The sequence below is a fragment of the Aptenodytes patagonicus genome, chromosome 3 (assembly GCF_965638725.1).
Source record: "Aptenodytes patagonicus chromosome 3, bAptPat1.pri.cur, whole genome shotgun sequence".
In the NCBI taxonomy this organism is placed as follows: Eukaryota; Metazoa; Chordata; class Aves; order Sphenisciformes; family Spheniscidae; genus Aptenodytes; species Aptenodytes patagonicus.
The window spans coordinates 22,280,057-22,352,145 of NC_134951.1; the positions used below are offsets into that span (position 1 = coordinate 22,280,057).

Sequence of the window (72,089 nt, forward strand, 5' to 3'; positions counted from 1 at the left end):
AGAGACCCTTTTCTGTAGCAACAGAGATCATAATTATTCATCCTGTCATTATACAGCTGATTGCTCTTACTTATGTGCAGAACTTGACATTCATTCTTACTGAATTGCATTGTATTCTTCCCCAGATGATTCCTCTAAAATTGCTCAGTGATTCTGCTGTAAGCCTATTTTTAGACCCACTCTTGTTAGCAGAAGGTGGCTAAAGCCACTGTCACTGATGCCTCATTACTGCAGGTAATATTTGCAGTGCCACTTCTGTCAGTTTGCATTAGGGTAGCCCAGACACCGATGTCACTAAAGACACCTCCATTTTGGTGCTTGTGGGTAGATATCTACAGGTATTTTAAGGGCTTAAACTTCCCCTGCAGGCAATGAAAATATAGTTCAGTGTGATTTCTGAGTATTTGAGGATTATTTACTTAACCAGCCCATCAGCACAGTGGTTCCTGAGTGCCATCTGAGATGCCCTAGGCTGACTGAGACATCCACAGCAGAATGACAGAGTGTGTACAGGAACTTGGGGATATCTGTACCCTACTAGATAGCAGCAAGGTGTCAAACAGGAGATCCTAGGACCTTTCAAATGGCATTGGATCCCTCTGATAAACTGAATCAACCTCTATGCATTTAATAGAGGCAGAACTGAAGTGCTCTTCAGGCTCCATTGATGGCACACGTTAGAACTCCATACACTATAACTGGAACTTAGCCTGCCATGCTGATAGATACTTATGTGCCCTCATTGCAAATTTAAGACCTTAGTATATCCTAGCAGGAGGAGGAACTCCATTGCTGAGAGGGGAATGCTTGTTTTAATCCTCACATAAGTGCAATGTAAAGGATTTCCTCACAATTCCTCCCTTCTCTGAAAAGAGAAAATGGGATGCTGAGATTACAAAGGAAAAGGTAGGAATTTCACCAAAATCCTAGGACATGTTGTCTTAAGTGATGGACTTTCTCCTTGTTATGGAGAAAAAATAAAATCCATATGAATGGTAACTTGAATTTCCTTGTGAACAACATTTAAAGGTGCAAGATGATTGCACACATTTGGTGAGGGATATACAATCTCAGATTTACTCAATAGAGTTACTTGCCAAAGTCTAAATAATGACTAGGAATTTTTATTCAAGTGCAATGACCTTTTATAATCTAAGATTAATGAGGTCTTCACTTGGTAGAGAACTCCAAGAATGACCAGTGTTCCCTAACATTAAACATTTTAATAAATTCTGAACTGAATTTGTCAAACTCTTTCAACATCTCTTTCATGTTTTTTTTTTCAAAGAAATGTCTTATGATATGCAAAGGAAGCAAAAAAAATCGAATTTTCTTTCAACATATGGAAGTAGGACTTTTGTACTCTTAGATTTTAGTCCTTGGGATTATTTTTCATTCTAAATGAGAAAAATGTTTGTAATCCATTTCTGGATCATTAATATCTCAAAAAAAATCTTGTAGTATTTCACTTTCAGGGATGATGGCTATAAGCTTCATACTTTTCTGGGTACTGCTTTCAGGATATCTCTTTCATGTAATTATTTGCTCACCCAGTTCTTCAGACTCATTATCGAATTATCTTAATCCTGATCACTAACTTCCAAATGTCCCCAGAATGGACAGCAGTATCTAGGTGTTTGGCATGCCCAAAGCTCATATAAAGAGATTAAGCTTAGCTGATCACTGTATTTTCTTTTGTATCACTCTGTCCAAAAATAAATTAATTTCACCTGTCCTCAAACCTTTTTGTCACACTCCTTAAAATTGAAGGAAAAATCATTTTTCCAAGGCAAAGCATGGTGTTCATAGAAACAAAGTTTTGCTCCAGGTCAGTAAGAATTCATCTTCCATAAGAAATGCTCCCGGCTACCTGGGGGAGGTGTCGTGGCTGGCCGTGCCTGGTCTGAGGGTAGAACCTGTGTCGCAAAGAGGAAGCGACGGCTGACAGTGGTCAGAGGCTGCTTTCTGTGGGGAAAGGCAGCACCTATCTGCTGACCAGACCTCCTGTCTTGGGAGTTTCACTGCTTGCCAGGGGCCTCGATCCAGAATGGGCCAACAGATACTTCATGAAGTTCAGTAAAGACAAATGCAAAGTCCTGCTCCTGGGACAGAACAGCCCCAAGCAATGGTATAGACCGGGGAGTGATCACCAAGGGAGCAGCTCTGCTAGAAAGGACTTGGGCGTCCTGCGGGATAGCAAGTTGTACAAGGCATCTGTGCATGCTTGCAATGCAGGGCCACCACAGGCTGGGCTGCATTAGCCCGAGTGTAGTCAGCAGGTCAAAGGAAGTGAATATTCCCCTCTACCTTGCATTCATTAAAATTTTATATGGAGTATTGGGTCCAGTTTGGGGCCTTTCAGTGCAAAAGAAATATTAACAAACTGGACCAAGTCCAGTAGACATCCACTAAGATAGACAGTGGTCTGGTGCATAAATTATAAGAAAAGCCTAAGAAGAAAGATGAGCTTATTCATCCCAGTGAAGAGAAGGAAAAGGGGAGATATCTAATTGTTATCTTCAGCCACCTAAGGAGGGGAAGACAGGTTTAAAATCTTCTTAGATATGGTCAGTGAAAGGGAAATTTCAGCTGGGTATGAGTATAAAATTTTCATTGTGACAGTGGTTAAGCATTGGAGGAGGTTGGCCAGAAAGGCCGCGAGATCTTCATCCTTGAGACAGTCAAAACTCAACTTGGCAAGGCCCTGAGCAACCTGACCTGGCTTGGTATCTGGCCCTGGTTTGAGGAGGGCGTTGGACTAAATGGCCTCCAGAGATACCTACCAACCAAAATTTTTGATTCTAAACAACATGCAAACCAAAGCAATACTAGATTTTAATTTATTTAATATTGCTTTTACATCACTTTTAATTAGGGGATGGAGGGACAGAAGAAAAAAACAGAAGGGTAGGAAGCACCAGTAACTGAAGATATTTGCTTTTTTTAATTGAGAAAAAACCCAAAAGTCCATGGCAACAATTGACATTTACTTAATTCAAACACCTTTAATTAAAATTAATAGCATTTTTTTTAATCAAGCCTCTTTATCAAGTTTATGGTGTATTTATTTCTTATATCACACTTCATTACTGTCAACCATGACCTGATAAACTTGACAGATGGAGAAAGAACAGCAGTTCACTGGCAGAACTGGGAACAAAATGCATTCCTTCCGGTACAGTGTTCAAAGCTTTGGACAATTTTGCTTGTTTCCTGTTGGGAGTGCTCTTTTTTTAACTGCTGTCAGTTTTAATGGATATTCAAAACTGGGTGAACACTGTGCATGTTCACACTTGGACAAAACATGGTCAGCTTGCTAGGTCATGTTAGAAAGCACTTCAGTGGCAAGCATCTCTGCTGATGTAACTTCTAATTTATTTGTCTTAAATGACATTCACGTCATCTGAGCCCCCATATTCCAGTGAATTTCTGAACAAAGAAAAAGGAAGGCATACATAGAGTCTGTTTTTTCTCCCAAGATCCCAGCATAAAATAGAAATGTGAAGAAATAGCCACCATAGGAAAAGGCTCTTCTTGTTCCAGCTGCTGTATTATGACAGCTTGAGCCCTTGAACGTTCTGTCTCCTGTTGAGCTACTCCTTTTCCTGTCTTGTTTTCTCCGGACTGACAGCTAATTTGCTGGCTCCCTATTCACTTCTGCCTTCCTTCAGACTTTTTTCACAGCCTGTTTTGTAGCTTTGCTATCCTTTCTGCTCTCATTTTTGGATCATGGTGGTGTGGATACTTCTGGCAAGCCATTGTAATTAATCATGTGCATGCGTCCAATCTGCTTTGCTGTAAGACCTCTCTGAGGAAAACATACAGTGGGATTCCATTTTTCCTGGAAATTTTTACTGTTTGAGCTTCAGTGGATTCTCAGTAAGTTTTGACAGGAATGGATATCTTACTTTTTGACTCTACTTTTTCATTTGGCAGTCAGAGAAACCCAAAAGTCAGCCACTGTTGCTTGACTTGCAAAGTGTGCATGATTTATTTGGATTTATTTTTTTCCCCTGTTGTCTGAATGCACTTGTAATTGACTTTTTGACTTGGATGCATACACCAACTTGTTTCCCACCTTTTTTCATATCCATTCATTTGTGGAAACATACATGATAAAAGATGATACTAAACAATGGGTATGAAACTGGCAAATTCACTATGTTAAAACTGTGAATAATTGTGGGAAATGTTTGTGAAGAATGCTAATAATGATTAAAGCAACAGAAGATGTTAATTATTGTCAGACAACTACATGTGTATTTCAGTCCAGCTGGAAGCAGATGTTTCAGCTTGGTGTAACAGGCTGCTGTGGCAGATACTACCTATAAGGAAGTTCCTTCTTCTTCAGCAGCTGGAAGCTGGTTTATACCTTAAAACCTGAGGACTTATATATCAAAGAAAAGTTCTCTGAATCTATTCTATCCTCTGGATGATTTTACTATTCATACAAAGGTCCAATACTTTTTGGAAAACAGCTAAGCTATTTGGCTTCAGTAATGTCATGTCTGAATCTTGTCAAAATGTATTCATTCTTCACAGCCCATAAAACATATGGGAATAACTCATGACACAGAGTAAATTCAAGTTAACAAAATTCATGCACTGGAAACAAAATAAAATGCAGTGTTTAGGGCAGAGAGAAATTCTGCTAAAGTTGTAAGCTGGAATGAAAGGAAGATCTGGATTTCTCTGTTTAGCACACAGTAAGTGAACAACATTGGAGCAAATCTGATGACTCAGTGTTGTTAAACAGAAGTATTAACATCAGTCCCCAAAGGAAATAGCTTGTTTTTAATCCCCATATCCAACTCCCACTTATAGCAATAACAGCTGCAAATAAAGATCCAGGGTTATAGAAGGTTGTAGGTGTGCTAAGATGACTGCTTCTTGGAAAACTGGAAAAGATATGCACTGTGGGTAATGTAAATTTCCTTCATTCTAACAATATTGATCATATAACCATAGAACCAGTTAAGGAGCATGGGGACCACTAATGAAACATAGCAGAAATGTATGCATTTGTGGAGGAAAACAGCTGGTAAAATACAGTACTTTGCTGAAGATTGTTTCAGATATGGAACTGTGATAATTTTGGATGAGATGCATTCCACCTAAAACATCTATAGCAATAAGTTAAACAGTACTATAATCATTCCAGAAAAGCAGTTTGGATGAAGCCACCCTACTTTGGAGGGGTAAAAAAATCTATTATTAATGACACAGGCTGTTTCATGCCAGGTTGCCTCAGTGCCAAAGGCAGCTCCTGGACATTTTTAACTTAGTGGCATAGGTGTAGTCCTAAGGTCCTTCTTCCTTCCCAAGTTAGAATTTGAATTCCTAAAACTCATCTAGGTTTCAGACAGGGATCTTATCAGTCTTAACTTCAAGATGTCCTAGAATTCTGTGCATCAATATTAATTTGACACATCTTAACTTAGCTTGGAAGTTCCCATGACACTTTTCAGGCATTTTACGTTCATCTGCAGAGGGGCTGTTCTGCAGAGAAGTTTGCTTTTGTCCATGTTTCAACAGACATCCATAGCACTTATTTCTTGTAAGATACTCAGGTGGTTAAAGCACTAATTCAGAAAGTAGGAGGCACAGTTTTCAATGCAAAGATATTGAATTCCCCTTACTGGACAGTTAATTCATAAGTCATGAGTGTGAAGGAAAATATTATTCATTTCAACTCAAGCCCACTGTGCAGTTCAGTCTACAGGCAGCTTTGTGTGAAAAAAGAGTAGGGAAGAGGTCCCAAGTGTTGTCCAGTGGCTAGTGCTAGGACAGTTTAGGTTTTAAGATCGTATTTCTTGGAAGGCACATATGTTTTATTTTAGACTATTAGCAAAACAAATAAAACTTTCCTGCAAGCAGGCACCAGATCTCCGTCTCTGCTTTGTCTCACCTGATTACTTGAGCAACAGCATAGGAAAGTGGTGCCTTCTTGATTACTCTCCCAGCACAATCTCTGGCTTGCTTCAGTGCTCAGGATTTTGCCTTCAAAAGAGAGAAGAAGGCAAGGAACTTCCACCCAGCTAGTCTATGTTTGTGTGCTTAAAGGTTTCTCTTTTGAACAAAATTGAGCCAAGAACTCAAATTTCTTCTTTCCTGCTTGAGTTCTCTGACCATTAATCTGTTAGACCAAAGATAAAGACGTCCACTGAATATGGTTACATGGCCTTATCAAGAAAAAGCCAAGCATCCTTGCTCCGTGTACTTTTAGAGACAAACATAGACTTCTAAATTACCCAAAGTCTTAGGAGACTGATGGGCTTGATATATGCCACTGGAGCTGCAGAAGGTGCTTCTGCTGGGCAGAAAGACTGTCCCTTTTCTGGTTTAGGGAGGTGTCTCCATTCACTAAATGGGGAACTTAGGTATTGATTTTAGACAGGCAGACTTCAGGTTCACTAATATTATACTTCAAATGTTATTCAGGCAGACTGTGCGATGAGTTCATGAAATGCTCATTTCATACCTATACTACTGTCATTAGATGGGAACCATCAGCAGTAAAAAGTCAGCAGCTCCCTGCCTAGACCATTCTAAGCTTGAAAGAAAAAATAGAAAACTACAGGTTTTAAGGTTTTTGCATACTGTCCTTTAGAAACCTACTAGATTTGTTTTGCAGTGCTGGGAACTAATAAAGCCGGGGGAAAAAAAAAAAGGAAGACAGTTTAAAGTGACTGAGAAACATTCAAGGCCCCCTCTGAACTAAACCTAGTTTTTACAAAGGAGAGAGGCATGCTATGGCTAATAAAACTGTCTAAAGGAAACTTATATTATCAGGATATCAGTATGAAAAGTGGACAGAAAACTGTGTCTTATAGTACGAGGATAATTAAACCCAAAGCACAGCTTGAAAATAGTCAAATAAAGTGACTTTGCTCTGGGAACAGTTAAAACTCATGGCCAAAAATGTGAAAAGACATTGGCTCAGGATCTGAGACATTAATTCTGAATCTGTCTTTATTTGATCTGACACAAAAGGCTACATATTTATTAGGAAACTGTGTGCCTGGGACTATCCTCTGGCACTGAGGCCAAGTGGCATGGAAGAGAATCCATTATCGTCTTAGCCACCAAAACAGGGTGGACATCCCTCAAGATCAGTCCCTGGCCTGCACTAACACTCAGGCCATGCCTGGAAGTTGTTTGATAGAGCAATGGTTGGCCCAGGAAAAACAGTGCCAGGGAATGTTCAAGGAATTTAACACGTTCAAGTTCCAGTGCCCAGGAATGTTCCCTGGCACTGCTTGATTTGTTAACACAGAAGTAGCCAAAAGTCTTTTGCTTTAGACACTTAGGATGACACCTGAGACACAACTGGCAAAGGATGAGCTCTGTAGGAAATGGAAGTATTCATAGGAGAAAAATAACACAAAGGGATGAAAAGGTGATGGATGAGGGGAAATGTGAAAGTTGCAGTTAAAAATGTGGGGTTTTGTTGGATAAAATAGATACTGATTAATCTCATTTGATTTTAAAATTCTGAGACAAAGAATGGGACTATGTTTTTAGAACTATCATTCTGATGGCATTATGCCTGTCCATTCCGAAGCATTATTGTGCTTTTTTCCACATTCAAACAATGCTGACCATCTTTTTTTGCATTTTCTGTATCATTTTATGGATGTACCATTTCTATAGAATAATAGACCTGTGCAACTTTAATTCTTATGTACTGAAGTGTTCTTTCTCATTGTCCTTATTTTTGTTGGGGATTAATTTTTTTGCATTCTTTTCCTTCCATTTTCCAACTTCTAATTTATATTTGTTAGTATCAGTTTTCCCAATTTTCTAGACATTGCTCTGGCTTTATAGCTGTCTTCTCATTTTGTTTGTTGGGGATTTTTTAGCCAGATTTCTTTCTTGCTTATAGGATTGTGACTTTCTGGGCATGGAGCAAAATGTCCATAATTGATTCCGAATTGCCATATGATTTTTCTGCTTAAATTCTTTCTGCCAGCGGACTTGACTTATAATTCTTTTCAGCTTTTGGAAATGTCTCCTTTCAAAGCACTAATTACTTATATTACTACTTTAGACTTTATTGTGCTTGATGTAGCAAGCATAATCAGACTTATTTTTTGTACTTACACTACCATTAATTTTTACTTATACAACCAATTCCTCTTTATCTTGCACAATGGGATTTCAGTTTCCTGGGTATATGCTCCCATTGAATGAGGGAACTATTGTGTGATACATGCTGAAATTTCAAGCATGTTTAAGTACTGTCAGCATCACATTTTTGCATTTCATTCATATTGATTTCTCCATATAATAGATTTATTTTCCTGATCCATTGGGCTGATGTTCACAGAGCTGCTCATCCTACTCTATAGAATAAGTCGGAGATTTTCAAAACACAGCAAGTAATATTCCATCTTGTAGTCTATCTTCTACAGCATTGATCCTTAAACCTTTAAGATTATTTTTGGTGAAAAGAGTTACTTTGCCAGACAATGATTCCCATATAGATTATATACTACTGTTTTTTAAGATTCTAATTGTTGATTAGATTCATTTCATTGAATGAATGATTTAGTTTCATATGCAAGACATCTCTTCCGGCTCCAGGTAGGGAACAAAACAGAACCTAGATCACAGTTGATGTTCCACTGATATTTACCATGAGATTGAGTTTAGAAAGAGAATTTCTCCTGTTTCCAGTTTGCATATTTAGGGAAGCTGAGCAAGTCTATTTAATTATTTGGGCTTTCTTATTATATGGTTTAGAGCTCAGCTGTGTTCCCATTAAGACAACTCTCTGTTGACTTCATGGCAGTTGTATTGCACCTATAATTTTTCATTTGTTTTTTCAATTTTATTTTTCCTACTTCCTTATTTTTTATTTATGAGCACTGTTGTTAAGTGCTATTGGTGTGAAAATATTCATATCTCTCTTTTTCTCTGTTTTGTCATCTATATTCTAAAAGATGTGTGAAAACAGAGATGACGGGAGCTATTTTTGTACCCATAAGTGATGGTTGACAACACAGAGAGGAATCTGAATGAAACCTCATGCACAATTTGATATTTACTTTTTTTCTGGCAGCCTGTTGCAATAAGTAATAGGAAGACGAGTGTGAACATATGCACTGTTCATTGCCATAGTTATTACCTGAGTTCAGATAACATGGATGTTCTCTAATCTAGGGTAGCAATCACAGGCTATATGAAATTTGAAACTGTTTCTAGGGAAGAAAGTAAAGGCCCATGTGGGGAATTTCTCTGCCAAATGAGGGCAAGTGGAACTTTTCTGAAAGCTCCATCATTTGATCTGGAAGAGAATAGCATACTCCATCTCAGTCCTTGGGTGGAGAAACAAGGGTTGTGTAGAAAAACTCAATAGGTTCTATTGTTTCTTTTAGTTCTGTGGAGCAATCCTCAAGACTTTGACCATTTTAATTGCATTCTTATCTTGATTAAAAATGGTACTGCCCACAGTTTTGGCTACATCTTTTATTCTTTTCCTAGAGGACCAGCAGGATTACTGCTTTTACAGTGTAAAAATAATTGCGCTATAAATACCAAGATGCTGAAAGAATGCAAAAATCACAGGTGTTTCTGACTGATTTTAGCTTGCAGTAAGAAAATATCATAAGCAATCCAATTTGGAAGTGCTCCATATACAAGAACAGGAGTAGTATTGGTCAGAAAACACTACTGAAGGAATTTTATTTAAATATTTAGAAAAATCAGAACAACCACCCAAAAGAAACAATAAACTAATTGTGAGCTATATTCATAGCCAGACCAGGAGAAATAAAGCTAATAGATTTGTTCTCTTAATTTATAAAACTGGCCGTGCCCTGAAAAGTCTCAGACTGCGATCTGTAATTCGCTCCATAATGGCTGCTGAATTGCTAGCTCCCATTCACATATTAATTCTTTGCAAATGCTTTTTGGTGCAAAGACTCAAGATGTTCAGTCTTGAAAAAGGCTCAGGCTTCAAAGCACAGTTTGTCTTTCCCTCTCACACATATTCCAATGAGGTTTGTTTTTTTTTTTACTAAATAATGGGAAATACCTTTCACACTGTGAGATTTACTGCTCCTCACAAATATCTGACAGTTAACCTTGGCAGTCATTTTATTGCAGGAAGATGCAAGAAAAATTTGTGAAAGTTCTGGGACTCTGCTCATCTGGCAGCTAAAGGATTCCAGCAAAGCCTTGCTTGGCCTCAAGCTGAGAGTATGAAAGTTTTAATTGTCCATGTGGATACCCTAAACCAAAGAGGAGCCTGAATATTGAGGGGCATTTGCCAGTATATCTGCCTGAGAGAATATACATGAGAGTTTAGCTGTTCTTGTGAATGTTTCACACTGTTTTAGTTGTCAAAAATGTATTGCACTCATTCGGATTCATTGAATAATTACATTGTATGGTTATTAACACAAATCGGGCAGTCTTCCCCACTCATTAGTTTTCCCAAAATTCTAAGTCATATAATGTAATAGTATGATTTCCTGTTGATTCCTGATATAATTTCTAATGATTCACAACAAATTTACAAACCGAGGCACACTGATGTTAGTGGGAGTATTTCCATTCACCGCAATAGGCTGTGAATCAGGCACATACTGGTAAATATAACATTCTCAAGAAATCTTTTGGGAAATTTTTAAAAACATACAAGCCAATCTCAAAGCTGGGAAGTTATAGTGTGTGGCAATAAGATTTTTAATAACATAAAGGTGCAACAGGAGTCACCCAGTGATAATTCCACAGAAGTCAATGGACAATGACTTTTAAAGTTCTTTTTAAATAGGATTTTTAATGCCCTAACTTTTTTTTTTTCATTTCATAAGGCGCTTGTTTTTCCATCCTTTACTCAGGAACTCTATACAGACAAACTTACTATGGTGCTATCATAATGCTGTCCAGCCATCAATGCCCTTACATGCACAAACATTTGTGGCCTAGAAAACGTTTCTCCAGAAGATAGTCTATCTCAAGCCAAGAAGAGATCTTTGCACCTTGCATAGGTAAAATCCTATTCTGTGAAGAATAGCAGCTGTGTGCATAGTAGCAACATAAGTAGGAATATATACTTGGAGAATCACCAGGTAAAGCTCCATAATTCTGTCTAATATGAACCTTAGCATAACCCCCACTGGGCACCAGATGGTTTTGCTTGTGCAAACAGCTGCATTCAGGAATGTCCTACTCATGTGTGAAGTGATGGCTTTCCCGTCTCCGCAATGCATCCGATCCACTGAGACAGAATAAACTGTAAAATCCAGTTCTGTGTTCTTGGACATAAGAACTGTAGAACCAAAGAATGTTGCAAACAGGTTCTTATGTCAATATTTGCAGTGAAGTAAAGTTTGTACCAGCTGGAGATCTGGACCATATATTTTAAATATTGTATTTCTGCTACCTTTTGTGACTTTGGGCTATAAAACTCATTCTCTATATGTAGGTCTAGCAGAGCATGACATTAAGGAAAGCTGAAGGATAAGGGGCTACGTTAACTGTAAGAATTACTTCCCATGGCAGACTTTTAATATTGGCAGAGAATCACAGGTTTGGTTTAGGAGTAAAGCAGAAATCAGGCTGACAGTGGGCCAACACTAACTGGCCAATTTTGACTACTCCTACCCTCAGGATTTTTGCATAGTTGCATTTCTGTTACATTAGCTATAAATCAACATGTGAACACAGTAAATAGTTAATTAGAAAAATCCCCCTCTGATCTGTGAAGAGGATTAGTTCAATTTTTTTTTTCCCACGTATCGAAGAAACAGAATTTAAGAACAGTTGCCCCATAAAAACAGGGAGGAGAATCTATATAAAAATCATTTATGGGGGTATTGTATGAAGTCAAATTAAAAATTGGTGAAACTGAACAACTAGCAGCAGAGATTTGCTGATAATGCAACAGATTAAAGAGCTGTGGAACAAAGATATCTGCATATTTCCAGATGCTTGACCATCTGCTATTTTTCTTATTACCTGTTTGATTTCAGATTTGAAACTTCTAGTTGAATCGCTGCAATTGGGATTTTAAAATTAGCACATTCTAGAGCCACAGGGGACACATTATTATTTACATTAACAAAATTACACTAGTGTTATTTGCAATAACAGACATTCCTGCTTAAATGGGAAGGTGGCAAGTATCTTAGAGATACCAGAAGAGTAACTCTATGTGAAGCAAGCACTTCCTCTAGCATTATACAATATTTTTATGATGGATGAAGAGCTAAAATGTTCTGGGATCAACTTTAGATATGTTAAATTCACATCAGCAATAATCTCACGGAAATTATACATAGATGCAGTCAGTAGCAATCCCTTGAATTTACTGTAATGCTAGTCTGGAAGTTCTCTTTTTATGTCTAATTGCTAAAATAGAGTTTACACCTAATGAAAAGGGCTTGCATTTCTGCTGGTCTACAGAGTAAAATTTTTGTGCACCCTTTTTGGCAAGAAATCTCTTTTTTTCCAATAAAAGATTGCTATGGATAATACCTTTCAAATCTCTTCCAAATATTTGCTGCCAGAATGGTTTGACTCCAAAAGTTTTGCAAGTAGATGTTTTTGAATGTTGCCAGAAATAATTCTGAAGTCTTCTGTTAGTAATATAGATTCAGTGCAGAGAAAGCCATCAAAAGTTTTAGCACATTGCCTCCTGTATGCCTTACTTTATTAGAGAACGATGTATTGCTACATCTTCAGTCAGCATAAATCAATCTAGTACAACCATGAGGATTTTTGCCAGCTCTGATCTAGTGTCTAGTCAATCCTTGGCCTGTCCACTAAAACAACAGATAAGTTTGCCAAGTTGGACCAACTAGCTTTATTTGTATGCTTCTGCTTTGATATGAGAAATGCGGGCCTATAGTATCGATCCAAAATGTATTGTTTGGTGCCCCGGTAAAGAATCTTGCCTACCATTAAATTAATTTCATTGTCTCCTTCTCTTACACTTATACTATACAACTCAAAATAGCAACCGCTGTCACTGTTTGTTCTGGATCTTGACCCAGCTTCTGTAGAAGTCAAGGGCAAACTACCGGCTGCTGAGACAGAAGATCAGTCATCAAAAGCAAAAAAAAAAACCCCGGAGTACTAGGTCTTCACAGGGACATGCAGGAGAAGATGTAGTCATGCAGTCATTATGTAGAAGGGAATTTTTCTGGGGATGAAGCAGTCAGGATGTTTATCAGAGCTTTGTTCATGTTATGTTCTGGAGTTAGCATGCTTTTCCATTTCAAAAGTCCTTTTATTAGCTGGCTTCTTGCCAGGTAGCATTTTTGTTTCCATACTACCTTGCAAATTTCCCTGGAAACATTTGTTCCTCCAAACTGTGCCTGAATATTTATCTATTTTTCCAGTACATCTTAAAAAATTGTTTGCATTTACTAACATGTAAAGAACCCTACTAACATAAATAAAACAGAAAACAGTAAGGAATTTGGGTCTGATCTTTCAAAGCTTTTTCCCACCAGCTTTGATAGTATTCCTCAGGAGAATTAAGTATACTTAATTAAGTGCATTTCAGAATTGGCCTCCTCAGCTGAAGCAAAGTTTAGGTCCTGTTGGAGAGACTTTTTGGGTAAGCCCCAGAATTTAGATCTCAAAAGCCGGGTGCCACACAACTCGTATGTTTTAAAGTATAAAACTTTTCTGCCATTATCAGAAGAGTTTGCCTGTTGGATAGAGACTTGGTCAAGAAATGAAGGGAATTCCCAGAAGAGTGACCCAAACACCTTTTCAAAGGCTGAAGACTGGGAGAGGGAAAGTTTAAAGGGAAAAGAAGGAATTTTTCCACACTTGCTATTTAAGTAGATGTACTCAGTTCCTTATTCACCTTTTCCAACCTCTCTTCCATGATCTCATATTTGCACTTCTTCACCTACCGCATCTTTTATTTCTTCTCTGAGACTGCTGTGGACAGCATCACAGTTCTTGACAGTGTGCTGGCACAGGATAATATTTGTATTATCAGTGTTGCTAAAGGATTTGGAGAGATTTGTCCTATAATACCAGTACTGTGTACTTGGTCATCCAGACAGAGTAAACTGGTGGTCAGTCCCACCACTGTAAAGATTTAGCACTTAATGCATCATAACTGGTGAGTGGGTGTTGGCTGCCTTTGCTATAGTTGGAAGCTGTGGCATGTAAGATGCTATGCTTTTATTCTAGGGTACAGAAGACATTAAAATATGACTAATACACTATGAAACAGAAAGATATCAGACTTCCTATGGTTAAGAATACACACAAGATGGTTATTTTTGAATGTTTATTATCCTAGCTGGCAACATTTGGATTTCTGTTTTTCTCTTTATTTGTATGTGTTCTTCAGCTTTGTGGAATGCATGTTTGTTCTCCACATATTCTTAGAGCCATGCGTTTCTAGTCAGTAGTGAGACCTCGCAGGTTTATCACATAATGATTATTCCCTATTCTTTGTGGACAGATGCTTGTTTCTAGTATAGAATTTTGCCACCTTCTCTAGTAATTTTTTTTTTCTTCTTTAGCTCTGGGTATCAAATAAGGGTAATTCTTGCATTTTGTGCTGTGGAACTACTCCTTATTAGAGAGCTCTTCTGTAAAAAAATGTTTGTTCCTCATTCTCTTGCAATCTTTCTCTCAATAATTGATGTACCTCCATTTACTTCAATAGATTCAGCTGGCTAAAAGGTGTTGCAGTAAGATTTCTCTTGAAACTATATGTAGTCTTTCCACAGACAGTCAGAAACTGGTAACAGATATACTACAAATGCTCATTTGGACTTTGCTGTTTTAGGATTACGCAATTCTTTAAGATTTATTTTGCCTTGTTTTAGCAAGATTATTATTTTTTCAATTTAGCTCCATTTTGCTTTTGCCTTCCATAAAGACACATGTGCATATACAGACATGAACAAATGTACAAATCCTGGTTTCTTTAGCATAGTACATTGTACTAAATGCAGAATTTTGCTATCTTCTTTTTTCTCAGAGGAGGATAAATTTTTATGAATTTGTAGAATTTGGAGTGGAAAAGAGGCTGGTAGGCAATGCTTATGGGAAGTGAGTTTGAACTGATTTGGAAGAATGAGCTTAAGGTGATTTTGTAGCACTTCTTTACCACTCACTGCTCAATGCCATAACATGCATCTCCTCTAAATCTATCTATAAATGAACTGACTCTTAAATTAATATTTTTGATTGTCGTATTAACATTTCTTCATATGGTGGGAGATGCTGTAACATTTTCATTAATAGAAAAGAATGCTATTATTTAGTCCTGCTTTTTTCTGTTTTCATTTGCATGTTTATCCTTACAGCAGTTTTGTTTGAGTCAAAATGGTTTCAGTTTTTTCAAAATTATCCTGGGAAGAATCATCTAGGATGATTCTATGATGAAGATGATATGGCATAGCATCCTATAGGAAAAAGTTGATATGTACCTGAGACATAAAGGATTTGCTTATAATCACTTTACAATCATTCTGGACCATAAGTTTAAAAAGGTAACCAATCCGTTATTTCTATTAGGAGTAATGCGGACAAAATAAGATATGAAGCTATTTAGGTGGTTTTTTTCCTGAAACCAGTAGTTCTTATGAACGTGGGAGACATTCTGTGGCTTGATTCATGTATATTTTGTCAGAAACAATCTCATGGTTTGAGGGATAATCTCATTTCACATGGTGCAGGGGGGAGGGCAATTTTTAAGTGCAGTCAGTAAAATGACATTAACTACAGTGAATACGCATATGCAAACAAACACAAAGTCCTGTGTGAACTGATCCTCAGCTTCCTGTGGGAATGACATCTTCAATGGATTATATTTGAGCCCACTGAGAATCAGTTGGGATGACAGCTGAGCTGGAAGCTATGCAAGAATACTGGCTGCCGTCTGGTTTCGTGTATGTTAGTGATACCTATACTTAGCCTGCTGTCTGGGGTACAGACAGTAAAATTGGTATGAAGGATGGCTGTAAAAGGAGCCTGATGTGTGATTCTTCCAGGCAGTTGTAACATTATTGTCAAGTTGCTTCCTGAAATGTGTTTTCTATTTATGACCTGTTTTATGGCTCAAGGACTTTTTTATTCAGTTGTTAGTATTGGTTATTTTCACACTTTATGCTTGATGCATTTCTTGATAGCAAGGTAACTTCTTAAAAGTAAAGACTCTTTAAAGTGTAGGAATTATATGCACAGAGCGGAATTAGCAAGTTATGTATATGGGCAACATAATACGAAGCTCTGAACAGAGATCTGGCTCTAACTTGCTGGACATTCTATCTGTGAATATATATTTAGAATTGCATTACGTTGCTTCATCAGAAATGGCTTTATGTGTAGGGGTGATATGTGAACAGATTAAAATAGAAGCATTAAATCATAGAATCATAGAATCGTTTAGGTTGGAAAAGACCTTTAAGATCATCAAGTCCAACCGTTAACCTAGCACTGCCAAGTTCAACAATACACCATGTCCCTAAGCACCACATCTACATGTCTTTTAAATACCTCCAAGGATGATGATTCAACCACTTCCCTGGGCAGCCTGTTCCAATGCTTGAGAACCCTTTCGGTGAAGACATTTTTCCTAACATCCACTCTAAACCTCCCCTGGCGCAACTTGAGGCCATTTCCTCTCGTCCTATTGCTAATTACTTGAGAAAAGAGACCGACACCCACCTTGCTACAACCTCCTTTCAGGTAGTTGTAGAGAGTGATGAGGTCTCCCCTCAGCCTCTTTTTCTCCAGGCTAAACAACCCCAGTTCCCTCAGCCGCTCCTCAGAAGACTTGTGCTCCAGACCCTTCACCAGCTTTGTTGCCCTTCTTTGGACATGTTCCAGCACCTCAATGTCTTTCTTGTAGTGAGGGGCCCAAAACTGAACACAGCATTCGAGGTGCGGCCTCACCAGTGCCGAGTACAGGGGCACGATCACTTCCCTACTCCTGCTGGTCACACTATTTCTGATACAGGCCAGCATGCCATTGGCCTTCTTGGCTGCCTGGGCACACTGCTGGCTTATATTCAGCCGGCTGTCGACCAGCGCTCCCAGGTCCTTTTCCGACAGGCAGCTTTCCAGCCACTCTTCCCCAAGCCTGTACCGCTGCATGGGGTTGTTGTGAGCCAAGTGCAGGACCCGGCACTTGGCCTTGTTGAACCTCATACAACTGGCCTTGGCCCATCGATCCAGCCTGTCCAGGTCCCTCTGCAGAGCCTTCCTACCCTCGAGCAGATCAACACTCCTGCCCAAATAGTCATGGCCTTTGACCAAAAACTCAAGGTCATGAGGGTGATGTGTAAATCAGATTCCCTTAGTTCCTTCAAAACTTCTGCCACTAAATAATGGTATTAAGATCATTTAGAAGTGATTTATTGATGTGAAAATTATACCGGTGATATAACTTACATTTCAAGAAGCAAGAAGAAGTTTCAAGTAGGAATAAGAAGGCTTTTGTGTACATTGATAAGTTTCTCCTGAGCCTTCCCTTCTCTAGGCTGAACAGTCCCAACTCCCTCAGCCCTTCCTCATGTCAGATGTTTATCATCTTCATGGCTCTTTGCTGGATTCACTCCAGTATGTCCATGTCTCTCTTGTCCTGAGGGGCTCAGAGCTGTACCCAACACTCCAGATGGGTCTCACCAGTGGAGCGGAGGGGAAGAATCACCTTCCTCAACCTGCTGGCAACGCTCTGCTTAAAGGAGTCCAGGAGGCTGTTAGCCTTTTCTATGACAGCGCTTTGCTAACTCATGGTCAACTTCGTATCACCAGGGCCCCCAGGGCCTTCTCTGCTTTCCAGCTGGTTGCCACCAGCTTGTACTGTTCCAGGCAGAGAGCACATGAAGTAGTCTTGGTCTCAGTCTCCCTCAAAGGAGTTGGTTTCACACACAGCTCAAGGCATAACGGTTTTTCAACTTAGTCAGCCAAGCTGGGTGTATAAAACTGACTGTTGTGAATATCCTTCCCTTCAGCCTGTGGAGTATTTTTAACTATCTTTTCATACCCTTATAAAATGAGCAAGAAGTTATGAGCAGCAGCCTCTGTCTGAATAGTTAGAAATTAACCTGGAAAGGAATCTAAAGAGCAGAAACGTGATAGAAGTGCTAAAGTGGAGCGGCTCTATAGGAGCTTTAATGTGCATCCTCACTCCCTTCCTTTCACTGAAATTACGTAAGTTTTTGAATTATTATTACTGCTTTTAACTTGCCAAAGTGACATTTAATATGTAATTAAAAATAAATAACTTAATAAATGCTTGTTTTCAAAACTAATTCCTAGGAATTATCTTCTTTCAACTTAATTCTAGCTGAGGCTTAATGGTGGGACAAAACTTTGCAGACTAGAGGTATCATCTATCCTTGTTTGAATGTGGATATCCTCTTTCCAGACTGCCAGTCTGCCAATGCTAAACAACTCCTTCAGTCCTGATCTGGAATGAGTATTTTTCTTGTCTTTGTGCAACTGCCACAGCATCTTATTTCACATTATCTGAAGAAATTCCAGGGTTTCTCTGCAATCTTGAGGTCATTTGATTTGTAGATGTAGTGAAGAATATGTTCAGTGTATCCTGCCTTTATAAGGAATCATCAGAAGTCACTGCTAATGGATAGCTTGCTAATTGGGGAATGATTTCATATAATTCAATCTCAAATGAAGTTCATTAGAGTGGACTGAACAGTATGAATGCTAACAGCTGTCAATTGTAAAACAATAATTTATGCTAAAATGTCTAGGATGTAAAAGAAAACAGAGTAACTTGGCAGTATAAATGTTGTGTGTGAAGTAGGAGGTTTTCCTGCTAACATTATTTTTGGCTTTTTATGCTTTGTACATTGGATCAGTGGCACTTCATTCAATGTGTATTTTCCTTGAATAACCTGAGAAAGAGAGGGCCAAATGGAAAACTTTTTAAAGGTCTTGCTGATTTAGTTTAGGAATAAGTTCTGTGATATACTTCATATGCTACTCAAAATCAAGCTGTTTGTCATAATCTAGCAATATTTTACAATGTGTTTTTCATTCAATGCCTTCTCAACTTGACTGAGCCTGCATTTTATATATAGTACATATAGAGTATGCAAACTCTGTACATATTATACAATCTAAAGGTACCTCAAATGTAACAGACACCAAAAAAATCTCAGCCCTTCTTTTCATTACGTATATGTTATCGGTCTTTTTGGATGCCTGAAGAGATGAGACCAGACCTGTATCTACCTTTAAAATACAAAAAATATAAAAACTATTCTATAAACAGAGCTCTGTTCAATGTAGCAACATAATCTGTCTTTAGCTGGAACAATAACTTGGATTAGATTCAAGAGCAGCCCCTTTTCTTACCGTGAAAGGAAGAAGCTTTGAGACAAGCAGCACTGTAAAACTTCTGTGTGACACATTTGAAAAAAATTATTAAGGATGTTATGTAAACACTGTGTCTTAGTGCTCTGCAGAGGAAGGAGCTCTCTGCTCCCATCTTTTGGTGATCAGTAGGAGATCTGCTGGCTTTATCTACACAGTATGTTTATCCAGGGCTACATCTGGACAGAGGCTCCAGGTCTCCTGAGTGGATAGATCATGTACATGAAGTGATACCTGAAACCATGAGCTCTTCTGTTCACTAATAGATGAAGACCTGGATACTGCCTCCAAAATCTTTGCAGTGTGTAGTTTTAAAAGTCACTGGTAAGTAGCACTACAAGAGTGTAAAGGGAAATAGGGGTTCCTTCTTCAGGTACAGATCCTTCTCAAGGGAAAGAAATGTTACAGTCTCCACTGTAGAAACATGGCTGAGTTAGCACAGGTGGCTTTTTGCCAGGGTACCCTACAGGGCTGCATGATCCCAGTGGTTACTTGCTCCCATGGGAATCACGGTATAGGAACAACAGGTACTCCCTTAGACACTGACAACTGGCCAACCTGGCCCGTGCACTTGGAGATGGGGTTTTGTACTGACATCAAAATGTTAGCAAGGCTTGCCAGGTGAAGAAAAGTGAAGTAATGTAATAAAGTGGCACTTACCTCCTGGGTTATCATACCAAACAGAGAATTGATTTGGAAAATATCTATTAAAATCACTAAGTATATCACGGTTGTGTTTTCTCAAGTAGATACTGCATGTGCTTCTTTCCTCGGTAAGGTGTTCCTTGATTTGTGTGCATATTCAGTGCTTGTGAGAGAGGGAAAACTGTCTGTTAAGGGTGTCTTGGGAAAGTAGCTGATGGTTTTCAGTGCAGGCTTGAGGTGTCGGTGGTTGTCCATTTTAAGGGGATTGCAAATTGTTTGAGTCCAGACCTTGCTGTCAGTGATCTCTGGCAGGAAGGTCACACTTACAAAATGAAAGTGCTTTCAGATCTCAGCTAGTTACTGGTTTAGTAGAAGAAAAAGCAACATATGGCAGCCTGAGAATATGACGTATGACACCTATGTGATACATAAAATGACTCTTCCTGACAACTCAAGATTTGAGGATGTCATAGATGTAGTTTCTCTGCCAGCTTCCTACCTTACCTCCCAAATGCTGCCCAATGGCTTCCCCATGAAAGCAATCACTATCTGTGCAAGGATGGAGGGCTGTGGAGCAGGGGGTGCTGATCCTCCACAGCTCTTGCTGAGTTCCTGTCACCTTGCCTGCCCACTGGCACAAAAGGAGTTGAGAAAAACAAAAATCCAGTTCAACTTCGTCTGGGTTCTGCATTTCTTTATGGATTACAGGCAAAATTCTAAAAACCTGGCAAGCTTAACCTCTTTTTGCAGTCAGCTGAACAATGAGATTTTAGAGGATTTTTGATCATTTTCGCTGCAAGTTACCATAAATTCTGAATCTACTTCAAGGAACAAGATGAAATTTTCTCATTATATTTGTTCTCACTTAGAAAACATAGTTGAAATTATTGAAGATGTCTACCTTTTTCTTATACTGCCTTTTAATATGAAACAGCTACAATGGTTCTGGACTGCACCCAAATAGGACAGAAACTGGTAGGTAGGGTCATAAATAGAAAATGGAAACTTACATCACAAGAATTCTTGCAACACATACAGTAGTAGTCAATAGTTAGTACTGCCACATTTTTAAAGTTTATCTCATCTTCTTCACAGCAGGTAACTCAGGTTATTTGGGCCAGATCTGGCATACACGAAGTGCATTAGTTTTGTTTACACTATGTGTGTGCAGGTTGTGATTCATTATTTATTAGAAATGCTGGAGCTGTAAACCTAAGTGTTGAATGCCATAGATCTAAGTGTCCTCCAAACACTAATCCATTCTGTTTCTTAGAGATGATTTAGGATATTATTCACTCAAAATGGAAAGAAAATGTCTTACAAATGCTCCAGGGTACCATAGATACAATGTTAATTTTTGGGTTGAAACTGTTGTAACTTGCTTTACGCTTTCCGGCTACACCAACCAATGTAATATCTGGGTAGTGTATCCGGAGAAAAATTCTCCCAAATCAGTAAACATTATTTTCTACATGATGTCTCATCCATAGCCACTGCACAACTGGAAAAAACTTCTGTATGCAGATGCTTTGGTCTTTAGACAAGGAGCTGGCCAAAATATGTCTCCATAGTTTATCAACTTGGCGTGTGTGAAGAAACAGTTTTCGTTCTACTTTCTCTCTCAAACCATCATTCCCAAACTCTATGTCACTCTCTCAAATTCTATCTTCCTGTCCCTGGATATAACATTACTACTACCTGAAGTAAAGAAACAAAACAAGCTCTAACCCCAATGGACTGCAGGGAAACTGGGACAAGGGAAAGCGGAATCAGGCCTAGAGTATTTAAAGTGCAGCTGTGACGGAAATGAGGAAGGAAAGAGAAATGTGGGAGGATAAGTAACAAAACCAGAGAAGTGTATGGAAACTCCTGAATTTTCTCAGGGGCATTCTCCACCCCACAACACAGCAAGTTGGTTAACTTTTTAAATCTCCAACATAATTATACAAAATCTTTCTCTGTCTCTCCCATTGTACCCAGTATGGGTTTCACCTATGTGCCACTGACCTCTTTGCAAGAATCTCAGTGCATCATTTGAGCTAGTAAATGTAGATATCTGCAATTAATGGTAAAACAGCTTTAACCCATAGCTAAGATGTCTGGCAGGAGATTTGATTCTTCTGGTTAGTTAAGCCTGGGGCAAACTGCTATGTTTTCCTGGGCAAAGCTTTCTTTCAGGAAAAGAGACTTTGCAGTTGGTCTAATCTTCTGAGCTCTCAAGCAGGGAACTTGCTGTTCCTTTGTTCTCACAGGATGTTTCCCAGCAAACAAGTGTATTTATAGTAAATATGGGAAGACGCAAAATTAGATATAATTTGCCTTGTTGATATGTAGGACAAAATATATAAGCATTAAAATGAATGTCTTCAAAAGCTGCTGTTGTGGTTTAACCTCAGTTAGCAACTGAGCACCACGCAGCCGCTCACACACTCCCCCCACCTGGTGGGATGGGGGAGAGAATTGGAAGAGCACAAGTGAGAAAAAAGTCATGGGTTGAGATAAAAACAGTTTAATAATTGAAATAAAATGATAATGATAATAATAATAATAATATGATAATAATAATATGATAATAATAATAATAATACACAAAGCAAGTGATGCACAGTACAATTGCTCACCACCCGCCGACCGATGCCCAGCCAGTCCCCGAGCAGTGGCCCCCCCCGGCCAGCTTCCCCCAGTTTATGTACTGAGCATGACGTCACATGGTATGGAATGTCCCTTTGGCCAGTTTGGCTGTGCCCCCTCCCAGCTTCTTGTGCACCTCCAGCCTTCTCAGTCAGTAGAGCATGGGAAACTAAAAAGTCCTTGGCTGGTGTAAGCATTACCTAGCAACAACTAAAACATCGGTGCGTTATCAACTTTGTTCTCATCCTAAATCCAAAACACAGCACTGTACCAGCTACTGGGAAGGAAATTACCTCTATCCCTGCCGAAACCAGGACAATATCCACCCCTTATTCTATACCATCTGCGTCATGCTCAAGTCTCATATTTTCCAGTACATTTTCATTAATCACCACCCCCTTTTTTCTATATATATATATATACACACACACAGAGATATCATTCCCTTAGTCTGTGGGCCATCCCTCTAATTCCAGGCTACTGGCCCCATTATCCCAGCATCGGAGCAGCCAGGTGACAATATGCTCACCTGGACGATGGCTGAAATCTTTTCGTATATCTTGCAGCTCACTCAGGGATAGAGATCGGGTGGTCACTGCCTCGTTTATGAGTTCTTCCTCTTCCTCCTCCCCGATCAGCGGCCAGCTCTCCTCCTCCCGTTCTCGTGATGGCCCTTCTCCAGGGTACTCGTACAGTTCTTCCTCCGGTTCCCTTTTAGAAGAAGCTTCTTCCTCCCTTACTAAACGAGCCGACTTCCGCTTCCAAAATTTCTTCTTGTGTACAGGGGCGACTGATACCGGCACAGGCTGGTTCTTTGGTTCAGCCACAGGGCGTGTCGCCGGGGTTGGAGTGGCCGCAGTGCATGTCGCCGGGGTTGGAGTGGCCGCAGTGCCTGTCACCGGGGTCTGAGTGGCCACAGGGCCTGTTGCCAGCGTCTGAGTAGCTGCAGTGCATGTTGCCGGGGTCTGAGTGGCCGCAGGGCCTGTCGCCGGGGTCTGAGTGGCTGCAGTGCGTGTCGTTTTACTGTCAGAGCCAGAAACCTTCTCTTCCCTTTGAGGGCACTGAATGGTGTTGAACAGGGCTCGGTAGGCATGGGCCAGGCCCCAGCACGTTGCAATGATCTGCATCTCTCTGGAGTTGCCAGGGTGACAGCATACTTTGTCCAAATATTCTACTAACTTTTCAGGATTCTGCACTTGCTCAGGGGTGAAGTTCCAAAACACTGGGGGTGCCCATTGGCCTAGGTACTTGCCCATCTTGTCCCACACACCCTGCCACTCATAACTACTCAGCCTTGGGGCAGATCTCTGGATGATATTCTTAAATTGCTTACCAACTTTAGACAAAACCAAAACAATATTCCCAAGAAGTATTAATAGAAGTATCTTAACTACCCAAGGATGTTCAAAATACTGAAAAGTTACTGTAATGAAGGAGGAAACATCATAGAAGAAGGTAGTGACACTGCCATTCTGTATTTCCTCCATAAAAATCTCTCAGAAAAGTTACTGTAATTGCTAGTTGTCTCCACGAAATGGTATCTGTGGTACAGTAACGGCTTCATTGCGAAACCTACATACCACGCTAACGTCAAGGTCAATGTTCTAAAAACAAACCTCACAAGCGAGACATCACTATTCACTGCAGACCACAGCAAACTGCAAAACCCAACACCAATCTTTAACATGTACAGCAGGAAAAAGAGCACGATGCAGATTATACAAATCAATATCGAGAACAGAGCAACCAACATTGTGACCCACAACTATTAACAGATATAAGTTCCTTAATACACTCCGGTTAATCTGTTATTATCTCAAACCCTTCGAGCCCCACGTTGGGCGCCAAAAAGGACTGTCGTGGTTTAATCTCAGTCAGCAACTGAGCACCACGCAGCCGCTCGCTCACTCCCCCCCACCCCAGTGGGATGGGGGAGAGAATTGGAAGAGCACAAGTGAGAAAAACTCGTGGGTTGAGATAAAAACAGTTTAATAATTGAAATAAAATGATAATGATAATAATATGATAATATTAATAATATGATAATAATAATAATACACAAAGCAAGTGATGCACAGTACAATTGCTCACCACCCACCGACCAATGCCCAGCCAGCCCCCGAGCAGCGGCCCCCCCGGCCAGCTTTCCCCAGTGTATGTACTGAGCATGACGTCCCATGGTATGGAATGTCCCTCTGGCCAGTTTGGCTGTGCCCCCTCCCAGCTTCTTGTGCACCTCCAGCCTTCTCAGTCGGTAGAGCATGGGAAACTAAAAAGTCCTTGGCTAGTGTAAGCACTACCTAGCAACAACTAAAACATCGGTGCGTTATCAACTTTGTTCTCATCCTAAATCCAAAACACTGTACCAGCTACTAGGAAGGAAATTAACTCTATCCCTACCGAAACCAGGACAGCTGCCCAACTGTAATAAGCTTCATTTTTTAAAGCAGATATCTTCCACCTTCTGAAAAGCAGACTCTTCAAATTTTTTAAGTCAAGTCCCAAATACTAAGGAAAAAAATAAAAAATCAGTATTTAGATCTGAAATACGGGTGTAAGAATTTAAAAGGAGCTAGCTATAGCATCCAACAAAGTTACAAACAAAACTCCTCAATTTTATCCATAGTCAACTTGCTTACATATTTGTAGTCACATCTCAAAGGAATTTTAATGAAATTCTGGTTTAAGACATGTGGTGACTGGTAAATAAAAAAAGACAGTGTAAGTAAAATAAACAAACCCAGAAGTTTCCCTGGACACCAATCAGTTTTGTAAAGAAATGAATTTCAGTTTATATTTAGTCACAAAACTCTTTTTCACAGGCTAGCAGCCTGAGAGCAAGTGTAGGCTGTGGGTCTAGAAACTTTGTTTGGACAATTTTGTGTCCAGAAGTGCTTTCTGCAAATAAATGGGGTCCAGAAACTTAAATTTTGAATTACGAACCCATTTAAGATTAGATATGAAAGGCTCAAGGCCTAGTGCCTGAACCTCAGTTCCTCAGAAGGCACAATGCTAAATGAAGATTTGCTGAAGGCTGATATTCATGCTTCAAACCTTCCCAGTACCGCTGTCTGAAATAATGTGTAGAAGTACCATGTGAACATGAATGAGCAGCACAGGGAGAGTATATGCAATATAGTATATTGTATAATATAATATATAATATAATATAATATATATATAAAAATATATTTTGAACCCTCTTTTTTTCTGCATATGAATTCTTTTCATATATATAATATATATATAATATATTATATATATTATATATATAATAATATATAATATAATATAGTATATTGCAATATATGCAATATATGCAATAACAGGAGTGTTGCTGTATAGTAACCAAACTCCTGCCTGCAAGGACGAGGACAAAGAGAAGAGCCTGCAGCAACATGCAGTAGATACTACCAGGGTGCAATGGGAGTTTGGAGCCTACATGGGAGGTGACCTTAGTCACATGCCACTGGTAAGGCCTTCTCTTCTATCTTGGCTTAACTGGGCATGAAACCTCATACTCCACTGGTAATCCACAACTACGCAGACGTTTATTATGTAAATGGATGTGAACTGTGTTTGAAGACACAGCAATTAGCACAGCCAGTTCTTACATTTTCCCCTTAGCTATTTGAAAGTAAACACTCATGAACCTTTCCTCTTTTACCCCATCAAACAGGAATGGGAAAAAAAAAAAGTTTATGTTTATAAAAATAAACATAGTGCTTAGACTTTCAAAATGACAAAATGAACATGTCAAGCAGAAATATATTCACTAGGGAGATTCAACACCCGCAAATGTTATATTCTGATTTTTCACTAAAAATTACATCCTTTTCAAAGAAAGGGCTGGCTTATTTAGTTACCTGTGCTAGCTTTCCTTTAAGATCCCCGTTTGAAGTCAGGAGATCCTTAGAAAGGCTGCAATAATCTTAGCATAAGTAGAGTGATTATGTAGGCAAAGGGAAGCTTTCAATTATTTATCAAATACAGGAACCAACAGCTGCTCTCCCACTTTGTCTCCTTACACTGCTGCTGGAGAAACAGGGAGCGATAACTAATCACCCTGCGTGGAAGTTACTGCATTGCAGTCCTTTAGCCTCGTGCAATCCTTGAGGAGTGAGCTCTGGATTACTGGAAGGTGCTCCCATACAGGCTGTTCTAAGACAATCGTCAGCTTCTGTGTCTCAGCATGACTTGAGTTTTTCAGCATAAAAAATCACTAAGAAATGTGGAATAACTTAACTGGTGAATTAATTACCTAGTGAACGTTGCATTTCTCTTGCACTACATATTTTAAAATCTGGCTGGTTATAACAGGTATAGCATCTTTGCAAACCTGGCACTTACACAGCTTTTATTAAGGTAAGTGTGTAAAGGATATAGCTGAATTTACTCAGACATTGTATCTCATTTTGTGACAGAAATCTGTGATTTAGACTGTGTGATTGTGCCAGCACAGGAATACATGTCACGCTTTAATCAATTTGAATGTTTAACTTCAATTCACTTAATGTGATATACATGGAAAATATGAAGTACTCTTGATATTGTTACATATAAGTGCTATTTTGGAAAGCTGCCATACCTAAAAAGAATTCATATGCAGAAAAAAAAGAGGGTTCAAAATTTCAGTTACAACAGAAAGAAAAGTCCACAAAGCGAAGGCCCCGCACTGGGCGCAGTTACATGACAAAATAGTGTAGATTGCCTTATGCTGGACGCTGGTTCATCAGTGCTCAGAAAGGCCCCTGGAAAGTTTTGCCTTTATTAATAGGATAGACTCTAAGGAACAGAATAATAATTAGCAGTTAGCAAACTAAGCATTGCTAGGACACTACTGAGACACCTCTTGGGCCGATTTGCTGTGGGAACAGAGTTCATTCCTCGGAGCAGCACATGTACACTGCTGCCTATGGGAAGAAGAGGAACTTGGTTAAACTTCTTTGAGGAAATGTTCTTGAGCAGAGTCCTTATGAGAAATATACTGATTTATTTCACTGGACAATGCAAAGTGTCAAAAAGAAATGAAAAAGTCAGAATATCTGGAAAAGGAAGGGAAAGAATATCATCAGTCTTTGATACTGTGAATAAAAAAGTTGAAGAAAACTGGATTTTAAGGCAAAAAAAAAAAGAATTAATGAAAAAGAATCATGACTTTCACATACATTTTGGAGTGTGAAATCTTTATTGTTCCTGACTGGAAATAAACATTGAAATGTCACTACTGAGCATTTCAGGTATATGTAGTAACTACCATTGAAAAGGAAATGCTGAAATTTTTTATTTAACATGAATTTTCTGTATATCTAATTTGAAAAATCAATGAGACAGAGAAGGAAACCTAAAAAGAAATAGCCTGTAAGATAGCTACCTCTGCTCCAGACAGGCAGCCACAGGAAAATTTAAGCCCCTAAAGAGTATCTGAGCAAAAATAGGGACACAAATTGCATGACATTTTGTGAGGCGGAGCTTTGCACCTGTCCCTGCAGAGCACTCACTGCCAGCAATCAAGAGGCAGAAAGGAGAGAATATTCTGCTCTGCTGTAGTAACAGAGGATGATGGATGTGGGACAGAGCAGTGTGGGAAAAGCACCAGGATGTTATTTGTGTATGTGTTATCAGAGTGTCAGCCAGAGGTGCAGTATGTAACCTAGTCTGTAATTTACATAATTTGTAACTTCTCCCTCTTTCATTGCTCCTTTTCCTTCCTGTTGCCCTTTAAAGATGTTCCATCTTTTTGTATATTTCCCGGGAGTCTGCCGACTTTCTGAAAAGCTATGCCATGGTCTGAACTTAAACACTAAAACCATTGCAAAACAAAATGGCAGTTGATAGGCATTTCAGATTTTCGAAGAACAGCCAGGACCTGCCTGGATTCCTTCTACTTCACCTTAGATATCCATAATGTGAGCATCTGTGCTCACACTAGTCAGGCTTATTTCACTTCACCATCAATGAATAAAAACCAACACTTTTACAATTCGATAAGATTAACCTTGTGAATGTCTATGCTGAGGTGAATCCTGTCCTAGACGTGACTAATTCTCTTCGTTGCCTGCAGAAGGAACCAAGGATGATGAGCTTGGATGTAAACATATACCTTGCAGGTATCCGAAATTAAATGAAATGACTCTCACTGAGGTTGTCCTTTGTGAGAAGACAACTCATACCTTTTGTGCCATTTTGTTTTAGAATCATAGAATCATAGAATCATTGAGGTTGGAAAAGACCTCTAAGATCATCGAGTCCAACCGTCAACCCAACACCACCAGGCCCACTAAACCATGTCCCTAAGCGCCTCATCTACACGTCTTTTAAATACCTCCAGGGATGGGGACTCCACCACTTCCCTGGGCAGCCTGTTCCAATGTTTCACCACTCTTTCAGTAAAGAAATTTTTCCTCACGTCCAATCTAAACCTCCCCTGGCGCAACTTGAGGCCATTTCCTCTCGTCCTATCACTTGTTACTTCGGAGAAAAGACCAACACCCACCTCGCTACAACCTCCTGTCAGGTAGTTGTAGAGAGCGATGAGGTCTCCCCTCAGCCTCCTTTTCTCCAGGCTAAACAGTCCCAGTTCCCTCAGCCGCTCCTCAGAAGACTTGTTCTCCAGACCCCTCACCAGCCTCGTTGCCCTTCTCTGGACACGCTCCAGCACCTCGACGTCCTTCTTGTAGCGAGGGGCCCAAAACTGAACACAGTATTCGAGGTGCGGCCTCACCAGTGCCGAGTACAGGGGCACGATCACTTCCCTACTCCTGCTGGCCACACTATTTCTGATCCAGGCCAGGATGCCATTGGCCTTCTTGGCCGCCTGGGCACACTGCTGGCTTATATTCAGCCGGCTGTCGACCAGCGCTCCCAGGTCCTTTTCCGACAGGCAGCTTTCCAGCCACTCTTCCCCAAGCCTGTACCGCTGCATGGGGTTGTTGTGGCCGAAGTGCACGACCCGGCACTTGGCCTTGTTGAACCTCATACAGTTGGCCTGGGCCCATCCATCCAGCCTGTCCAGGTCCCTCTGCAGAGCCTTCCTACCCTCGAGCAGATCAACACTCCCGCCCAGCTTGGTGTCGTCTGCAAACTTCCTGAGGATGCACTCAATCCCCTCATCCAGATCATCGATAAAGATATTAAACAAGACCGGCCCCAGTACTGAGCCCTGGGGAACACCGCTCGTGACCGGCTGCCAACTGGATGTAACTCCATTCACCACAACTCTCTGGGCCCGGCCGTCCAGCCAGTTTTTGACCCAGCGCAGAGTCCACCTGTCTAAGCCGTGAGCCGCCAGCTTCTCTAGGAGAATGCTGTGGGAGACAGTGTCAAAGGCCTTGCTGAAGTCCAGGTAGACCACATCCACAGCCTTTCCCTCATCCACTAGGCGGGTCACCTGGTCATAGAAGGAGATCAGGTTGGTCAAGCAGGACCTGTCTTTCATGAATCCGTGCTGGCTAGGCCGGATCCCCTGGTTGTCCCGCTCATGCCTTGTGAGCGCCCTCAAGATGAACCGCTCCATCATCTTCCCCGGCACCGAGGTCAGGCTGACAGGCCTGTAGTTCCCCGGATCCTCCTTCCGGCCCTTCTTGTGGATGGGCGTCACATTGGCAAGCCTCCAGTCATCTGGGACCTCCCCCGTTTAACCAGGACTGCTGATAAACGATGGAGAGTGGCTTGGCGAGCACCTCCGCCAGCTCCCTCAGCACTCTCGGGTGGATCCCATCCGGCCCCATAGACTTGTGAGTGTCCAGGTGGCATAGCAGGTCATTGACTGCTTCCTCTTGGATTACGGGGGGTTCATCCTGCTCGCCGTCCCCGTCTTCCAGCTCGGGGGGCCGAGTACCCTGAGGATAACTGGTCTGCCTGTTAAAGACTGAGGCAAAGAAGGCATTCAGTACCTCAGCCTTTTCCTCATCCTCAGTGACAATGTTCCCCCTTGCATCCAATAAAGGATGGAGATTCTCCTTGGCTCAATTTAATTTTTTTAAAACATATAATTTTCTCCTTAAAGATAAAAAATAATTTAATGGCAACCGTGCATCCTGGATGAAGTGCAGTATCAAGTTTCCCAACGTAAGGAACTCCAAATTGTGAACCATCTGGCATTTCCCCATTAGAAACAAAATCTATACTTTTGATCTGCACTTTGCCATATATCCCAAGAGTATCTATTCTTTCAAGGCTAATTCTGTGGTTGTAGAGCAGCAAGTGCTTCTTGTTCACAGTTACCTGGAATTTATCCTTTAAAATCATGATGACAATCTCAAATGACTTCCCTTTTTGAAAGGGCATCTCGTAAGTGATCTCTTCCCAGCCCCATTTTTCCCTCTCCAGCGTGTTGCAAACAATGCAGCCAGACCTTTTGAAACGGGGGTTGAAATGGAATGCCACATCAGCTCGAGGCTTTATGCTACTGCCACAACGTAAATCCACCTGGAACCTGTCTGCATCATCAGGAACAGTCCCATGTATCACAATCAGCTCTCCAGGAACAAGGCCACCAAGTATTGTCCCAACATATGGAATGATCTCCGTGACTAGCAGCGCCTGGAGACCCGCGGGCTGAGGCCGGCCGGCGCTGCCGCTGCCATTGCCCTCCGCCGCCGCCAGCCGCCCCCCTTCCGCGCCCAGCCTGGCCCCTCAGTTTTGCAGTGTCCCAGTGAAGGGTTAGCAGTTAAGAGGTGTTTAAAAATGTCTGCTTCAAAATATTTTCCATAGTAGCAAAGAAGGAGGATGTGTGAGAGCAGCCATAGTACCTAGAGTGAGTGCCAACTCTTCTTTTCCCATGAACGGTTAGCTAAGTCAGCACAACATTTCTTCAAACTAACAAGAACCTTATGAATATCCCTACAAATAACACAAGCTCACTTTTTAGCAGGAATGACATTGTTAATTGAGTGCAGATGCTTTAGGTCACTGGTCAGCTAAATAATCAGATAAGTAAGAGTGACCTGATGCAAAGGAAATTACAACATCAGAATACAGAAGATTGTTGTTGATCCTATGTAAATTAATTGACTGTAATTCAGTCTGCTAGATATGTGAGTTTAATCACAGCTGGGTGAAGGATGTAGTCATTCAAGACCATTCAGCTCAGGTACTATTTCTAACTGCTGTTTGTCTGACAATGCTAGACCTGGAAAACACAGTTTCTCTTCTGCAGAAGTTTCTTTCACTTTCCACTACATGGAATGTCATCTGCAAGTTACTTTATCTACCATTTCACTAATTTATTGAATACACCTCTAATATGTAGTTTGAATATTCATAATTTATATTGTTTATAATAAATACTAAAGAGTAAGCCGATATTAGTATGGTCCCTCAGTTGCAAGACAAGGAAACTCAGAGGAAAAAATTAGTAGTACACTGGTAGTAGTACACTGTCAGTAGGTCCCACAAGAATAATTAAAATATCTCACTTGTGTCCAGGTCCCTAAGCCCAACAGCTAAACTGAATTATTTTATTATAGATAAAATATAAAAGGCTCAAAAGAGTAAAATCCAAATGTGATTTGAATGATTCCAATTTCATTTTCCCTGATGTTGCTGGTCTGAGCAAACTGAGGTGTCCTGGAATCATCCTACTGATTACAAGACAAAAGCCAAGCTTCGAGGCAGGCTGGCCAACCCTCCTGGATTCCTCCGAGCTCACATGCCAGCTAGCAGACTCCTCCACTAAAAAGGGATTAATTTTCTCCAATCTGGGACAATGTTTGGGACCATTTTTTAAGGTTCCCCAGCTAGCCTTCTATATGAGTACGACAAAAACTGAGAAGAAATACATTCTCGTCTCATTTTACCCTTTAGTCTTCTTTGGACTTTTGCTCACCATACCACATCAAGCAAAAAGACTGATCAGGCTTATTCCTTGACAACTGGTTGCATACATAGCCTATATGGGCAGATGCCTGCTGCTTAGGCTATCTGATTCTCCGAAGATGGACCTAAGCTGATCAATGAACCCCAGATTCCCTTCTTTCAGTTCCACCAACTCCATGGGTTGGATTCATTGGCCATAATGAGGATGTCTACAAGATAAATGTTCATACTAGTCATTGAGGTGCCCTTCATACTTGGGTATAATTAATCTCATCCTGGAAGAGACATCCATAATAAGTCAGGAACAGGCTCTTCTATGCTTCTTTCTCTCCATTGACAGTCTGTTCAGCCCTGAGGGAGAGGCTGGGGGGGTATCTGTCTATATTTAAAGACTGATGACATGAGCATGTCATGTTAACAGACTTCATATCTTCCCTGACCAGAATCAAGAAGAATGTCTGTCCAAAGCTCCTGTATGTGCCCAGTAGAAAGCTCTGGAGGTCTATTGCACCATGAAAGTTTTTAACTTAGCTTTTCTTAGTTTTATCTAGATGATAAAACTTTGGTGGCTGCCAAAAATACCTTAATTGCTTTAAAATGTCCTCTCCTGTAGCAAGGGACGACATATTCTAAAGGGATTACTTGTCAGGAATGACTGACATAAAGCAAAGAAAAAAAGAATTTCATAGAAAAATGAGTGTTATGCACTGCCTAATAACATGAATAGATGAGTTGTTATTTATTTCCCTGCTTCATACACAGCAATATTTCCATGTGTTCCTAGTACACGAATGGTATGTTCCAAGATTTTTATCTAATTTTTGTCTTGAAGGCAGTTGAAATTGCCTCTCCAGATGTTATTAAATAACCAAAGCATGCTGTAATCAAGCAGACTAATTCCCTGGAAAGGAAAATAATTTTCTGTACCTTATTTACATATCTTTAATTTCTTACAAAGCTTGCAGAAAAGACTTATGACAATGATAGTTGATGCTCTTTTCCCACTTAACAACAAATAGTTCAAATTCTCTGCTGGAATTAACCCCATTCACTCCCATCAACTAGCCTCCAGGGAAGACTATAAGAACAAATTTGAGTACAAGTGAGTTTGTCACTTTGTAGTATAAGGATTTAGCTATCCCACAGGAAAAGTATAAGAATCTGGGTGGAAAATTGACATAACCCTTGCTTCTGTGAGCCTGAGAGCACAGGGAGAAATAAATGCATCTCTTCTAAGAGAACTAGTTGTGGGTTTGCTCTCTTAAACGTTAGCAGGATGCACATGCCTTTAATTGGATAATATAACCCTTGCACATTCCACATTACCATTTTAAGGGCAGCTTCTATTATATATTCTGAAGCTATAACTTATAGCAATAAAAAGCAATTTAACACTTGAAACTAGTGGTCTCAAAACATTTGCAGACTTAGACACTTTCAAGTCGTGTAGCTCAAAATTAAATTCAGTTTCAAAGAGCTGAAATTTAAAAGAGATATTTGGTTTCTCTAGTCCTCCTCCACCCCATGTACAGTTTTTGTCCCCATCACAGAACAGTACAAAGCTAAGTAGAATGTAAACCAGACCATAAAATAAAAGCACATGTGAATCACTATCTAGCTGACATAGCAGCTTAGCCTGAAACCTGTCATTTGTAGCTGGATACTAACAGGCAAAATGTAGTTTAGAGCACAGTAGGGGCAGTGACATTAGAAAATTTTTATGTCTTATAGCTGTGAATGTACACATCCAGCTTAAGGATTTCTTTCACTGTTCTGTGTGTGAACATGTAATCTCAAATCTTGACCTCTATAATAACACAGAAGAAAGGAGAGGAAAACAAAGAAAAAAATATCCTGCAAAAAATCCTTCCTCTTTATTTATCAAGGGGACACAGGGCAGTTTCTGTAGCCTAACACTGGAATATGAAATGTGAGAAGTTCCTCTCCTCTTTTTCCCTGTGCATCATTAAAGGCCAAATCTAGTTAGCCGTTTCTCAAAATTTGTTCCCTTGAGCCCCTCACAAGTTAGTTCTGTGATATCCTATTTCAAGAATTTCCCATTTGTTCAAATGAGGCCTCGTTAATGCTAGATGAAGTCCTGCAATAACTTCATAACTCAGTAGACATGTCCTGGGACTTAGTTTACCCTGTTTTGTTCCTGCAAAATAACATGCAGATGGTTTATTATGCGCAATCACTCCCAGTTCACTTCCCTGACCTATGTCCTATGACATTAACATTAGACATTATAAACCTCAAGTGCATTAACATTTGAGAGTTTTCATCGTAGCAGTCATATAGTCTCAGTGAAAGACATTTATTAAAACCAGCTCACACTCACAACGAGTAAACTTTCTCATTATTGTTCCTTAAAGGTCAGGGAGATGATGAAGGAAAAATTCTGTAGTAATAATTAATAGTAATGGTTTACATTTATAAAGCACTTTTATTCTCTGCTCCAAAGTATATTAAAAACATGGTGAATAAAAGCATTTGTACTTGGTGTAGCTTGCTGCAGGAAAACATAAATATCTCTGAAACTGATTTTTGAATAATTTGCCAGACTATGCAGTATATCGTCATTTTAACTAATATTTTTAAAGTTTCCCTAAAATATTATTATGACTGGTTCTCCTAAACATGACAAAAAAGCTCAGGCACCAAGTCAGGCCTAATGACTGACTATGACACTAATCAAAATGGGGACTCAGAAATGTTGTGAAAAATAGTGATTTTTTTACATATGCATGGTGCAAGTTATTATGAAACCATTTTCTTTTTCTTTTTCTTGCAAGTGTTTCCAGGACTCTGTCACTGGAAATGTTCCATTTTGCCCTGAAGAATAAATGAATCTTCTCATTCACCTCTTAACCTTGACAGCTAATAAGCAGGGTTTCTCAATGAAAAGCTGCCTTACACAATTTGCTGTGCTCTTATGAGGAAACTGGATCTTTATAAAGACACACTTCCACAAGAGACAGAGCGTACACTTTTCATTACTCTGCAAGGGCCAGCAGCATAAATGCCATGCCAGTAAAAGCAACAACCTTTGACAAGTAACATCCAGCATCACGGTACTCAAGCAGCCAGGTAGTGTGAAACCAGCTTAAGAATTAAAGTCTACACAAACAAATCACCGCAGGACTACCCAGAAAAGCAATTATCCTGGGAAACCCTTTCTTGCTGAACAGATCCACTCTTTAGTCCTACCCCACAACTGGAAAATTGCTGTTGACTTCAGCACACTTTGAATAGGGTGTAATTAACATTTAGGCCTATATGCTCATGCAAGTGTCAACACTGAATTCTTGGTGTACGTTGTTCCTTTTAGCACTGCAGAGCCAACAAAGGGGTCTGTGAGAGGGAGTTAGATACGAGGCAGGCTTGTGCTTCATCAGCAGATCTGTCTCCTCCATTCTGATTGCAGTTTTCTTATGGCTGCTGATGATTATGGGCCAGGAAAAAAATCACAGCTGTTGTTCCAAAAAGCCCTTTTAAAACAGGGTAAATCCAATCCTGTATCACTGGCAAGTCAATTAACATGAAATGATCTGATGTTGATTTTGCAGGCTTACTTTTTAGTGGCTATCAAACATAAAGTTCAAGAATAAGGATCTACATTATAGGCATCCCATTTACATCCTCTGCTTCAGGAGCAGAAAGAAAAGACTCCAGCTGTCTTTATACTTGTTTGAATTTGTTCAGGAACACACATTTTAGAAATGTTGATAAGGATCCAGAACACTCCCTGACTGAGAGCATAGAAACCAATGGATTGTTTTTGATAATAGAGTCTCCATTCACAAGAGACCCCAAACCTGCAAATTTCTTTTTGTCATGATTTGACTTATAAAATTATTTGTACTAAATATAGTATATCATTATGCAATATAAAATTGGATTTTAAGGACATAGAAATGGCAGAAGGAGATTTGTTGCTTTAGCAGAAAAGCAGGACTGCTTTGAAAGACAACAAAGATAAGGAAGCGAAGACTATTGCAATGCTGCCACTTACTGCCTGAACAGAAAAGAGTTGCTCTGAGTAATTATCATGCACTTTCTACTTTCCAGTGTGTGATAATTGCTCAGAGGAGAAGCACCAAGTTGTATTACAGCTGGCAGATCTGTAATGTCAGGAAAACAGTATTTTTTGCCTCTCATACTTACTGAGAGCCTAAGGTCTTCAGAGCAGGGATTGACTACTGCTGTGAGGTTTTGTATAACATCACTGAGACTTCTGAATACCATCTTAATCCTAATATTCTAATCCTAATAATAAAGTAGTTAAAGACTATGAAAAAGCAGAGAGCCACAGTGTCGTGGTTTAATCTCAGTCGGCAACTGAGCACCACGCAGCCGCTCGCTCACTCCCCCCCACCCCAGTGGGATGGGGGAGAGAATTGGAAGAGCACAAGTGAGAAAAAAGTCGTGGGTTGAGATAAAAAACAGTTTAATAATTGAAATAAAATGATAATGATAATCATATGATAATAATAATAATACACAAAACAAGTGATGCACAATGCAGTTGCTAACCACCCGCCGACCGATGCCCAGCCAGTCCCCGAGCAGCGGCCCCCCCGGCCAGCTTTCCCCAGTTTATGTACTGAGCATGACGTCCCATGGTATGGAATGTCCCTTTGGCCAGTTTGGCTGTGCCCCCTCCCAGCTTCTTGTGCACCTGCAGCCTTCTCAGTTGGTAGAGCATGGAAAACTAAAAAGTCCTTGGCTAGTGTAAGCACTACCTAGCAACAACTAAAACATCGGTGCGTTATCAACTTTGTTCTCATCCTAAATCCAAAACACTGTACCAGCTACTAGGAAGGAAATTAACTCTATCCCTGCTGAAACCAGGACAATATCCACCCCTTATTCTATACCATCTGCGTCATGCTCAAGTCTCACATTTTCCAGTACATTTTCATTAATCACCACCCCTTTTTTATATATATATATATATATATATATATATATACACACACACACAGAGATATCATTCCCTTAGTCTGTGGGCCATCCCTCTAAAACGTTCGGTGAGTTCATTTAGTCCATGACTTCGGGCTCCATCTGTCATAATAATCTTTCAGGGCAGGAAAAAATGGAGATGGTATGTGGTGTTGGATTGTTTCATGTTGAAGTCAGTTCTGGTACCATCATCACTGTGCTTTGCTTGGCTTCACTGAAGTTATTCTTCATTAGTCTGGGTGATTCTTATTGTAATATCATTAGTATGGCATATAATATTATTAGTGTTATTAGTATATCTGTGTATTATTAGTATAATTATTATAACTATAATTAGTACTTAACATCACATAATTCAGATCATTGGCTATTCTCACCCAAAATCAAATCCCCTTGAGGTACACATCGGACTTCCCCATCCTTCCGCATTATCCACCAAGTGCACCCAGGTCCTTGAGCAAAAGCAATCCCACGGGTGGGTTTGCCTCTGCCCGAGGCAGGAATAACCCAGACTGTCTTCCCCAGCATATTTTTTATGTGCACTACAGGGACTTTATTCCCATCTACAGTACGTAAAAGTTCTGACTGGGCAGGGCCTGCTCGATTGGCAGATCCCCTCGTGTTGACTAACCAGGTGGCCTTTGCTAAATGCGTATCCCAATGTTTGAATGTCCCACCACCCATTGCTCTCAGTGTAGTCTTTAACAGTCCATTCTATCGTTCGATTTTCCCAGAGGCTGGTGCATGACAGGGGATGTGATACACCCACTCAATGCCGTGCTCTTTGGCCCAGGTGTCTATGAGGTTGTTTCGGAAATGAGTCCCGTTGTCTGACTCAATTCTTTCTGGGGTGCCATGTCGCCATAGGACTTGCTTCTCAAGGCCCAGGATAGTGTTCCGGGCAGTGGCATGGGGCATGGGATATGTTTCCAGCCATCCGGTGGTTGCCTCCACCATTGTAAGCACGTGGCGCTTGCCTTGGCGGGTTTGAGGGAGTGTGATATAATCGACCTGCCAGGCCTCCCCATATTTATATTTCAGCCATCGTCCGCCATACCAAAGAGGCTTTAACCGCTTGGCTTGCTTGATTGCAGCGCATGTTTCGCATTCATGGATAACCTGGGCTATAGTGTCCATGGTCAAGTCCGCCCCTCGATCATGAGCCCATCTGTATGTTGCATCTCTTCCTTGGTGACCTGAGGTGTCATGGGCCCACCGAGCTAGAAATAATTCACCCTTATGTTGCCAGTCCAGACCCACCTGAGCCACTTCAATCTTAGCAGCCTGATCCACCTGCTGGTTGTTTTGATGTTCTTCAGTGGCCCGACTCTTGGGTACGTGAGCATCTACGTGACGGACTTTTACAACCAGGTTCTCCACCCGGGCAGCAATAGCTTGCCACAATGTGGCAGCCCAGATGGGTTTGCCTCTGCGCTGCCAGTTGCTCTGCTTCCATTGCTGCAACCACCCCCACAGGGCATTTGCCACCATCCATGAGTCAGTATAGAGATAGAGCACTGGCCACTTTTCTCGGTCAGCAATGTCTAAAGCCAGCTGGATGGCCTTTACTTCTGCAAATTGGCTCGATTCACCTTCTCCTTCAGCAGTTTCTACAACTTGTCGCATAGGACTCCATACAGCAGCTTTCCACCTCTGATGCTTTCCCACAAGACGACAGGACCCATCAGTGAACAGGGCATATTGCTTCTCATTTTCTGGCAGTTCATTATACATTGGGGCCTCTTCAGCACGCGTTACCTCCTCCTCTGGCAATATTCCAAAATCTTTGCCCTCTGGCCAATCCATGATCACTTCCAGGATTCCTGGGCGACTGGGGTTTCCTATTTGAGCCCGTTGTGTGATCAGTGCGACCCACTTACTCCATGTAGCATCAGTTGCATGATGCGTACAGGGGATCCTCCCTCTGAACATCCAGCCTAGCACCGGGGTTGGAGTGGCCGCAGGGCCTGTTGCCGGCGTCTGAGTAGCTGCAGTGCATGTCGGCGGGGTCTGAGTGGCCACAGGGCGTGTTGCCGTGGTCTGAGTGGCTGCAGTGCGTGTCGTTTTACTGTCAGAGCCAGAAACCTTCTCTTCCCTTTGAGGGCACTGAATGGTGTTGAACAGGGCTCGGTAGGCATGGGCCAGGCCCCAGCACGTTGCAATGATCTGCATCTCTCTGGAGTTGCCAGGGTGACAGCATACTTTGTCCAAATATTCTACTAACTTTTCAGGATTCTGCACTTGCTCAGGGGTGAAGTTCCAAAACACTGGGGGTGCCCATTGGCCTAGGTACTTGCCCATCTTGTCCCACACACCCTGCCACTCATAACTACTCAGCCTTGGGGCAGATCTCTGGATGATATTCTTAAATTGCTTACCAACTTTAGACAAAACCAAAACAATATTCCCAAGAAGTATTAATAGAAGTATCTTAACTACCCAAGGATGTTCAAAATACTGAAAAGTTACTGTAATGAAGGAGGAAACATCATAGAAGAAGGTAGTGACACTGCCATTCTGTATTTCCTCCATAAAAATCTCTCAGAAAAGTTACTGTAATTGCTAGTTGTCTCCACGAAATGGTATCTGTGGTACAGTAACGGCTTCATTGCGAAACCTACATACCACGCTAACGTCAAGGTCAATGTTCTAAAAACAAACCTCACAAGCGAGACATTACTATTCACTGCAGACCACAGCAAACTGCAAAACCCAACACCAATCTTTAACATGTACAGCAGGAAAAAGAGCACGATGCAGATTATACAAATCAATATCGAGAACAGAGCAACCAACATTGTGACCCACAACTATTAACAGATATAAGTTCCTTAATACACTCCGGTTAATCTGTTATTATCTCAAACCCTTCGAGCCCCACGTTGGGCGCCAAAAAGGACTGTCGTGGTTTAATCTCAGTCAGCAACTGAGCACCACGCAGCCGCTCGCTCACTCCCCCCCACCCCAGTGGGATGGGGGAGAGAATTGGAAGAGCACAAGTGAGAAAAACTCGTGGGTTGAGATAAAAAACAGTTTAATAATTGAAATAAAATGATAATAATAATATGATGATAATAATAATAATACACAAAGCAAGTGATGCACAATGCAGTTGCTCACCACCCGCCGACCGATGCCCAGCCAGTCCCCGAGCAGCGGCCCCCCCCGGCCAGCTTTCCCCAGTTTATGTACTGAGCATGACGTCCCATGGTATGGAATGTCCCTTTGGCCAGTTTGGCTGTGCCCCCTCCCAGCTTCTTGTGCACCTCCAGCCTTCTCAGTCGGTAGAGCATGGAAAACTAAAAAGTCCTTGGCTAGTGTAAGCATTACCTAGCAACAACTAAAACATCGGTGCGTTATCAACTTTGTTCTCATCCTAAATCCAAAACACTGTACCAGCTACTAGGAAGGAAATTAACTCTATCCCTACCGAAACCAGGACACACAGCCACAGTTACTCTTGGCTATGCAGCCTTAAGTCATTTATGGTAATTGGTGATTTAGTAATGCAGGTAGAACTAGACAGTAAAAAAGAGGAGTGGTATACAGAGGAGTTAAATGATACTTCTGAGGGAGGGTGACATGTCCTATAGAATGACAGTGAGCTCCAAATGTCAGTGTTCTTTGCTTCTTTAAGGTCCTGAGATAATCATAGATCTGTTCTGTAAATAAAATGATGACAACTTGGAATAACTGCAGAACATAAACTACTTACACCTATCTGCCTGTGCTCTGCAGTCTTCTGGTTTTGTTTGCCCTTTCTGATGTGAAAATTTATTGTTCAAAATGACATTTGAACAGCTGGTGATGTTTGGAAATTTCCATTTTACAGATCAGAAACTGAAAAACAAGGAGACCAAGTCCTACATTGACAAAGCATCTAGCTTTCATGGAAATTGATTTAACTGATTTCAGCGTCTAGGTACTTTTGAAAATACGTAATTTAAAGACATCTGACCAAATCTCAAGGGAACTGTATTACAGTGATGATCTGAACATTAGCTTATGGAGTTCAAGGCTGTCATCAAAATTGCCTGATGGTTGAATCAAGAATATTTCTTTAAATGTTGGTAGTCAGTTTGTATTATCTGTGAATTGAATTCAGCTATTTATTCTTGAAGTGACCCATTAAATTCTAATATTTGGGGGCTTTTTAAACAATTTAGTTTAATTAAATAAATACATCTATCACATAAGCCATGAAGATCAGACTTTATTAACAGTTTAAGACATAAAAAAGTAAATAGACCTAGTGATGTGATAGACCTTAGGGTCTATTTTGCCATCAGCATGTATGTGGAAACTTAATTGGCATTTATGGTAGCTGTGCAGGCACAGAAAAGCAGGAAAAAACCCTTTCATTTTAACTGCATCAGTAATAAAATATTTAAAGCTCTTTCACAATGAGTATTTCAGCTTCAGAAAAAACTTCTCATACAAGTAACCTGTTAAATAGGCTAAAATAACAATACATATCTGACTTCTGGCAGATATGTGAAAAATCTACATTTGTACTTAATTTATTCTGGAGCCAAAGACCTAAATCCATGTGTTTTCAGTTGCCATTTTTTTATGGCTAATTCTTTCTATTTATTGCTTTCAAATCATAATCAGGTGAGGAACATCTTGTCTGACGGAACAGTTTCCTGCATTATGTATTTAGTGTAAACAATGCATTTTTACTGAACATGTGGGTTTAATGATGTTTTTGAAAGATTTCTCCAGTTTCCCTCCAGCTTCTCCATGCTGTGGCTCCAAAGAAATAGGGAGAAGTGAGAAAATGAGAAAGATGGAGCACCTTCAGATAGCTCTGCTTGATATCTGTTACAACTTGTCTCACTCGCCGCTCAGAGTTTTGCTTGTTTTGACTGGATCCAGTCGCCGGGTTTCATGCCCTTTTAAGCTCCATTAGTCTCTGGATGATGACTGATTGCTATTCTGAGCTTCAGGAATGCCCAACTATTAATCTCGCATCTGACAGCCTTTGCAGCAGTGGAACTCCCACAGTCAGTGTCACAATCTTCCCAGGCCTCTGACGTGTCACTTGGGCATGTCCCCAGTCAGGTATGACCTGAGTCTGGAGCTTGGGTTTCTAATTACACTCTGAGGACTGACCAGCACGGCATTTGCTGAGTTTTGAGAGGTAACAGTGATCTAGTCATCTGGACCCAAAATGAATGACTTCAGCATAAGAAGAAGTTAGAAGCTGTGGCTATGCCTATGTTAGCAATGTGGCATATTATGTGACGTATTAAGAACAGCTTTGTAGGGAGAGAGTTGGTGCTAGGCACTTGGTGTCCACACTTCACATATTAGGGGCAGATTTCAGACTACCCCCTGTCTGGTCCCACAGGCTGAATGTCTCCTAGTGGTTGGAGCATGCTTTCTTGTTTGGTTTCATTCAAAACCAGTCCAGTTTGGGTGGTCTAAGACCAAAGCACGATAAAAGGGGATGACTGGGAGATCCCCTTCAAAAATGTAGTTCTGATTTGAAGTGAAATGCTAACGTGATTCTTGCCTATAATCTTTACCTGTGAATCTGACGTGCATCAAGGAGCTTAAATGTAATCCCAAATTAGGCTCTAGGTAACTGCCTTTCTGTAAAACCACTCTCATGAGATCTTGCCTGGGTAGCCCAGGTCTAGTGCTGGCTGCTGGGAATTTCATGTGTAGGTCTCTCACTCTCCCTGTATTCACAGTATAGTGATGGGAGTGCCTGAGCCTGCACTGTGAACTCAGCTCTTCCAACCAGAAACCAAACTTCAGGTGTTGCAGCCCTGATGGGCTTATTACAGTGCATAAGCCCTTTCTTGGCTCAGGAGCAAACCCCACAATTTAAACAAACATGTTTCTAAGAAGGCTGCCATTCATTTTTAACCGGGAAATCTCTTGAGATCTTAGATTTGCAATGCTCCTTTAGTTAGCATGTTTTCAGCATCCCCTCCAGTACTTCTTATGATTTGTGCTGTTTTACTAAGTTCACTCATTCTTAGTGTCTAATATTCATGCTGAGATATCAATTCATACAAATCCAGAAGTGAAATAATTAAATGCACTTAAGACTGTGCCACTGAGTATTGTTAGTGAGGTCATTTTCCTCAGACTGCTCACTTTACTGTATCTCCTGGAGTCAAAAACAAACAAAAGCCTTGTTTGAAAGGTGTAGTGGTTTAAGCCCAGTAGGCAGCTCAGCCCCACACAGCCCCTTGTTCACTCTCCACCAGCAGGATGGGAGAAAGAATCAGAAGGGTGAAAGTGAAAAAACTTGTGAGTTGAGGTAAGGACAGTTTAATAGGTAAAGCAAAAACTGTGAGTAAGCAAAGCAAAATAAGGAATTAATTCACTCCTTCCCACCAGCAGGCAGGTGTTCAGCCATCTCCAGAGAAGCAGGGCTTCATCATGCATAATGGTCACTTGGGAAGACAAATGACATAACACTGAATGTCCCCCCTTCCTCCTTCTTCACCCCTGGCTTTTATTGCTGAACACCGTGTCACATGGTATGGGATATCCCTTTGGTCAGTTGGGGTCAGCTGTCCCGGCTGTGTCCCCTCCCAATTCCTTGTGAACCCCCAGCCTACTCACTGGCAGGGCAGCGTGAGGAGCAGAAAAGGTCTTGACACTGTGTAAGCCCTGCTCAGCAATAGCTAAAACATCCCTCAACACTGTTTTCAGCACAAATCCAAAACATAGCACCATACAAGCTACTAGGAAGAAAATTAACTCTATCCCAACGAAAACCAGTACAAAAGGTTTTCATCCATTTTTTTCTCATTTTAACATTGCCCTAAACCTTCTTCCACGTGTGTTTTCAGACTGTCAATTCATGCTGCTTCTATGCATGTAATTGAAGCCTCTAGAATCACTATTTGAATATAACCTGAATATATTTAACTGCATCCCAGGAAGGACATATTGTGAAATCTTGGGAAGCTGCATTGAAATTCTTCTTGTTTAGCTACTGCACAAGTCTGACATGGCAACAAAGCCCCAGAGCCTGCTCTGCCAACAGTCCAATTCCTTTTACTTCAAAGCTCCACCTTCCATATGGAGTTTGAGCTTTGTTTTTTGCAGCTGTACCTCATGTTCCCCCTCCCACACCCCGCTGGCAGTGTGCTGGCTGCCAGAGCCAGCAGAAGGAGGGAGCAGCACCGGAAACTCTCCCAGGGTGAGGATGGTGAGCTGAAGGGCAGTGAAGTTTTAGTTAATGCACTGGCTCTCAAGTTATTATCCATTCTTATGTACAGTCTTCTACCTTTCTTTTTCCACTTGACTTCTGCCAGTAACCTCACTGTTTTCCTCACCTCTCCACATCTGGTCAGCCACACTCTTGTTACTGCTCTAAGTGGTAGATTTGTGACTCCCTGTACATCCTTTTCTCTGGCTAGAGTAAAAAAATAGGCGATTGTTTCCTTATTGATGAAAAATGTCATATGGAGAGCTATGTTTTATGAAGAACAGGAGAAGGCATGGTGGAGGCCATGAGCAATTGGAAGGAATTGCGGTAGTTTGGATTAAGGTATTACCCCAAAGGCAGAGATATACTGAGCCATGAGCAGTAGCCTGGATGGTGATTGTTCCCCAAAAAAGAGTGCACCTATGGAAAAAGATGAAGGGATGAGACCTTTAGGTGAAAGAATGTGTGTGTATAAAAATATATTTAAACATGTAAAGAGATTGTTTGCAGAGGCAACTAAGGTGAGGCAATGGATGAAGACTGCTAGGAAGCAACTTTACTCATTAAACTCATTAGGAGTGAGCTTTGAAGTTTTGGAGGAAGTGGCGCTGGACTGGGATCTACAGTTTTGAAGTATGAAGGGAAATATTTCTAAAATGTGTGTCTCTGTGGGCAATATTCAATTGCATTTGTGCATAGGAGTCCAACTGCACATATCACGCAGGTATCATGGAAGATGATATATGATGAAAGGAATGGGGGGAGTGAATAGAGAAATACACACTGAAACACATGGAAAATGTCACTGAGCAAATGCATAATGCTTTTTTGTGGCTCTTTTGTAGAGAAAATGCTATGTGAACTCCAAAGTACCACTACAGGGGGTATATTGTAGACCTGAGTTTGCATTGCAATCTCAGCCTGTTTTGAAGATCATCTGGTTTCCAACTACAGACACCAGGTTGCATTAGTATGTTTCTGTAATTTGTTCCATTGAAAACAGCAAAGAAACATCTCTCAGACCTTGTGCAAATAGGGAGCAAAAATAGTTTAGAAATTATCAACAGTTCCAATAGGAAATGCACCATGGATTAATTGAATAATTTTCAGCAGATATTGGTATGACTGGGATGAATTACAGGTAGCATTTTTTCTTTCTAATAAAATAATATATGAATTTCTTGAAATAAAAGCATCGCAGTGTATTTAGCTAAGTACAACCAAAAAGAGCAAACCTGTAAAATACTTAGTGCTAATAGAAATGGCACAGTAAATCACAATGAGCACCTGAATTGAGTGAAACTTTATGGCCTATCCTGAAGGAAATGGAAAACAGTATAACTAGGGACACCACAAGATCCAGTTTCAGTGTTGGATTTCATGCGATTTTAGAAATTCAGTGACTAAAGAAAATTCCTATTTTTGCAAGACATCAATCACAGAGATTGAAATTCTGTGTCTCCTGAAATTTGGACACGTTAAAATACTTTTTAAACATGTTTTTAGTCTCTCTGTTTAATATTTTTAAATTTTTTAAAATTTTTTTTAGTGGAAAGGAAACTGATTCATGCTTATGTCTGCTAAAACATTTTCTGAGATTTTACTACAATAGTTTTTTTCAATTTTTGACTGAAACGGGTTTTCAGGAAATAAATATCTCTAGAGGCAAGTGAAAGATAATCAAGGAAAATTTCACTCCTTTCAGGTACACGCTGTGGCATACATTCTCATGCATTTTCTCTTTTTTCACATTATTTGCAATCATGTAACCTTACATGATCAGTAATTGCATTTGTACAATATACCATGAATGGACAGTTGTACTTAATAACCAAAAATAGTATTTGTGATTGATGTTTGTGATTTTGATGAGATAGACTAGGAGGTTGTATATAGTAAAAGATTGGTAAAAATTAAAGAGGTAACTTGAAAATACAATCAGTAAAGTAAATGCATTTTTTATGAGATATGTGTCAAAGTTAAGATATGTTTATACTACAGCTCAACTTTTTAATAAGTTGTGCTCTTTAGAGGTGTTCATTACAATTTCCTCCCACTTGTCTAGGTTTGCCAAGCTTCAAAATACCCACTTATCATACAACAAAGCTCCTGCGCAGCTAATAACAGCATGGGAAATGTGCTTATAGGCACTTTGTCAGGCCCTGTAGTTGGAAGAGTCAGCAAAACCTACTCATTCATGTTTCTCATGAGCCTTTCCCCTCTCTTTCCCCCTCCTCTCCAACTGTCTCAAACAAAAAGCTGGCTCTGTGTTTGCAGTGTACTGTGAACTGTTTCATTGCTGGTGATTAAAAACAAAGCAAGTCAAACCTTTGTGGGAATTTATAGAGTGGCAATAAATCCAGTACGTGCCATCCACATGCTTTTCAAACCTCTTCATATAACCTCTGTTTTTTTGTTCTGGGATAAAGAGCATAGACTCTAATAAATGCAACTTCTTGAAAGAAGGAAAATCCCTATGTCATGTACTGTGCCCCCGACTCTCCCCCACCAATGATAACTTTATAACAGGAGATTACGGGGTGGGAGGGTAGCTCACCAAAGCAACCTAAACTCTATAAAAGCTGGAGACTCTAGATGACACAAAGCTATCTTTGCTATTGTCAGACATAACAATAAGCTAAGGAAAGGCCTGATTAAAAGGAACCAAGACAGAATGTAGTTACATAGAATGGTGCAGAAGAAGTGGGAATGTAATCCATTATAAATACAGAGTCATAGTACTTACACTATTGTACCTTTGAAGTAAAATAGAATTGCATGAAGTCTACATCATTGCAACTGACAGCAATGTTTGGCCCAAAGTCTGGCTTAATCAGAGCAGAAGGTAAAGGAATGATGTTTGCAGTCAGTGCTGTGCTAGTGAATATCTAGGAGAAAATTTAAAACTCCATTCATGCTTCAGGAATCTCCTTTGGCATTGTAGAGAGAACTAAAATTGACTCTGTCTCACCAGCTGAGGGCTTCCCTGTTTAGAGAGAGTTATAACATGCATGCTTGGAGGACCACTTGGGCTTGGCAGGGAGGAGAGGGAGGGAGCGGGCCCGGTCTGTGCTATGCTCTAGCAGCCATCAGCTGGCACTTCCTCAGGGACCTCCTGCCAGCTCACACAGGCCAGGGTGAGGGGACTGAGGGATCATATGTGCTCTGGAGACTAAAAAAGGAAAAAGAAATTCTGGCTTATTGGCTAGTGATTATGTATAACACTTGGTAAAGCATTTAGTAAACTATCTTCTGAGTATTCATTATATGTATTGTATGCTCAATTCTGTAACAGAACTAGCGTCGGAACTATAAGGAGCAGAGAGAGTGCTAGCTAAAGGCGTCAGCCCTTCCAATTTGAGAATATTTATAGAAGGCTCAAGTACTGCAGCTGAACGCTTTTTATCAGAGAACATAGCTGAAGTGAGAAGGCAAGCAGCAAATAGTCTTTGTTTCAGTCCTCCAAACCAGGCACCAGGGAATGGGAAATATTGACTTCGTGCCCTGGCTGACAGGCTTGATTGCCCAGCACAGCAAAGGGACTTGGTGACAGCCCATAGGAGAGAACTGCATTTTTCCAGGAATTGTACCTTCCCTTCCTCCCTGTCTTGTTCATTGTGTGTCTTCTCTGTTCTGAAAGACATCAGGCAGAAGTCCTACTGATAGCAAAACTGTGAAATTTTCTTCATGAAAATTTTTTAAGTCTTGAAGTGGTTTGTGGTTTTTTTTGTTGCTGTTTGTTTTTGTTTACTTTGGAGTAAAGAAAAAAATTTTAAATCTTTCCAAACAGCCCTTCTGGCCTGTGCACATTCATTCATCAGTTCCACAACATGGCTTTCACTTTGTTCTCATTTCCTCTTCAAGCCCCACTTGAACTCAGTGATTAATTGATAGCAGTAATAAGTTACTATCATCTCCACAACAGCCATGAGAGGGAGTTGAGACTGCTTGCCAATAGGCTTCAGTAGTGCTATTTTGGAAGGAGTGAAGTAAAGTGCCAGAAAGCTAATACTGAACAGCACAGATAGCCGATGGGCAGAACCGTTCCAATACATGCTATTTTTGATCATTCCAGCATAAAATTAACTCTGCCTTTCACAGTTATGTGCTGCCACTGGAAATGTTGATGGTCAGAAATGAAGATGTGTGGTTCAGTTTTAAGGAAGGCTGCGTTTTACTGGATACCGACATGTCAGGCCATATCTTTTCTGGAGGGAAGCCTTTTTGCTGATGTCCCCACCACCATGCTCGTGTCAAGCCTCTCTGCTCTCCCAGCTCCTCAGTCAGGTGTCCCCCTCACACATCCTGTTTCCAGATTTTTATTCAGTCAATCCATGTTTTTCTCTCTGAGCCTTTTATCCGATCTAATTTCCTCCCACTCCAGCTCTCAGCTCCAACCTCCCCAGCCTCAGTGTCTCTTGCTGACTCCCACCACACTCTCCCAGCCCGGTCAACCTTCCTCGACTATTTGTCCTAAAAGAGCTCTTCAATCCTCTACCACACTGTTGAACTCAGTTTCCTTTCCAGACACAGAACTGCCTTGCAGACATCTCCTCACTCACGAACCTTATCCCATACGCTTCCTTTTGGCCTTTCCTTTCCTGTTCTTTCCCTCAGTCTTTTTCCAAAGGTCTTTATGCTTTCTGAGCTGCCTCTTCCCCCTTCCTTTGAAACCAGCTCAGATGATCTCTAACTTTCCCATATGATTTTCTTTTCCTTGTTTCTCCAGCACCAGCTTCTCCTCCTACCTCATTTCCTCTACTTGGCTCCTCATCATTAGCCCCTACAACACTGCTGCTCCAGGAACTAGAGTTACCCATGACTAAGCCCCGTTTCTGCAGCTCACGCAAAGTACTGTTTAGAAAACTTCCTCATGTGTATTGCCATTTTTGTTGCCAGTGAGAGCAGTGTCTGGAAGCTGCAGCTGGAGTAGAAACAGAGGGGTGGTGCTGGGGAGCTTAGGAGATTTGGACTGGCTTCAAACTTCCTTCAATGAAGCATAGGGAGGCAATTAATGGGGAAGCCTGGCACAGTGCCCATCTGCAGAGTCTGCCTGAGCTGTACAGCTGGCCTTACTCATTTGAACATTTTCTTTGGTTCAATTCACCACATGGCTTTACTTCACTAGGATTAGCTCTTCAGTTGTTGTAAACTTATGCAGCCTTATTGAATGTAATGGGGAGATGCTGGTTTACAGCAAATAAGGATATGGTCCCATTTTTTGGGGGAGCCTTTGAATGGAACTAAAAATTGAAACAAAATTTCACTTGGTGTCATGTCAAAACCCCAAGTTAGACATAATTTCAGCGTAAAACCTCAAAGTGGTCTGGGTGAATATGAAAAGGCTCATGAAGTTTAAGGAATCTTTAAATGGGCTTGATTTCAGCTCTGTACATGCAATTATCTCATGTGGTTCCCAGTGTCAGGTTTTACTGCAACAATTTTGCATTAATTTAATTAATCTCCAGCTGGAAGAAAAGGCATAAGAATGTGCACAGTGTATTCAGACTTAAGTATTTGTTCAACCTTATTCTGAGGCCTGCATTTTTAGCAAACAATCTGAAATTCTCAGTTTCATAGACTTCCTAGATGTTAAAAGATAGATCTTCAATGGGAAGTTAGGTTAGAGCCAAAAGAGGATTTAGGGATCTTGAAGTTAGGTGGTGCAGCAACTATATTTTAAGCACTTTTCCCTGGAATGCAATCCAGAATCAAGAGTTACAGTCCTCAGGGCATGGGAAGGGTTGTATAACTCAAAATGGTAGTCTCAAACCCCTGTGCACTGAGAGGAGAAGGCTAGCCAACAGAAATTGCCAAAGATGGATTATGGAAGAAATTTTTCTGCTCCCTCGAGTTTAAGCGCAGAGTCAAGACTCCAGGCAGGCATATTGACTAATTAAAATATGGTTTAGAGTTACCTTAATTATCTAAGAATAATTAAGACCTCTTTCTAGGTCTTGTTATGAACTGGATTCCCATGATGCTCAAGCACTGATGTCAAAAATTGTAGCTGGTTGTGTGCAACCTCCAGGCATTAGTATGTTTAGGAACTTGTGCCAGACCTCAGTGATTACGTGTTCTGTGCCTATGCTCGATTGGCAACAAAAGTATAATGCTTTTAAAGGAGAACTATGGAAATGGATTATATAGGTAGAGTACAATGCCCATCTTTTGTATAACTATCTTGTTCATTAAAACACTTACCCGGGGAAGGGGGTCACTTACGGTCACTTAGGTTTATTTACTGCCTCAGCTAAAGGAGGAGTATAAGCCTCAAAATCTTTCCTTGTCAAAGAGCAGCTCAGATGTGAGACTGAAATGGAAGGGGAAGTATTGCCATTGCTTCAGTTGAGGTTTGCCCTATGGAGGAAACAATGCAAGAAGTAGCCAGAGCGGGGCAGCCTGGCTCGGTAGCTTAGTTGTTAGAAATCCTAGTGGAAGGGGAAGTGTCCTGAGCTCCTGCAGGTGAATTCCTGCACCATGAAATTCAACATTGCATGTATGGAATAAAAGATAAGTAATACTGAGTAGTTCTTGGTGTGCAACTCTTCACACTACTTACGGCCAAAAAGGTATCAAAGAAAATCCTCAGGCAGCTAACAGGAACCGTGAAGCTGAGATTTGCATGTTGTCATCATCTTAATGTGAAAGTGCACTTGGCATGAGTATATGGCAGGCAATGTGAGTAACCCACTTTCACATATTATAAAAAAAAAAAAAAATAGAAAGACAAATCATAAGATTCACAGATTCAGAGGCTAAAGTAAGTGGTACAGCCAGCAATCTCCCAACGCAGAAGCAAAGGCCATAAAAAAAAGCTAGTTTAGCTATCATTTAGACAAATTTTTTTCCTTGTTTGCATTTTCCCCCCTTGTAAATATGATCACACATTGATTGTAGTAGAATGGAGCAATGTTCAATGGTTTATCATTAATTCACCTCTTTTTCCAGTAAGAAATTTCTTGTTCCTTCACTAAAGCACTCTTTTCTGCCCAATTTACAGAAGAAAATCTCTTAACCAGACTGTTTGTTCAAAAATGAAAAAAAAAAAAAATTCTGCAGAGAAAATGCTTTAAAAAGTAATTATGAAGTGATCGCAAAGAGCTTCAGAAGAGCATACTATGAGCATGTTAATTATTTTCTCATCTAACCTCTCCTTAATGTGGTTCAAGGGAAAAACAAAAACAAATCAGTTGCTAAGGATTTTAATATAAAACAACCTATTTACAAAGAATGTCTCCATTTGTCTCTTCTTAGATTAAGGCAGAATCCTCAATTTTGATGGGAGTCTCCTCTTAGCTGCCTGCAGTCAAATTATTGCTGCACTTTTTGTTGATTTTCTACATTTGTAAGCTGTTATCTGAAGCAATGCTATTCAGAGTAGGTCACTCCTCACACTAGATAATTTTACCCTAGAAATTACTGATACGATCAGTCCATTTCATAGATTGGAGTAAAAATACTTCCTCTGAGCTGAGTTTAAATGTATTTCTCTCACATGATTGCAGACGCATCTGTAATGTTCCCAGACCACGAAGCTTCCTGAAGAAAGCACTCAGTGCCAAAGTCTGCTTACATTTATGTGAATGTTAAATTCTGCTATTATATATGCCAGTGGCCAAAGAACCAGGTTGTAAAAGAGTAATTAAGAACATCGTTTCCCCAGTGTGAATTATGTGTGTGTTTTTGAAGGCAGATTTTGGCTGGTTTACCATTGGCTTTCAAAAGTTTGTTTTCCATGAAGTGGCACTCATTTACTGTGTATTAGGAATGTTTTGGGCTACGTCGAAGATTTTGAAAGGAATTGTACTATACATAGTCTGATACTGTTCATTCCCATATTTTCACTAAAGTGAAAATCTTAAAACCTGATATATTCTCTCACTTTAGATATTGCTCTGATTAAAGGAGAAATGTGATGCTTCAGAACAATAAAATATTTCAATGAATTTTTAGCAGGTTTAATGTTCTTGTATAGCAAGAAAAAGAGTAGTGATCTAAAGCTGTCAATTTTTGCAGCTATAAAATACCTTTCCCTTAGTAATGACTTGCTTATATTAGTAACAGTGCTTTCAGTGCTGGAACAACCTCCTCAGGGATGTGGTACAGTCCCCATCACTGGAGGTTTTCAAGATGGGATTGGACAAGGTGATAGATAATCTCATCAAGGCTCCCTTTCCCACAAAAGGTTGGACCAGATGGTCTTTCAAGGTCACTTCCAACCTGGGCTGTTCTATGATTCTATAAGATTTGTGTCTTCAAACACCACTTCTGACCTAATGTGTTGTACTGCATAACACTGGTATACAGATCCTGCCTATAAAAATCCAATTGCAACATTGTCCGATAAGCACTGAGCAACTACAGTCAAAGATAGAATAGAATCATTGAGGTTGGAAAAGACCTCTAAGATCATCGAGTCCAACCGTCAACCCAACACCACCATGCCCACTAAACCATGTCCCTAAGTGCCTCATCTACACGTCTTTTAAAAACCTCCAGGGATGGGGACTCCACCACTTCCCTGGGCAGCCTGTTCCAATGTTTCACCACTCTTTCAGGAAAGAAATTTTTCCTTACATCCAATCTAAACCTCCCCTGCCGCAACTTGAGGCCATTTCCTCTCGTCCTATCGCTTGTTACTTCGGAGAAAAGACCAACACCCACCTTGCTACAACTTCCTTTCAGGTAGTTGTAGAGAGCGATGAGGTCTCCCCTCAGCCTCCTTTTCTCCAGGCTGAACAGTCCCAGTTCCCTCAGCCGCTCCTCATAAGACTTGTTCTCCAGACCCCTCACCAGCCTCATTGCCCTTCTCTGGACACGCTCCAGCACCTCAACGTCCTTCTTGTAGTGAGGGGCCCAAAACTGAACACAGTATTCGAGGTGCGGCCTCACCAGGGCCGAGTACAGGGGCACCATCACTTCCCTACTCCTACTAGCCACACTATTTCTGATACAGGCCAGGATGCCATTGGCCTTCTTGGCCACCTGGGCACACTGCCGGCTCATGTTCAGCCGGCTGTCGACCAACACCCCCAGGTCCTTTTCCGACAGGCAGCTTTCCAGCCACTCTTCCCCAAGCCTGTAGCGCTGCATGGGGTTGTTGTGGCCGAAGTGCACGACCCGGCACTTGGCCTTGTTGAACCTCATACAGTTGGCCTGGGCCCATCCATCCAGCCTGTCCAGGTCCCTCTGCAGAGCCTTCCTACCCTCGAGCAGATCAACACTCCCACCCAACTTGGTGTCGTCTGCAAACTTACTGAGGGTGCACTCAATCCCCTCATCCAGATCATCAATAAAGATATTAAACAAGACCGGCCCTAATACTGAGCCCTGGGGAACACCGCTCGTGACCGGCCGCCAACTGGATTGAACTCCATTCACCACAACTCTCTGGGCCCGGCCATCCAGCCAGTTTTTGACCCAGCGCAGAGTCCACCTGTCTAAGCCGTGAGCCGCCAGCTTCTCTAGGAGAATGCTGTGGGAGACAGTGTCAAAGGCCTTGCTGAAGTCCAGGTAGACCACATCCACAGCCTTTCCCTCGTCCACTAGGCGGGTCACCTGGTCATAGAAGGAGATCAGGTTGGTCAAGCAGGACCTGCCTTTCATGAACCCGTGCTGGCTAGGCCGGATCCCCTGGTTGTCCCGCTCATGCCTTGTGAGCGCCCTCAAGATGAGCCGCTCCATAATCTTCCCCGGCACCGAGGTCAGGCTGACAGGCCTGTAGTTCCCCGGATCCTCCTTCCGGCCCTTCTTGTGGATGGGCGTCACATTGGCAAGCCTCCAGTCTTCCGGGACCTCCCCCGTTAACCAGGACTGCTGATAAATGATGGAGAGCGGCTTGGCGAGCACCTCCGCCAGCTCCCTCAGCACTCTCGGGTGGATCCCATCCAGCCCCATAGACTTGTGAGTGTCCAGGTGGCATAGCAGGTCATTGACTGCTTCCTCCTGGATTACGGGGGGTTCATCCTGCTCGCCGTCCCTGTCTTCCAGCTCAGGGGGCCGAGTACCCTGAGGATAACTGGTCTGCCTGTTAAAGACTGAGGCAAAGAAGACATTAAGTACCTCAGCCTTTTCCTCATCCTCAGTGACAATGTTCCCCCTTGCATCCAATAAAGGATGGAGATTCTCCTTGGCTCTCTTCTTGTCATTAATATATTTGTAAAAACTTTTTTTGTTGTCTTTAACGACAGCGGCCAGATTGCGTTCTAGCTGGGCTTTTGCCTTTCTCATTTCTTCTCTGCACGACCTAACGAGATCCCTGTACTCTTCTTGAGTCGCCTGCCCCTTCTTCCACAAGCGGTAAACTCTCCTTTTTTTCCTGAGTCCCAGCAAGAGCTCCCCGTTCAGCCAGGCCGGTCGTCTTCCCCGCCCATTCTTCTTACGGCACATGGGGACAGCCTGCTCCTGCGCCTTTAAGACTTCCTTCTTGAAGATCGTCCAGCCTTCCTGGACCCCTTTGCCCTTCAGGACCGTCTCCCACGGGACTCTCTCAACCAGCGTCCTGAACAGGCCAAAGTCCGCCCTCCGGAAGTCCATGGTTGTGGTTTTGCTGACCCCCCTCCTTACTTCACCAAGAAGCGAGAATTCTATCATTTCATGGTCGCTAAGCCCAAGACGGCCTCCGACCACCACATCTCCCACCAGTCCTTCTCTGTTTGTAAACAGCAGGTCGAGCGAGGCACCTCCCCTGGTAGGCTCACTTACCAGCTGTGTCAGGAAGTTGTCTTCCACACACTCCAGGAACCTCCTAGACTGCTTCCTCTCTGCCATGTTGTATTTCCAGCAGACATCCGGGAAGTTGAAGTCCCCCACGAGAACAAGGGCTAGCGATTGAGAAACTTCTGCCAGCCGCTTATAGAACGCTTCATCCGCCCCTTCATCCTGGTTGGGTGGTCTATAACAGACTCCCAGCAGGATATCTGCCTCGTTGGCCTTCCCCCTCATCCTTACCCATAGACACTCAACCATACCATCATCACAATCGTTGAGCTCTATACAATCAAAACACTCCCTAACATACAGGGCCACCCCACCGCCTCTCCTTCCTCGCCTGTCCCTTCTGAAGAGTCTGTAGCCATCCATTGCAGCACTCCAGTCGTGAGAGTCACCCCACCATGTTTCTGTGAGGGCGACTAAGTCATATCTCTCCCGCTGCACAATGGCTTCCAGCTCCTCCTGCTTGCCGCCCATGCTGCGTGCATTGGTGTATATGCACTTGAGCTGGGCTATCGATTTCGCCCCCAGCATTGGCATGCCACCCCTCGGCTCATCTCTAGTGAGCCTGGTTTTATCCCCTTCCCCCTTCGAACCTAGTTTAAAGCCCTCTCAATGAGCCCTGCCAATTCATGAGCCATGATCCTTTTCCCCCTGTGAGACAGCTGAACTCCGTCTGCCACCAGCAGGCCCGGTGCCGTGTAAACCTCCCCATGATCAAAAAAGCCAAAATTCCTCTGACGGCACCAGCCCCTGAGCCACGCGTTGATCAGGTGTGTTTTCCTGCTCCTTTCAGTATCCTTCCCTGCCACTGTAGGGATAGAGGAAAACACTACCTGTGCTCCCGATCCTTGAACCAGTCGCCCCAGTGCCCTGAAGTCCCTTTTGATCGCTGCAGAACTTCTCTCTGCAACCTCATCGCTGCCAGCCTGTATAACCAGCAGCGGGTAGTAATCGGAAGACCGTACCAGGCCAGGGAGCTTCCTAGTGATGTCTCTGACCCGTGCCCCAGGGAGGCAGCAGACTTCCCTGTGGGACGGGTCCGGTCGGCATATCGGGCCCTCTGTTCCCCTCAGAAGGGAATCGCCTATGACAATTACCCTCCTTTTTTCCTTAGCAGCGGCAGTCGTAATGATGATGACCCTCAAGTGTAAAGATGTTTCCAATTAACAATGTTTCAGCTGCTTTGATGCAGATAATTTTTGGTGGATAAGGAATACCAGCCATGCTGTGAGGCTCACAGTTATGCAGTTCTCTCTCTTTCCAAAATAAATTCAAGATGGGACAGACTTACTGTTTTAATGACCACAGTGATATATGGAATTCTCTGTTCCACTTCTTGGTGTGGCTGGGAGAAGCAGTTTCAGCTTGCCGGCTTCCATCCTTGCACTTCAAGAGCACTACAACAGTTAGTGTTTCTTCAGTAAGGACACGTAGCTAGGAGATACCATTCTGAAACTTATTTCATTGTTAATTTATCCAGGTATTTAGCAACTTTGAATCTTTAGTGATGAACATGGGTTTTTAATCAATTACATAAAAGAAAGAGATCTGGCATTCCACAGCCCAGTTTAACCAACCTGTGCCACACATCTAGGCACACTGGTCATCAGCTCCTCAAAGGCCTGATGTGAACTGCTGAGTACGCTCAGAAACACATTAGTCATCTATCTAACTGAAAAGATCCTACACCTCTAACCACACAGAGAAGCTGATTCCTCTGCATCTCAGTTCTTGGGTTCTTAAGATAAAATTACTGTCTAGGCAATTCTAGGTAAAGATCTCTACAAAAAGACATTTTAATCCTAAAAGTTGAAGAGGGTGGAGTCATTTAACCTTTTAAATAGATAAACGCAAGATTAAATTGTACTGCTCATTGCATGAAATGGCATGACATTTTCTTCCTTTTGGAAATAAAACTGCTTCAGTTTGTTCTGAAGCAAAAATACTATATGACATAGTAATATCACCACCTTGTGGGGAAGAAATGTGTCCCAGCATGTACAAGCATTGTCATATCTGTGAATATTCCTGGAGCACCTATGTACTCAACAGGGAGAGCCAAAAACAATACATGCTGAAATTAGAAATCAATGTTGCTGAAATTAGAAATGAAACAATTACTCTAATAGGAGGTAAATTGTATTAAAAATAACAAGGTATTGCAATAGATGGATTTATCTTCTGATTTGTGCTTAACACATCAACTCTGTAAACTTTGTGCAACTTGTGCAGCTAATTACAAACATTATGATTTAAGTCCTTGATTTAGAAAGAGATTTAAAATTTATAATTTTTAATTTATTTATAAATGTGTTATAAAATAATGTATTTATATATATAAAAATAATGGATAAATATATTTCATGCCACTTTGCACAGTGTTTCCAGCAATTCTGCTTTCTCCAACTCTTACTTTCACAGGAAACATTGAAATTAGACCCTTCTGAGAAGCTGGACATCTGGCAGAGGCTGACATATACCCAGCCTGTACTCAACCAACTGATGAACAAGACCATCCTTTCTCCTCCTTAAGCCCCATTTTTTTTGTTTTCTATGTAACTTCCAAACTCTATCAAACATAAGGCAGGGTTTGTACAGACAATGGTTTCATTCACTACAGGCCTAACAGTCTATTCTGTGCACTGAATGACATAGTATTCTGTGGAAAAAATAGTATATGCTTATGTTATTAAAGGCTGTAGTGTAAAAATGATACTTAAGATCTAGCACGAGAATTGGAAACTTAACTCTAGAATTTCCTAGTACTTTTGGATAAATTTCAATGTTAGTAACAGCCAATACAAAGGTTTTTGTGTTTATTTCCACAGATACTATTTTACAGAGAAAGGTGAAAACATATTCTCTTATCTGTTACTATAACACCACTGAGGTACTCTAGGTCTTAAAAAAGTAAAAGAAAATTTTCTTTACTGGAAAGTATGAAGCACCTTCTAAAACATATACCAGTGAAGGGGTTTTGTACTGTTGAACAGAGAAATTTTGTTTTACTACTAGAAGTGATTTTCTTTTCCCCCTGTCCTGGTATCCATGTAGCAATAAAGGAGTCCATGTATAGCAGAATACTATCAGGATGAAATACATTCAGAACATACTCTAGCATAACTAAATTTGAGCTTTTAAAGAAGACATTATGGTTTTAACTTTATGTAGGTGAAGTAAATTACTTTTCTTGTCCTATACTCCTCAAAGATAACAGAAAGCTGTCATTTACACTGCCCACTTGACACATTTAACTTGGATGCTTCAGTGCTTAGAAAGCAGACCCCAGGCTTTCATAAACTGATTCAGGCAACCTAACCTGGTCCTAGGCTTCCTACCTGGCCATGGAGGTCTCCAGACTGTGATTTCAGAGATCCTTGGTTAGGAACCCACCTCTCCATTACTTGAAAGTCCTCGATGGGTGATTGATTAGGTGACCAATTTAGGATTCATAGCAGGCACTTCTGACAGCTTAATATCCAGACACTGGTTACTTTTTTGGGAGCAGGCACTTACTGCAGAAGGAGATATGAGGAGGAGGCTTATTTCACATAGTAGTAGAGCAGTTGCCAAGAAATCCAGAAAAGGCTCTAGGTTTACACTAGCTAGAGGATGTTTGCACTACAATTTCTACTACTCTGTAGCCAAAAAAATGGCAGAAAAGTCAGGGCTAATTCTCTTTTGAGCTTTTTCTGTTGAACCTGGACCTTTTACAGCACAAGCTGCAAACAAAGCAAGAAAATAAGCTAAAGCAAGCCTAACTCTTGTGAGAAGGAGATTTTACTGACAGGCGTTTGTAGTTTTCCTGCTCCTGGTGTTGGTTGTTGGCAATGACTCTTAAATGCACAAGCATCCTCTGGTTCTGGTTCCTAAAGATACATTTTCTCAAGACAGTTTCCTGCTTAAGCAACAGATCCCTTCTTTTTTCTTTTTTTTTTTTTTTTTTCTATTTTTACTGACTATATAGGCCTTCTGAAAGCCTGAACATGATCACCAGATTTTTTTTTTTTTTTCCATCTAATTTGTTTCTTGTCTAACTTTCAGACACGGAGTTCTTTCAAAAAATCCTATCAATCAGCTTCAGATCCACAGTCAAGAAGAACAATTTGGAAAATCTACACTCCAGAACATACTTGTAATTAGCGCCTGCATTTGGCACTGCAACGTTCGCCCAGCATGCAAATGTACAAAGAAGTCTTTTTAGTTCCTGCCTCATCTATGTTGTGATTCAGAGCTGAGACAAAGAGCTGACTAAAACCCTGGGCAAAGCGGCATCTGTTAGGTGTGATCTTTGTGCACTACTTGCCACACAGTAAGCACAGAGTTCAGCAGACAGCAAAGCAACCACAGATGGTATCTATCATCTGAGAAAGGGGAGTAGTGCACCACTTTTGCAGAACAGACTAATAGCTAGGGCACTCTCAGGAGAGGTGACTTGAGGTCCTCAAGTAGGGTGTTTATTCTCCAGATTATTTCTGGGTTTTGTTTTAGTTTCAAAGTGAATACAATGAAGAATGCATAAGTGATCTGGGGAAAGCATGCACAAGTTTGTCCTTACTCATCAAACTAAGCGTCCAGATAACTAGGTGACAGTGTTACACTTTGTATTTGATCTCAGTCTGCTTTCATGGCTCTGACATTCAGGGCTTCCTAACAGTTTTCAACAAACAGAGCTGAAGACGTACTTATTCTATCTTATTCTACCACTGTCTAAGGCATTCACAAAGGAAGTAGAGAATGTAGATTTGAATGTCCTTAGAGGAGAGGCACATGCCTGTGCTAGTTAGCAAGGACACCAGAACTTGATGGGCTCTGTGCTTAATTTTTTTCCTATGTATGCCTGTGGCTTAGACTGTCTTGGACTTTTCCAAATAATCCTGGGTTCAAACCAGCTGTTTGCCCTGATCAGCTGATGCATCCCGTGTTATAGCTTTCATTGCCCACATTCTCCATAAATTGTTACACCCAAATTTCAGCAACTGGTTCTCAAGGGTGGGGTACCAGGCTGCACCCTGTGTGAAAAAGTGGGCTAAAGAAACACACCTTCTATATGTAGCCCATATTTTGTTATTAGTCTAAGTCGGCAATATTATTATTAGGCCAGCTACACTGATATTAACATTTACATTCAGGCTATCAAATTATTGCAGGTCTTTCCCAATAATGATGCAGTTATCACAAATATACACACATTTTCTAGTATCTCACCCTTTCTTGTGTTAAGCCCACCTTTCTGTATTTCTCAGGGTCCTAAAATCAATGGCACACATCTGTTTTGATGTTTAAGTGAATTTAAGAGAATGGATTTGTCCAGACTCTGCCAATTTAGTGCTTGTGCACTAAATAGTTTACTACTTTAGATGCAGTGTTTCTCATGAGTGCTTTAATTGCCAGACTAGACTGCAGACTTGCTCACAGTAATCAGGCATTTATCTTTAGGAGGGCACTAAGTACATGAAAGGTAGAAGTGCTGAATCACAGAATTATTTAGGTTGGAAGAGATTACCAAAGGTCATATAATCCAACCTTATCCAAGCAATGTTGCTTTCCAAGTTAGTTCTGGTTACTCATAGCCTTGTCCAGTCAATTTCTGAAAATCTCCAATGATGGAGATACCACAAGCCCTCTGGCAACTTGTGCTTAACCACTTTCATGGGGAGTTTCTAAACCTAAATAAAAACTTGAAGTTTCCCTTGCTGCAACTTGTAACTGTTGCTTCTTGACCCTTTGTTGAGCACCTCTGAGAAGAGTATGGCTCTTTCTTGCCTATAACCTTGTATTAGGCAGCAATCAGATATCCCTCTTGTCTGCTCTCCATGTCTCACAACTTTTCACTCCTGCACTTTTGGCTCCGCAACTATAAAAGGAGTGAAAACAACCCCAACAGCTAGCAGTTAGGGCATTTCCTTGGAAGAGTGGGCTGGAACCCTGAAAGAGAAGAGTTTCACACCCAGCTGTCCTGTGCTGATCACTTTGCTATATCCTTTAAAGGAGACCATCAGTTTGAGTTGCCAGTCGATGTAGGCATTTTCAATTAAGTCAGTAAGAGAGGTAAGCACCTTAGTGTAATTTTACTTTATAGCTCTCCAGAAGCCTTCAAAGCTATAGCTCTTTCTCTGCTAACTGCAGAAAGAATTTAAGCATGTCCCTTCAGAAGAGTAGATTGTGTTTCCCCACTGGTGCTGTGTGCCCAATATTCAGATCCATTTGCACCAAAATTAGGTGCCTCAGTTAGTCACATTGGCTCTGTGCTATGCTTTCTACCTTTGTATCATGAGTATATTTCATTAGCATCTCTCTTATAAGAAAATGAAAATGTGACCTTTCCGTCCACTGAGGATAGGGAGTCTGGTAATTTGCTGATCCAAATTAAAGCTTCAGGGCTGCTCTCTTGAATTGACAGGTCATTCCAAGATCTGTTCTTTTGTCCAGGATCATTGGAGTGTATCGTATTGCAACTGCCTCCTGGGAATTTGCAAGCAAAATCTTCTGGTAATGTTTTTATACAATTCCTGCCCACAAAGGAATATTAAGACCACACGGCTGACAGCAAGAAGTCCAAAGTTCTGCTTAAATTTCCTGCCCAGAAGTATGTGTGAGTGTGCTATGTATAGCACATCAGAGAGTCAAACATGTCCAGGAAGCATGAGACATACTCTACATGTGTTGTACCATTTTTTTAATCTGCAGTAACTCCAACATGTCCAGACATTTTGATGTGACCCATGTTCAGTAGATCAGGATCAGATCTGTAAGACTGGACATTTTGATCCTGTGATGATGGTCTGAGGTTTCACAGTGGGCATGTCTGATCTAGAGACTTATGGCCAGAGCTCCTGCTGTGCTGAGATGTCTAGAAATCCTGGACAAATACTGAGCAAATATTTTGCTCTGACAAGATTTCCAGGAATGAAAAAGAACTTTCCTCGCAAAACTCAAATTCGTGTTGACTTGGTCAGACTGGATAACCCCCACTCTACACTTCCAGTCATCTGCAGTTCCTCTAAATCATATTCCTCCAAATTGTACCTTCCTGTTTACATTGCCTTTTAATGAAATTAGGCAGGTAGAAAAATATTCATCAAAACAGTTGACATATCTTGACACGACCTCCAGTTCCTATATTTTCTGTCTATATTTATGCAGTTCTCATGAAATTGTTGACACATGATGCTTCAGAAAGGATTAAAGGACTGTAAACTAATTAATACCACTCAACATTTTTGTATAGCTATTAGATCATCCCAGCTAAACCAAATTTTCATTGTATGATTGCAGATTTGACTTATGAAGGGTTTGATGGAATATGTTTAGTCTACTAGAAGTCAGTTGATGTAGCATTGCATAGTATTTGGATAAAAAGTTTAACACTATAATTTTAAGTCTACACTAAATTAATTATCTTACAGATTCTTAAAAGATAAGTGTTAATGGTTAATCATTATCCAGTAGGTACATTTCAAGTGGGATTCTTCAAGAATATGTTATTGGCCTCTTACTATCCTGAAGAAAACTATTGTCAATATAAAACCTTGCTGGCATAGTTGTATATAATACAAAAAATTGCTGGAGTTAAAAATAATGGTAAAGGAAATAAGTTTTCCAGGAAAAACTTGGTTGGGCAGCCAGCTGAGCTCATTTGAATAATTATTTTAATGCAGCAAATTTGAGGCTATGTTCTAGAGACTAAGGATGTTACACATTGGAGAATATGTTCTGGACATCACTGACTCAGAAAGGGAATTAGCCTGATCGTGGTGGATAACAAACTGGACATGAACTTACAATGTACTGCAATGCTAAGACAGCTGATATCAATCTCTAATCTAAGTCTAGGAAGTAACTGAATCAAAGCCTGTAAGTACCTACACAGGAAAGTGATTTCTGAGAGTATATGGGTCATTAATCTTGCAAACAAAGGCATAAAAATGTCCAGTGACTGTCAGCTAAAACTAAACAATTTCAGAATAAAATAAGGTATAAACACTGTACTGGGAATGCAATCTATTTACACATCTTGCAAGGTAAAGTGAGTCCTCCTCTATCTGACCTCAAGTCTGGAAGTCACACCAAGCTTAACAGTCTATCCAATGCTGTTGCTACACAGATGTTAGGGCCCATGCAGCAAACACTGAGGTGTTGTTGTGAAAATCCAGATTAATGAGAGAAAATATTATGGCAGAAATACTGTGATATATCTTCAAATATACCAAAGTAATACTTCATTATAAAGATGAGTTATTATGAGTTAGGATGAGACAGTTATTAATCATAACTGTTGTGAAAGACAATGATGATTTACTCTTTGTTCAATTCAATTATATAGGTATATATAGCTATACCTGAAACTGCTGGAAAGGCATACCTTAATTTCATCATGGACCAATCTGACTAACAGCTTGTGCCACCATCTGGCCATAACGCACCCTCCCCCCCAACCCCCCGCTGCCCAGAAACAGAGATTGGGGGAAGCGTTGTAGTGGACTTTGAAGTCATTGTGGAAGCAGAGGAGCCGAGGTGGGACTGCTGTGTTGGACCTGCACTGTTGTCCAGAGCCCAATGCTGAGCCAGCTGGGGCAAGTGCTATCTTACCCCAGCATGGCCTGTGACAACTTCCTGACATGGTGACTCCGTGTGTGTCTGTGTATGTGTTTGTGTCCAGGCAAAGCTTTTTCTGATACAGCTTATCCCTTGCTTGGACCACTTAATAAATTGAGATTAGCCTGGTGTTAGCCTGGTGTTGCCTAGTGTTTCCTCCTGTGACAATAACAGGTGAGAAAGCTCTGGTTTTAGCACAAAAAGTCATTTATAGGGAAATGTACACATTGCATCAGATCATATATAACAGAAGTAACATCACAATGTTCATCAGCTGGGGCACAATACACTTCACACCTCTCCAAGTTCCTTCTTCCACATGGTGTGAAACCCAAGGCACTGGGATGGAGCAGCAGCAACTGGCAGGTCACGTAGCAGAGCAGGGGCAGGTCACGGGCTCCCAACACAGCTAAGCCTGTTGTGTGTCACCAGGGAACAGTAGAAGCCCATGGCACCACCCTGAAAATGAGGTAATACACCCCTAGCTTCAGGGCACTGTAAGGTTGGAGCCATCTGCACAAGCCATGCCTGAGTATAATATTTGCAGCAGTCCTTGAAAAACTGAGCTGCTGCCACCACGTTGCTGTGATTTTCAGTCATTCTCTGGCCTGTGCTAGAGAAAGTACAGTGCCATCAGTCATCACTGGTTTCCTGGCTCGTCACAACATTCAGCAAAATTTTGCAGGCTGCTCTTCACTTGTTTTTCTACCTTAGCAAGTCTGTACCCCAAGCGGTAGGACAGCTGAGGCTGGTCTCTGCGATTATGGTGTCAGTGCTCTTTCCATGGTACTCATAGACCCCTTCCATTTCCCCTTCCTCAGTCTCTTATCAGCAGTACCCCTGCTTATTTTTCTTTGAAACCTCTTCTCTCCATCATTTCAATATGTCTGTTTTGCCAATAGTGGAGAAGCCACTGACGAAAAGGAAAACCTTAGGACATATGCACAGAGAATCAACATGATCACATAAATATCTGAGAGAAAACAAACCAAATATGGCTTTCTCCCCTGAAATAAGAATCAATAGATTTATTCACCACTGATTTCAAGTTCTCACAATTGATTATTTAGCATCTGAAATAAGACTGCTGAAAAACTTAAAAGGAGTGTTTTGCATTATTTTTGTCTCTAAGTGCATGGCTATGACTGTAACTTAAGCAATTCCTTCGTACAACCCCTGAACACACACGCATACGCTTAGTCCCCTGCCCCAACCCCAAAACTTACTTGGAAGTTGGAATGCTTTTCTTGGAAGGACATCTTCACATATTTATTTTTGCATGTTGGTCAGTAAAATGAACTTTTGGTGATAAAAATAATCATTCATCTTTGAACTAAAGTATGAAACCATTAGGAGAAAAAAAAAAAGGCAAAAGAGAATCTGGCAGAATGTTGCCAGGGTTTCTTACCTCACATCATCTTCTTGCTTTGAGATGTGAACTATGCTGCCCATATATTTTTCATCACCAAGGCCACTGGCAGCATTCAGAAAAGCTGATACTCTCCTTTTCAGCAACGGCTGTTTGTTTTTCTTGTCGATAATTTTGGCTTAAATCTTAGAAAATTTTATTTTTGTGTATGTCTTAATGTTTGTAATTTCCAAAGGTTTGTTGAATCATAAACTGGCTATCTGTGTCCAAAACTGCCATGCTGGTCTAATCTATTATATGGTTGCTAGTGAACACATTCTGCTGGGAAAGGCTGGGAGGGGGTGATAAAATCAATAACTTCCTCAACTAAATACAATACTTCACAACTGTGAGAAGCATTATGAATGGCGCTATAACAGATAAGGTGGAAGAATATTGAGGGTCACAAAAATGATCAGGGGGATGGAACACCTCTCCTATGAAGAAAGGCTGAGAGACTTGGGGTTGTTCAGCCTAGAGAAGAGAAGGCTTCGGGGACACCTTACTGCAGCCTATCAGTACTTAAAGGGGGCTTATAAAAAAGATGGCGGCAAACTTTTGAGCAGGGCCTGTTGCAACAGGACAAGGGGGAATGGCTTTAAACTAAAGGGGGGTAGATTGAGACTAGATATAAGGAAGAAATTGTTTACGCTGAGGGTGGTGAAACACTGGCACAGGTTGCCCAGAGAGGTGGTGGATGCCCCATCCCTGGAAACCTTCAAGGTCAGGCTGGACGGGGCTCTGAGCAACCTGATCTAGTTGAAGATGTCCCTGCCCACGGCAGGGGGGTTGGACTAGATAACCTTTAGAAGTCCCTTCCATCTCAAACTATTCTATGATTCTATGATAATACTGAAACAACAAAACATGTGTATGGACTCTGTGCATAATGTATGGAATGTTTCTTTACCATGTGATGTCATGCTCAGTACATAAACTGGGGAAAGCTGGCCAGGGGGGCCGCTGCTCAGGGACTGGCTGGGCATCAGTTGGTGGGTGGTGAGCAATTGTACTGTGCATCACTTGCTTTTGTATTATTATTATTATCATATTATTATTATTATAATTTTATTTCAATTATTAAACTGTTTTTATCTCAACCCATGAGTTTTTCCCACTTGTGCTCTTCCAATTCTCTCCCCCATCCCACCGGGGGGGGGGGAGTGAGCGAGCAGCTGCATGGTGCTTAGTTGCTGACTGAGGTTAAACCACGACAATTTACTAAACCAAAACAAGAATACAGCTTTGCCATATGTTGGGAGGTTGTGTTCAAAGTCTGGAAACAATTGCCTTTTGGAATTACAAGAACATGTTAAAGGGCTGCTCATATTTATGGCTGGTAATATTTAGTCATTACAACAATGAATAGTGATGAAATGGAGTTGCAAGCACTTGCATGATATGGGAAATTCAATTTATTTTGCTGCAAATTACAAGTAATTATTGAAAACCCCTGGAAGTCAATGCACAGACTCCAGCTCATCACTTACCAAAAGGAACTGAACTGATTTTGTAGTACGAATAGGTAGTATGTGTAGTATGAGGACCACAAGTCTATAGAGCCGATACAAAAATTGGCATGCAGGTAAATTTTCAATGGCATTAAAGCACCTGGCTAGAGCCAGGATCCAGAGGGTATTGAGAGAGATCCTATGGGTATGACTTTCAGCAACCAGTTTCCTCTGACTTCCACATTCAATAAAAGCCACAAGTCTCATGCCTCTCTGGAGGTATTATAAGCCCAGACTTCTTATAGCTGGTGGAGCAGAAAGTAATACAATAAGACCCTGTATGATGATTTTTTCATTAAAAAATATGACATTATTTTAAAGGTAAAAAAACCCAATACGCAGTCTGTTCCTAATGAAGAAAGGATTCTGTTTTGGAAAACAGCATCTCAGAAAGGTCTTGAGGAGAAGTAATTCAACAGAAGCTTTCAAGATACTACTGTTTCAAAAATAGCTGATGTGATCCTGGATTAAAATTTAATAGGAGAACAGTGAGTAGCAGAAGTGAAATTACTTTCTGTCTATACTCAGCACATCCAGTATTTAAAAAACATAGAAAAAAAAAGAGTCACAAAAATCAATTAAGGACCAAAGAAAATACTTTGTGAGTATTAAAAACTCCAGTTTATTTAATTTAAAAAAAAAAGTCTGAAACATGACTTTTTTACAGAACCTTAATTTCCCCATGAGGAGAAAACATGCTGCAGAGAAAGGCAGTAAGAAGCAGCAAGTGAAACCTGAAGCCAGAGAACTTACATTAAAAACAAGACACTATCATTAACAGCTGGAGCTGACTACCCACGAAGTGATGGATACTTCCTCTCCCACTGTCTCCAAACCATCACCAATTCCCAGCCAGGGAAGAACAATCATGTTACAAATGAGGTATTAAATGGAATTAAAGCTAAAGTGACATCTCACCCCCATTTAGAGACAGGGGAAGAACTGGAAGCAACACATGTAGGAATAGGGCAGCAGGCATAGAGTATAGAAACAGAAAGAGCAGCACCATCCCAAGATTAGGACGGACAAGTGGCTTAATCCAGTCACACAGAGTCCTCACTGTTTTCTTATTTGATGTTCAGCTATGAAAAGATCAGAAAACCTTGCTCAAACTTTGTTTAAGCATAAATTATGGGATTTATCATAAATCATAGGATCTAATGCAAGGGTAACTGTACGAAAATGAATGGTGTGTCAGACATGGGAAATCAGACCAGACAGTCTAATGCTTTTTAATTGTCTCAAACCTTATGTCTTTAAGTGAATAGGCTGTGTATAATAAACTCCTCTCACTCTTAGCATACAAAAGGCCACCATTTCTTTAGATCTGGAGGAGATATAAAGACAAAATAGTAGTCTTGGGAAGACTTTATGATCGAGAAAAGTATTGAAACTGACTCAGCATTTGTTAAAAAACAGAAAAAGTTAAATAAATGCCACATCCAGTCACTTGAAATTATAAATTATGGACAATTTGGGAATTTTTAGATGTCTCTGTTGCCCTGCCTAGTTTACAGGAAGTGTTAGCTGGCTTCTTAATTCATGAACCCTCAGCCTTCTGCTAAGGTTATTACGAAAAAGGAACAAACTGTAGAGCAGCTGCTTTATCGTTTCAGATGCGTATTACATTACACATACCTTCAGGAATTATTCCACTTATGAATCCGCATTAGGCCACCGGTACAGCTCTTACAGCTTCTCGTTAGTTCTGCCAATACTTTTCTGACACTCAGGAGGTAAAGTTATTAACTGTGAAGTCTGCTTGTGAGGAGCCATTATTCCAACTTACAACAGAGTCTTTCCATACATAGAGCTCCTCTCTTAAATGAAATAAGATTGTAATTTTAATTCCACCTGTTTCTTAGGTCAAACTCCTGTGCTGTCACAGGAGAAAATATGAGGTGAATCATCTAAGACTATGCTAAATTGTCAGAAGAAAAATAATTTGCTGAAACTGTTCAGAAGAATTGGGTGCAGGTGTTCTACTGTGGGACACAAGGGAGATATTTATAAACTCCTGCCCTGGGATTTCCCATACTTCCTGCTCCCCCTTTTCCTACCTTTTTTTTCACCTGCAACAGTTTTTTTCTTTCCAGAGTAGAATTAAAGGGCTAATAATAGTACAACCCCCCCCCCCCCACTTTATCTTATGCACTCCAGTATCTAGTCTGATTTGTGCAAGTGTTATCTTTTCTACCACTTAGCTAGTGAGCAATAAAGAATTGCAAGTTTAGAATAAGTTTCTTTTGGTCATCTAATATAACTCTAAAGTTTGGAGCATTTGGGAGGGAAAAGTAGATTCCCTGGATTCCACAGTGTAAATTGGTATAAATCAGAAACAAACAAAAAAAATCTAACATTTAGGGAAATTATTTGTTATACCTTAGGTAAGATATATAGAAAAAGAAAAATAAAAAGAAAGATTATAAGCAATGGGCAATTAAAAATGCCCTACTAAACTACAGACACTTTCAGCAGAGTTTGCACATTTAGCAGAGATTCTAAATTTAAATGAGTTATACAGTGCTGTTATATAATTAAAAGGATTTTAGGGGAGAGGGGGATAAATATGGTCAACCAGACTGAAAGATATTTTGTACGATAGTGCCCTCTAGAGAGAAGATATTTCCACAAACTTGGATGGTATGGAAGAAAACCATTATCTTTTCTGTTCTCCTTCTCCTCTCAACAATGAACAAGCAAAAGCACCTGGGGATTGCGCTCATATGAAGCTGATTAGTTCCTTTAAGCAAGAACTTGAAAGTGAACTAACATGTACATGGATGACCAGTGGACCAGCATCCAGGCACAGTGAAGCAGCTAATTTGTCTGGCAGCAAATACCTACCTATTGTGACAAAGGGAGGAAATGGGGAGACACGGGCTTGAAACATAACGTGTGACGTAACTCGGGATTTAAATTGCAGATCTCTGTTTCTTTTGTAATGTCTGATATAACCCAAACACTTCCTAGATTTTATATGATTAGAAAGAGTTACCACAGACTACGATATTACCAAATTAAAAACTAGAAAAGTGAGCGTATAAAATATAAACAAGTGAAGCAGATTTAGAACAAGGACAAGCTAGCAAAGGTTATCATCCATTAATCAGAAAATAAGCAGTTTCAATATTGCAAATGAAGGTTACTGGGAATAACATGACAAATCCACAGGCAAATGTAAATTCAAGCCTATTATGAGGTTTAACATCTGATAAGATACAAACATTACCACAAGATATCTCAGTCCTTACTGTAGATGGTGCTGTAGCATAAAATATACATTGCACCCTGACTGCTGTTTTTAAACCGTCTAGCTATGACTGACATACAAGTTACTGTACACAGGATTAATCCACAAATTGTTGTGAGGTGTCATGTAAACATGTTGTAATTTATGTGTGGTTTATATGTGAGCATAGGATAGCAAAAAAAAAAAAAAAAAGTTTGAATTCTTTGCCATAATACCAATATGCTGCTGTATTGTAGCATATGCGAGGCCATAGAAAGGTTTAGAAAGGGCTCTGGAATATACTTGCTGAGAAGATTAAATCTCTCTTTTTTTTGTTGTTTTGGTTGCTCTGCCTGGGACATAGCAAGGTGAGAAGATTTCAGCCTCGTTTTTGTTTCTGAGAGAAAATCCAGATATTTCCAGCCACCTTTGTTTCATACTGACTTCTTACTTCATTGGGAATCAATGTGAATTAATTTTCTCTACGCAGGGCAAATACAGACCATTGGTAAAAATCAAGTTCAGTGCACATGGCACAAGCAATTCTTACTGCAGAGAAGTCTCAAACAACATCCAGTTATGATGCCCTGCTTCAAGCTGAAAGGTAAATGGCGTTTGCAGAGGAGAAACGAGTGTCTCACTGAGGCAGCTGCACGCTGCAAGCCAGAGCCGACCTCAGGGATGGGAGTGACCCCAGGAGAACGGGTGGAGCAGAGGAGGGCAGAGTGCTGTCCTGTCCCTGCCCGTTCCCCTGCAGCACCATCCCCCACAGGCGCTTGGGGAGTTCGTGTTTTTATTGCATATTGTCTGTGCTACCTCTTCTGGAGTCAAAACACTTTGCTTGTCTCTTTCCAGCTGGCAAATACTGATGATAATAGCAAGTTGTAGGAACCTCCCCCCCTCCCCACCCCCATCTTCATCCTCCTCTCCTTTGTCTCAGTAGTAACTCAAATGGTCAGGTAAGCACCATCCTGGAAAGCTGCTTGTTAGCTAACTGCCACTCCCTCTCCTGATGGCAGCAGAAGCCACCCTATTTAGCCGTAAAATGTGTGTTACAAAACCAGTAACAGTAGTCTGAATGACTGCCGCAAGTGGCCTGGGCCACAGGCCCTTGTACAAACCCCAAAGCTGGTGGCCACAGGCCCTTGTACAAACCCCAAAGCTGGTTCTCCAGCTGCCATGGGTCATCCAGTCTCCCTGTGGAAGCTGCTCGGCCTCGGCAGCAAGTTTCTCCAGTTCCCACCGTTGATGCATTATCTTGCACAAATGCAGAATGAGCAGAATGAGATTCTTCCGCCAATCCACTGCTTAGCATTTCTGCTAAGAGTGCTAAGCCCCACATTTCTGCCTTGTACACAACTATTTATCGCATGGATATGAAAAACTACTTTTCTTGAAAACAGCTGGAGCTACGTCAACATACACCAATGTAGGATCAAGTCCACTGAACACAATAATTGGAGGGTAAAGGCAGCAATGGAAATTAAGCAAATAAATAAATTAATTTGCCTTGGCAAAAGCAGGTGATATTGCTCAGCTCTGCAGAAATTAAATCCAAATGACTGAACATGGAATAGCTAAAGAGCACTCACTGGATTTTTATTCTGGATTTTGTTCAGCATCAGAACATACTAATCTAAGCAGATGATAAAGTGAGTTTTATGCGAGTCTTGTGTGCTCCTTTGATGCAAAATATAACATGTTTACTTCAGTGGAATACTAGGACTGAGAAAAAAATCAGAAACTTCTGCTCTCATCCAGATATATGTGCCTGAATCCAGACATCCTTTCCGCATGTCACTGTGTAAGAAAACAGCTTTTCTTTCTTATAAGCTAACTGGTATTATAGCAGTGAAGGAAGCTTCAGCTCCCTGTTCCATACTGAAGCTTTGGGTGCCCTGCTGTCAAATGGAGCCTGCAGCTTCACTTTCTAGACCTGTGTTTGGCAGTCATTTGTCTGACGAAAGACAAGTGCTTAAGAAGGTGTCTGCAGAATGCACAGAGCAAAGAGCTCGCTAGTCTGGCCAGGAACAAATGCGCAAGGGGTGGGTT

At 41.0% G+C, this 72,089-nt stretch overlaps 1 pseudogene; it reads right to left on the bottom strand.

The window, feature by feature from the left end:
• Positions 1-21,619: 21,619 nt before the first annotated feature.
• Positions 21,620-31,392, bottom strand: LOC143158856 (galectin-8 pseudogene; annotated as a pseudogene).
• Positions 31,393-72,089: the final 40,697 nt, after the last annotated feature.